Source organism: Lissotriton helveticus, chromosome 2_1 (assembly GCF_964261635.1).
Source record: "Lissotriton helveticus chromosome 2_1, aLisHel1.1, whole genome shotgun sequence".
NCBI lineage: Eukaryota > Metazoa > Chordata > Amphibia > Caudata > Salamandridae > Lissotriton > Lissotriton helveticus.
Window position 1 is genome coordinate 1491995046 of NC_136059.1, and position 72089 is coordinate 1492067134.

The window sequence follows — 72089 nt, forward strand, 5'->3', positions numbered from 1 at the left end:
ATGTGTAAGTCTGTTCCAGAATGTGCATTGATGCGTTCTAGCACTGTGAATCGTAATTGAGGTATGGTGTGACCTGCCTGTGTCCAATAAACTGCTAACGGTGAAGTGGTGTTTTGATTCCGAATCCGGCTCTTGTGCTCTACGATTCTAGTCTTGATCTTACGGCTAGTTCTTCCAACGTATATCAAGCCACAGGGGCATTTTATGGCATAAATGACCTGTTCAGTGTTACAATCCGATGTGTGACATAATTTGATAGTTTTTCCTGTTTGTGGGTGCGCAAAAGTGTCTCCCTGCATTACATTGCCACGTTTTAAGTGACCAAAAAGAACTGTTGTATATTTTAAAGCTCAACACTATTGCTTCCAAACGCAGTTTTACACATGTAAAACTTTTTTAGGCATATATATTGACTAGATGCTGGAGATGGGTAACGTGCTGTAGCTGGTAGGGGTGCTGAAGATGGTTCAGGTGATGAACAGTATAATTGATCATTTAATCTCCCTGTGCCGAACAAAAAATGAATGTGTCCATCTGCAAAGCAACTGGTGCCCATGTAAAGCGCTCTGATACCTTCGGGTCTCATTCGCATATATAAATCTGCAAAAAAAAACTAGATTGTATTCGATGATTAAGGCAGAAACACGCAAACATCTACTAAATACCCATACAAAATGGAAGAGCGACTGTAATCAGTGTTTACAGAGGCACAGTGGAAACAATCACTCTTTTTAACTAAGGAAGTCTCTAGATATCACTGATTCAAATTTCTGCATTTTGATTATAGGCACAGGATATATATGACTCTTGCACTGTTGCATCAAATAACCAATGACAACAAGGGGGCATTGCCCAATGCAGAGACCCACAAGCCACATACTATCACCAGGTGTTGGACTACCCAATAGTAGCGGCGTAGTTGAGGGAGGTAGTGGGCCGATACTCGACACATATATCGCTTGCAGGGCATTTGGTGCTGCAAACATGAATATTGGGTATTGCTGTCATAAAAACAAAGTACTAAATAAAGCAGACAGTTGCACAGTTAACAATATTGCTGTCAAAAAGAAGTGTAGCTATATGATCCATGAGAACCAGATCACCAGAGTCGCGACAATGGATTCATGATGTAGCGGAGTGGACGACAGCGGAGGAAATCACAATTAAACTAACTAGATCCACGACCCACCACCACCCGCAACAGGTACCTCACAGGAATTGGAGCAAACTACCATTTCATTAACAGAGACCATCTGAGTGCATCCAGACCTCTCTTCAAGATGCTTACAGTGTGGATTGTGAGACACAGCTATATTTTCTGGAGCCAAAGGTACGCACAACAGAAAAGAATTCACAAAGACCAAAGTTTACCAAATGTAGACATTAAATGGATTCGACAGAGAGGATTAAAGTGGCACCAATTGATGCCATTTGTGAAATCCTTTTTACATCTCCAACACCCTCACCTCATAATTGTGCACTGTGGAGGCAATGACCTAGGCACTTTGACTGGGGTTGGTCTGGAAATGCTTATGAAGGACAACTTTGCACAATTCATGACACTTTTCCCCCAAACTGCCTTTGTCTATTCTAATATATGCCAAAGACAGAAATGGAAGTGGTCCAACCACTATTGTCCACAGATTGAAAAAGCTAGGAAACATGTGAATACATCTGTTTCTGCCTTTCTCCAAGACTATAGAATGGGGTCCATCTACCACAACAATCTGCGTTTCAATATGCACGACATCTATAGGAGGGACGGTGTACATTTTACAGATGAGGTAAACAGAGTCTTCCTTTTGAACTTTAGACTCTGCATTGGTACTTACTTGTAGGTACTAAAATCTCCCAATAAACACAAGGGCTCTTTTTAGAGCCACCCAACATCTAAACACATACACTTCATAGATATCTGAAAAATATAATTTTTCTTCTTTCAGTACGCTTATGGGACAACTTCCAATCTTCGCACTGTACGTCGTCCATATGTGCTTGGTACGTGTACGATAAATCTACCATAATAAAATAGTCTTTATCACTAGTTTTTTATAATCCCCGAAGACCCTATCCCCCGGGTCTCAAATGTAACGTTGCAGACCGTGGGAAGAGCCCCAAGGCCTCCACGGTCCCAGCCGGCTCCCCACTTCCTGCTGTAGCCGGCATTGCTTTTCTTCAAAGAGAGCAGCTTACATGCTTACATTCTACTTTCAAAGATGATTTCAATAGTTATACATTTTATAAAATATTATAGTACTGAACGCTAAAGGAATTATGATAGAATAGAAAATAGAAAAAAAATACTTCTCCACTCAACAAACTCGTAAGCAGAGTACTCAGTTTAATTTAAAAACACCCTACCACAACTAGTTTTGAAACTCATTATACAATAAAATGCGTCACAAAATACGCTACATACATGGTGACTGTATCGTAACGTCACATAGAAAAAAGAAAGCCACTCTTACGCTACCAGAAAAACACAACAACAGTACAAGGCCCAAATTTCCATTGTAGTAATTTCTTAGTTGCAAGTCTAGTTGTTAGATCGACACACATACACTCATGGCTGGTATACACCCACACCAATTCAGCATACCCGTCACTACAAACGTGACCCTATCTATATAAAGATGGAGCGCATGTGTTTTACGCCATTTTAGTATTGTTCCCAAAGCACCGAACAAGTGGCCCACTACTGCATGCGTGGCTTCTTTCGTCACTGAGTTAGTGGTGCCCGAAGCACTGAGCGGGTGAAGAACCTGCAATGATGATGATGATGGGAGCACGAGTATGTCATTAGCCTTAGAGATATCCAGACTCGGCACCATATATGAGACTTCTTTGTTGGAGATCGGGACTACATCATGAAGAAGGTGTCTTTTCCACGAAAAGGTGAGCAATGAGACTTGAGTACGCATAGGAAGGAGTCAAGGAGTTGTAGCTGACTACATACAAAAATGTGACTTACTATTTTAGACAAACGCACTCCTACATAATGTATTAATTTACATGTTTCATTTTTTTGCCCAATAGCAGTAACGCTTTTATCATCACTGAAATGTCCAGAATATATTCACAATACAAACAGTTCGTAGAAATTTAACAATGAACGTCTATAAAAGCGCGATATTATCTAACTCCAAATTAATATAGCAACAATTACCAATCATAACATCTTTCTTTTAATATCTTTTAGATGTACAGCTTCACAATGGATTATGTAACAAGGACGACGGCAATAGCACAAGGTGAGCAAAAAAGCTTGTTTCGGAAACAACAACAAGTTATCTGTGAAACGAGAGAATGTGTACTATGCAGTAGGTGCGCAAAACACACATTGGGCTAACGGGGCTTCAGCTAGGATGAGATAGCTTCCTGGGCCCACACACAGTCGCACCTGAGTACGTCACAGGTCTTTTAAAGACATTTTGCTTGTTAATTAGGCTTTGATATCGCCCCCGCTTACAGCCTCTGCAGCACCACTCTTCTTTTTGCTTGAACGTACTGACATTTTTTCTAGCCCCCCCGCAATATTTTTGACTGTGGTTGCACCTCTGGCTTCAGGTACCCCCTCCCCTGTCGTGTATATCTCTGCCATGTTTTAATGTCCTTTTTTCTCTTTCTCTTTCTTACTCTCTCACATCATTTCTCTTTCTTTTTTAAAGTTTTGGACGCTGCTATCTCCACTCTGCTGTATACCATCTGATCTGAATTGAAATGATTAACTCTCTTGATTACAGTGAAGGCTTATTCCACACGTAGAGCACCATCTTTCAATCACACCAATGGCATTAGGTGACAAAGAATTTTGTTTCCGCAACAACAACAAATTATCTGTGAAAGGAGAGAGTGGGTATTGTGCAACAGTTTGACTGTGCAGAAATGTATAATTACCTCCGAGCAGTGACAACAGATAGGTTACAACAGTCTGCAAGCTTATTGTGCCACTTTTGTGTCACTTTTAACCTGGGAAAAGTGGTGCAAGCAGCTGGTAAATCTGCGTCTCACTTTTCAAGAAAAAATCTCAACTCCAGACTCTGCGAGACACTTTTAATATTCTTTTCTCTCCCTTTATCTCTCTCGCTCTCTGTGACATAATTTATCTTTCTCTTTTAAAGTCATAGACACTGCTGTCTGCTTTGATGTGTAGTACTACAGTTGAACTCAAGTTGTGAATTCCACTGGCCGCAGTGTTCAAAGAAGGGTAAGCACAGAGGCCTAAATATATAATGCCTTCATTACAATGCATTAGGAATATGTCGGCATATTTACAATCCCGTTGTGGCACTTTTGTGTCAGTAATGCTGTAGGAACTTCCCTATACACACCACTTGAACGCGGCACTATAACAGAACTAAAATGTACTAGGCACATTGCACACGTAAAACCGTAGTATTACCTTTATTTGTGAAAGGAGAGAGTGGGAAGTGTGCAGCAGCTACACTGTGTAAAATGTATAATTACCTCTGAGCAGTGACAACAGATAGGTTACAACAGTCTGACAAACAGATCTACAAGCTTATTACGCCACTTTTGTGTCACTTTTAACATGGGAAAAGTGACGCAAGGAGTTTGTAAATCTACATCTGACTTTAAAAAAAAAAAATCTCAACTCTAGACTCTGCGAGACAATTTTAATGTTGTTTTCTCTCTTTCTCTCTCTCACTCTCTGTGACATAATTTCTCTTTCTCTTTTAAACTTATAGACACTGCTGTCTGCTTTGACTTGTAGAACAACAGCTAAAGTGAAGTTGTGAATTCCACTGGCCGCAGTGTTTGGGAGCAGTGTTTATACAACGGTAAGCACAGAGGCCTAGATATACAATGCCTTCATTGCAATGCATTAGAAATGAGTCGGCATATTTACAATCCCGTTGTACCACTTTTGTGTCAGTAACGCAGTAGGCAGTTCCATATACACACCACTTGAACGCGGCACTATAACAGAACTGAAATGTACTAGGCACACTAAACACATAAAACCGTAGTGTTACTTTTATTTGTGAAAGGAGAGAGTGGGTAGTGTGCACCAGCTTCACTGTGTTGAAATGTATAATTACCTCCGAGCAGTGACAACAGATAGGTTACAACAGTCTGACAAACAGTTCTACAAGCTTATTATGCTACTTATGTGTCACTTTTAATATGGGAAAAGTGACGCAAGGAGCTTGTAAATCTACGTCTCACTTTTTAAGAAAAAATCTCAACTCCAGACTCTGCGACACAGTTTTAATGTTGTTTTCTTTCACTTTCCTTCTCTCTCTCACTCTCTGTAACTTCATTTCTCTTTCTCTTTTAAACTTATAGACACTGCTGTCTGCTTTGACGTGTAGAACAACAGCTAAAGTGAAGTTGTGAATTCCACTGGCCGCAGTGTTTGGATGCAGTGTTTATACAACTATAAGCACAGAGGCCTAGATATACAATGCCTTCATTGCAATTCATAAGAAATAAGTTGGCATATTTACAATCCCGTTGTGCCACTTTTGTATCAGTAACGCAGTAGGCACTTCCATATAGACACCACTTGAACGTGGCACTATAAAAGAAGTGAAATGTACCAGGCAGACTTCACACGTAAAATCGTAGTGTTACCTTGACTTGTGATGCTTCAGCTCATTTACTCACATCTACATAATTCTGAACTCAAATTTTTTGTTTTCTTTTGCAGATTACCAAGTGTACGTCTTTTGGAGGACACTTCACAATTTGTTTATAATATTGTTTTTTTAAAGTTTTTTTTAAGTTGTTTATAATATAGTTATCATTAAGTTTCGTTTACAGTTATTCTTTTAATAAAACATAATACAAAAAACTACATACTTCTTTTTGTTTGTGGGGGGGGGTTGACGATCCACAATAAAAATAATATTTATAATGTTGAAGTACCATATTAAGATGCTCAAGAGTAGAATTGAAAAGTATTGAGTTTTATTTTCTCTGGATAGACGACAACATGGTAAAGAAATCTAAGTAATAGGAAACAATGTGTACCACATTTACAAACCTCTTGCAACATTTTCCCATGCAAACCTACCCCCCTACAAAATTAAGTGTGTGGGCATCAATGACTCCCCTCAAACCATGGAAGCAATCACCCCACAAAGATTTCTATATTGTATGAGAGGGGCTGCATGCCCTCCGCCTGGTGCCCCGGAGTCCGCCACGCCCAGACCCAGTTGCTGCAGTGTCCTGGGGGAAACAACCATTACAACGCGGTCATAACCACGCGTGATCATCACCACGAAGCCATTAGCATGCATGTGGCTTTACCACGCATGATAGACGCATAATCATAATAATGTCTTTGTGTTGTGGCTGTGGCTTACGTGCTTCAAATGAGTTTTTAGGTAAACGTGTGACCAAGTCTGATAACATCAGAGTCCAAGGACAAACACCGTGGTGTCTGTGGCAGGAAATCTCATTGATCATAGAGGAGATAAGCGGAAGGTAAAATGAAAGTAACAGGTATAATAAAAATAACGGAGGAACACTACTAAAATTGCAGTGGACGGAGTATGTAATCAACGTTTGGCGAATTGACACTACATTTCAAATAAATATAGATACAATATGTTACTACTTACATCTTTGTGTTGATTAACTGAAGAACCATCACTAATACTAGGCACATATAATACATGCCTAGAATAGTAAGATCTGCTGAACTTAGGGTTGGGTAAGTCAGGGGTCTAGCAGACCCTTTCTCCAACCTCAGTGCAATTAGTTCCCACTAGGCTCAGTAGGTGCAACACCACACCTCACTTGGTATTTCTTCTAAAGGAGTTGCCAGTGGCTCTCTGCCTACTAGATACAGTGAGCTTGGTTCCAAGAACTGAAAGCTCTGTGTGCCTCTAGAAAGCTGAAGGCAGGGAAAAGTGCCAACACTCAGTGCCTCCTAGAGGTGTTACTGTTAGATGACCAAAGGAAAGCCAGTGGTTCAGATGAACAGGAAAGAGTGGGTGGGCAGGGGACTGAAGATAGTCCTGGAGGGGCCCTCTAGGACTTTGAATCTAACCCTGGCCAGGTGGATCCTGGAAACTCTCACCAGGACAACTCAAATCTCCCAGAGGATACTACAGGTGGCCCAGAATATGCCCCCTTTGGTCCTCCTGGGAAAGTGCAGAGTAGACCAAGGAGGTCTAGATTCTTCTCTACAGAATCCAATGCCTCAGGAAAGTCAGTAGGGACTTCCATAGCTGGTAAGAAGGAGAACTCTTTGGATAGGGAATACCAAATGCTTGAGCTTGAGAAAGCTAGGGTTAGGCTCAGGCAAGAGCAGTTGTCCCTTGACAAAGAGTTCCCAAAAGTCCAGAGAACAAGGAAGAAATTGGGACTAGAGTCCCATGGTGACAGCAACAGTGTCCCTAGAGTTCAAGAAACTTCTCAAGACCATAGGAACCTGAGCAAGATAGCCCCTCTCTACCATATTGGGGATGACATCCACAAATGGATAACTGCTTTAGAAAGGGCCTGTAAAGTTAAGAAGGTTCCTCATGAGCATTGGACACCTATCTAGAGGCACTCATTTGCAAACAAAGGTAGAGAAAGCTCCTCACTGTTAGAGAAGAGGGTGCTGATAATTACTCAGTGTTGAAGAGTACGCTCATTGATGGGTTTAGCCTAACCACTGAACAATAATGGATTACGTTCAGAGACACCCAGAAAGCACAGACCCAGGACTGGGTAGATTTTGTGGATTGTGCCATTAAGGCTCTAGAAGATTGACTGCATGGCAGAAAAGTGCAGAACTACCAAGGATTGTACAATTTGATTATGAGGGAGCAGATCCTTAATAATTTTCAGAACCAGCTTTTTCACTAGTACCTGGTGGACTCTGATCGGACCTCTGCCCAAAAATTGGGAAAGAAGACAGACAAATGGGTTTGCACCAGGGTCAAGCGGAAAAACCAGGATAAAGGTGGTGACCAGAAGAAGCAAGGTCCTTCTAAAACTCAAGATAAGGGTGGGGACAAGTGTGAAGAAAAGAAATTGCCCCAAAAACCTGCAATTGGGGGGAGTCACAAACTTTCAAGAAAGGCAAGAAGAAACCCTGGTGCTATATCTGTAAGTTAAAGACCCATTGGACAAAGGCTGCTGATTGTCCCAAAGCCAAGGAAACTTCTACTACCACTGCCCCAAGGCAACTGTACCCCATTGCTCCCGTACAACTGGAAGTATAACCCCCAAGGTATTAGTAGGGTTACACTTGGGTTCTGAGATGGGTTCTGAACTAGTCAGGATCCAGCTCAGGCTGGGTTGGTCTGTGATGGTGACATAGATCTTGCCACCTTACTGGTAAGTCCCACTAACTTGAGCAAATACAGGCAACAGCCTTTGATATAATGAATGGAAAAGAGGCCATGTCCTACAGGGACACAGGTGCCAGTGTCGCTGTGGTGATGATGGAGCAAGGATTCGCATATGAAGCGACTTGCTTGTATTCAGGAACCTCAAATAACGTTAACAAAATAACCAACATGTTTGTCTTATTAATTTTGCACCTTTTCATTGATATCGGGCATCCGAGAGAAGCTTGCTTATGTGTTTTCTAATCCTAATACGCTTGCGTCTAAAATGGCTGCTGCTACGCAGGAAGTTTCTACTGTGCATGCGTCTGTCATACCCACGTGGCATGACGTACTCGCAGCTTTTGAGGGAATCTGTTGCTTCTGCGCACTAGAGCTAATATGGCTACTCTGTGTTCTCACATGCGAGAAGCTTGCACCGCTGCTTTTGCTAAGCTGTTCGTTCTGCCTAAATCCTAATGCTATAGTTTATTATAAAGTAATGGGTATAGTGTAGAAATTCATGGTATACAGAGTACTTAATTTATTCTGTGTTCTAAAACTGTTTCTTTTTTCATTTCATGTTTACCCTCCTTTTTAGTTAAATGCTTAACGTCTAAATGATTACATAAATTGTGTCCTATTTCTCTCTAACCTCCCTGAAAGTGATTAAGTTGATTATTCGATTTAGTAGTGTGCTCCTTTTTCTTACCTTCCCTTAGTTATGTGCTAAAACTGAGTTTCGATATTGCATATTAGGTTCCCTTTCCAAACTGTTAAATAATTACGAACGTTTTTGGTCTAATATGTTTCTTTTCTTTACCCTCCTTAAGTTGAGTGGTTAAGGGTTGTTACTCAAAATAGCATGTTCCTTGTTTTTACCATCCCTTTATCTCAAACTTGCTAAATGGTTGGCATAATATATCTTTTGCATAGTTATACACTGTTTCTAATCTTGGTTATTGATCGTCTAATTGCTTTTAATTTGTGGCTTATGACTTTTGATGATGATTAGATAAAGAGTTAAAAAAACCTCCCCGAGTCTGTTGTTGTTATATGAGTGCAAATGTTATGGTATTTTGACTGCTTGCCTATTATTCTAAACTCCCTGATCCATTGTGGTCATAGGTACCAGTGACAAGGATTGGTAAGTCAATGGTATAAGAATTAGTGGAATAAAATAGACTGGTAGTAGAGTGTAGGTTACCCGATTTAGAAAAATGGTAAATTGAATTATGGACCCAGGTGAGTATTGGTAAAATTGTAGTTGGGTGACCGGCGCGCTCTATCAGTATATTTCTTTGGTACCAGAAGTATGGTTAGGGATTAGTTAAGATAGGTAGTTAGTTAGTTGATTAGGATTCACATTTTTTTATCGATCAAATGTAATGTTATTTTAAATTTTTGAATTTTTTTTTTCATTGCTGCTATATTGATTTTATATATTAACCAAAATTGTTCGTACATGTTATATGTTTGTCTGGAATCACCGGGAGCAGAATAGAGGGTGGTAAATGGAAGCCACATGGCAGTGAGGTCGCTTACCCCCAGGAAGTTAGTGCTTGGTTGGGGCAGAACTGGAAACACTATTTAGGGTTTTCTGTATGAATGTGTGAATAAATGATAGCAAGGAGTTCGCTGGCAAAACTTTTGTTGTGATATCAACTAGTAAGGTTTGTCTGAGCTTGATTGATAGCAAAGGGGTTTGTTGGTGAAACTTTGGTCTTAGTGTATATCCCGGAGTGGATAAAGTTTGAAGGAGTAGCAGGTTCTCTAATGCTTGTGTGAAGGGTAGGCGGAAGGGATCTACTCATAGTATATGAAAAGTAAACGGAAGGGATTTACTTGCAGCAAAACACATCTTTCCTATCTAGTCACTCGGGTACAGTGGCGAATGTTTTAAAAGAGAAACACACTTTAAATTTAAAAGAATTGAGATTTTTCATTGCCTTGTGAAGGAGGGAGTCAGTTGCAGAGCTGCGCTGACGTCACTCAGAGCCGCTCTGGTATTGGTTGAGACAGCAGGCTTCTAGCTGAGATAGCATTGAATAGGGCGGGGTGAGCGCAGGACCGTGGGAACTCATCTCACGGGAAAATCCGCGCAACTATTGGTTGAGGATATTTGAAACCGCATTTTTGATAGGTTGGAGAAAAAGAAAAAAAAAAGAAGCGCTAGTATTGGAAGTAATTTGTACGCAAAGTTAAGTGATCTTGAATTTTGTAAAATAAATGTGGTATCCAAGTCATCCAGAAATTCGACCTGATCCAAGATACCAGGGGTTTGCCAGGGATCAGATGATAAGAGGCACAATATGCAAGGAAGTAAGAGAAAAATGTCGTTCGTAGACAGAGTAAAGTATTACTTTAAAAACGATAAGCAAATCAAGACTAGAGAAGGAGTCATTATTCCAATACCAAATACTCCTGCATCATTCATGATGTTCGACAGGGGATACCACACTTGTGTATGGTTAGAGAACTGGGTGGAATACACAAAGGATGTTGGAATTTTAACATTTCCCTTATATGAGGCACTAGAAGAATGGGTAATTGAGGCTTTTGAGCGAGACAGACCTAGAATTGACAAAGGACTGAGTAAATTTTACCCAAAGGTTAAATGAGATTCCAAAGATAAACAAAGGAAACAATGGAGACAGAACATGTTAGTGGAAGCGATATATCCTGTACTAACCTTAGAAGAGCCCACGGGAGGTAAAAGGACTGAGAAAACTACACATTTAATAACTGTTGTTGATTCAGATGATGATTATATGGAGGATTTATTAATGAAGAATCCACCACCTCATAATGAGGGACCAAGTACAGTAAATCCAAGTGCTCTGTTTTTCAAACCACCTCTGATTCCGCAAATAATACACGAGACCTCCATTGAAAAGGTACTACAAGACAGAGAAAGAGAAGCTTTAAATAAACAGAGAAGTGAATTAATTCAGAAAATCTCTCAATTAAATACAAGTCCTGAAGCTCTGACAATACCAGTAACTATTGGCCCAGTTGTTCCTTTACACGGGGATAAGCAAGCTAGTCCAAAAGCTCCAGTTATAACTACATCAGTAATACAGCCAAGAAAAGAATCATTGAGAATCGATGATCAAGCCAGTGAGTGTGAGTCGTAATCTTCTTAATGGATTTACCAATAAGAGAACCAGAAGGTAGTTCAATGAGAAAGAACATTACTTTAAATTCAAGAGAAGTTCAGATAGAGACATCCTCAGGTGCCAGAAGTGCCACTGTAGTGACTCCTGAAGAGATAGACAGATGGATACGAGACATAGAGAAACCAAAAACACAGCCAAAGCCATTAGACATATATAAATTAAGAATTGAATTGGAGGAATTGATGGCTGGGAACGTGGGATTGGACAGGTTAAATACCCTTAGTGAAGATGAATTATTATTCATTTGTAAAAGTATTACTCAAAATACAAGGGTGTACCATCAAAAATTAATGGACACCGGAGCTAGCATGGGGATTGACATTGGTAAGTGAAAAGTATTACAAAAACCTTATCGAGCAGAATTCTCTGACAAGGATTTAGAAAACATGAACGTGTCAGGAAGAAAAGTGCAAATCAAAGAGCTACTAGCTTTATTACAGAAGAGGGGAGAATTAGACAAATGGAGAGCCCGATGGACAAAGAAAAAGGAAGAGGTTCGATCGAAACAAATGATTTCAGAATATGTTTTAAAAGAAGCAGAGAAGGTGGACAAATTATATCCCATGTGAGAGGTACCAGGTGGAGGTTATTTGCATGTTCCATGGTCCCGACAGAATATTTTGTCATTTACGAATGATTTCCAAAAGCTTCGTGAAAAATCTGTAGAATGGTATAGACAAGTCGAGAGATTTGGAAAGGTATCAAAGTGTCTCTTGAAAGACTTAGACGGATTATTTGACATTGTAGTTCCCGTAGATCTGTGGACGGAATGCAAAATTGCTGTTGATTGGCTTAGTGATGAGTACCCAAAGACAGGGGCACCTTCCGAGGATGTAATGAAAAAATATAATCAGGTGATACTTTACCTTAAAGGAAAGGTGCCTGCAAAAGAGACAGACTGGATGAAAATAGGCAGAACCACTCAGAATAAGGACGAATCAGTGCATTCATATTATGAACGTTTATTACAGACATTCAAACAATACAGTGGACAAGACAATATTGACATGAAGGATATGACGCATTTCATTTATCGATTTGTGTTAGGATTGAGACCTGAAATTTCACAATGGATTAAAGACAACAAAAGTTGTTGGCAGGCTAAGCCCATAGATGAGGTCCTTAAATATGCTAAGTATTGTGAAGATGAGCTAGAAAATAAATGGAAAGAGTTAAAAGAGAAAGTTATGTGGGCACAAGTAAAATTAGCAGAAAAGCAAGAACAACAGTTAAACCAGATGACTAGCAACCAGAATAAAGGTGCTGGAAGTGGAGGAAGGCCAAGGGGAAAATTCAATAGGGAAGATGCCAAGAAGAAATTCCCCTGTCACGGATGTGGCTAGTTGGGGCATTGGAAAGACGAGTGTAAGGCTGTACAGAATGGTAATGTACAAATTAATGATTTAAATCCACAGGCGCAGAATGAGGTGCCACAAAAGACCCAGCAGCAGGTAATACAGAATCAGTTGCCCCCGCCATCTATGCCAAAACACAGGAGCAAAGCACAACAGAGCGTAGATAACACAGAGTGGGAAGGAAGGGAAAGAAGGGATACAGCAACTTCACAATTCCTTTTGAATGATACATTCTTTTGTGATGAGCCTTATTGATGGTGTCTGTGGGGGGAGGACAAGGAGTGCGTGCTTGGCGCCTCCTTGCCGGTAGATCAGTCAGGTCCATACACTGAAGGAAAGGTTGAAGGAAATGATGTCACCTTTCTGTTGGACACTGGTGCTACCCGTTCTGCTGTGAGAACAGCAGAAGTTCCAAACCTACCCCTCTCGGGAGAAGCAATCCAAATAGTGGGCATTTCTAATAAACAAATTAGTACCCCAGTTACAGAACCAATGGAGGTTAGAATAGGGAACTTTAAAGAAATGCATAGATTTGTTGTCTGTGATTCAAGTCCTGTTAACCTACTAGGACGAGATTTGTTGTGCAAAATGAATTGCACCATCTTTTGCACTCCAAATGGTGTTGAAATCCAAACCCCAGACGAAGATGGAATTTACAAATTAATGTTAGCAAGATCAGAGACAGAAGTTAAAAGACTGACAATAGGATACTTACTAGAAGAACTGCAACAGACGATTTTACTGGAAAGGATGTAGGATGATTGGCAAATGTTGTCCTAATAAAAGTGACCATAAAAGAAGACGCAGTTTACCCACATACTCAACAGTATAAAATGAGTGCAGACATAAAGGCAGGTGTTGCAGTAGAAATAAAGCGTTTGGTTGAAGCAGGTATTTTGCAAGAAGTACTGAGCACTCCATGTAACTCACCCATAATTGGTATAAAGAAACCGAGTGGTAAGTACAGAGTAGTACAGGACCTGAGAAAGGTTAATAAGATTGTTGTTCCTTGCTGTCCAGTCATGCCAAATCCTGCAGTGATTCTGTATCAGATACCGTGGGAAGCTGAATGGTTTACTGTCATTGACCTATGTCACGCATTTTTCTCGATTCCATTACACCCAGACAGCAAATTTATTTTCTCCTTTGAATTCGACAGTCATGTCTATGTTTGGAATCGTGTCCCTCAGGGGTACACAGAAAGCCCCTCGATTTTTAATTAGATTTTGAAAAAGTGCCTTGAGTCATTAATACTACCTGGACAGTCCGTCCTGTTTCAGTACATAGATGACCTCTTGGTGGCATCTAAAACACGAAAAGACTGTGTTGTTGATACCATTGCTTTACTGAATCATTTGGGTGAAGGAGGACATAAAGTGTCCCCAGAGAAATTGCAATTTTGTGCTACATCAGTGAAATATCCAGATAGAGAGAGGTGTCAGAAAAGTTACCTCAGAAAGAATCAGGATAATTAAAAACATGAATTTGCCACAAACACAAAAAGAGATCAGAATGTTTCTTGGAGTTGTAGGATATTGCAGCCAATGGATTGTGGGATTTGCAGTCCTTGCAAAACCCCTGATACAAATGACAAAGAAGAGAGCCAAAGACCCAGTAGAGTGGGATGACGAAAGCATGACTCTTTTTGTAAAACTCTGAGACTGTCTGTGTACAGCTCCAGCATTGGGAATGCCTGACTATTCAAAAGATTTTGCACTGTTTTGTGATACACGAGATAATTGTGCACGTTCAGTCTTTACTCAGATTCATTGGCTAGTGCGACGTCCTGTGGCATATTTTTCATCCACATTAGACCCAGTGGCAGCTGCATTGCCTGGATGTCTGAAAGCAGTAGCTGCAACTTGTATGAGCCTTGAGCAGAGTGAATCCATTGTAATGGGACATCCTGTAACTGTGTATGTTCCACATGCAGTTGTAATTTTGCTAACCAGGACTAAAAACACAATATCTCACACCTAGTCAGTTGACTAAGTATGAGAGAATCCTTGTAGGTGCAGGAAATGTAACCATTGCCAGGTGTAATATTCTGAACCCAGCAACTCTGTCACCTGACTCACATACGGCAGAAATGAAGGGAGAGGGTGAACATGACTGCATTGACCTGACTGAATTCAGCACAAAACCGCGACCAGACATGAAAGAAGAGCTATTAATCGAATCAGATTATGAGCTTTTTGTGGATGGCTCATGCATGAGACATGAGGAAGGAGGTCTAAGCGCTGCCTACGCAGTGTGCACATTGGGAGGTCCAGTCGAAGCATCCTATTTACATGGAGTCAAGTCTGCACAAGAAGCTGAATTAGTTGCCCTGGCAAAGGCCTGTAAATTTGCGAAAAATTGGAAAGTAACCATATACACTGACAGCCAATATGGTTATGGCGTTGTGCATGACTATGGCCAACTATGGATGCAAAGAGAGTTTCTGACTTCCTCAGGTACTCCAATCAGAAATGGTCAATATGTGAAAGATTTACTGGAAGCAATCCAATTGCCAAAAGAGGTGGCTGTGGTCAAGTTTGCCGCTCACAAATCTGGCAATGACAAAGTGAGAGCTGGTAATCGATATGCTGACCAGTTAGCCCAACATTGTGCAAAATATAAGATGGCTATTAATAAAAAGATTGAGGTGAGTGGAAACAGCTGCCAACTCATGTTGCTGGAACGTGTGAATACGTGGGAAGAAGTGAGAGATTTGCAGAATGCAGCAGAACCACAGGAAAAAGAGCAATGGAAGTTAGGGTGTCAGAAAAGGGCTGAAGATGGTGTCATTGTTTATCTTGATGAAACAGCAGTTTTACCCAACTGTCTGCTTGCTCCTATGGCTAGGTTGATTCATGGAGATTCACATTTGGGAAGAGATGCTGTGATATGTGTGTTCAGACAAACATGGTTTAATGAGAAATTCAGGAACATAGCAGAGGCACTCTGTCAGAGGTGTTTGATTTGCCAACAAATGAACCCAGGGAAGAAAACAGTAGTGTTACCAGGATAAATTGGAAAGGCAGATGGTCCTTTTGTTAGATTACAGATTGATTTCATTCAGTTACCCCCTTGTCGAGGGCTAAAATATGTACTTGCCATTGTTTGCCTGTTTTCAAAACGGGTGGAAGCTTACCCCACACGTATGGATGATAGCATCACAGTGGCTAAGCTTTTACTTAGAGAGCTTATCCCACGCCTCGGTTTTCCTGTAACAATTGAATCAGACAGAGGAAAACATTTTAACAGTGAAATAATGGGCCTGATTTGTAAATCATTCCAAATTAAGCAAAAACTACACTGTGCATATCGCCCAGAGGCTTCTGGAGTGGTAGAACAATTGAATAGCACTATCAAGTTAAGATTGGGAAAGATGTATGAGTCAACTCGAATGGAGTGGCCAAATGCTCTGCCACTTGTTCCGATGGGACTTAGAAGTATTCCAGATCGGAACACAGGCTTGAGTCCCCATAAATACTGATGGGAAGAGCAATGCGGCAAGCATGGGTGGCAGGATACAAATTGCAAAGCATATCTGATGATTTAGTACTTGAATACTGCAAAGAGCTGGCTGACCAGGTGCATTCTATCTCTCACCAGGTTGGGGAAGAGGCTGTCACCAGACCTGCAACTCCAGCACTTGACCTGAACTCTGGTGATTGGGTAGTTTTAAAGAAACAAACTCGAAAATCTTTCCTTGCACCAAGGTGGGGTAAACCACGACAAGTGATTCTGGTTACCACCACAGCTGTAAAGTGTGCAGGAGTTCCACACTGGATTCATGCCAGTCACACGAAGAAGGTGACTGAACCTGATGAAACTGAGGCTGAAGGTTGTGCAGCTGAGGGGTCCCAAGATATCGGTCCTGAAGTAGCGGAAGAAGAACAACCGAGCACCAGTCAAGATGATTGGATTCCAATAATCGACATACCTGCAGAATATGTGAGAACAAGAAGCCAAACATACCTAGATAGACAGAGTGATACCAAGGACGAGACAGGTGTAGAAGAAGGTACTCAGATCTTAGAATTCCAAGCAAAAGTGATCCTGAGGAGGACCAGGTAGGGAAAGATCAAATAATCGACATTCCACCAAGAACTCCTGAACCTGAAAAGGGACAGATAGAAATTAGGGTGGAGGCTCAAGCAGAAGAAAATCAAGAGTTCGAAGAGCTTGAGCAGGACCAGACAGAAATAGAAAACTGTGTTCAGGACGAAGAAGGTGAATCAAGCAAAAGTCAAATTCAGCAAATACTTGAACAAGGCCAGATTAGTGACCAAAGAAAACAGAGGGTCTGCCAAATCTATTATATGGCTGCACTGTCAAACCGAGTTACCAAAATCACAGAGCGTATAAATCGCATGAAGACAATGTGTACAATGAAGAGTGAACACTGTGTATAGAAAGAACCAACACCATTCGAAATAACAATAGGGCATGTGTTTGATAGCCGCTTTTGTGAAAATCTACACAAACAAACTACAATGATGGCCGATATGACGTAATTGTGTAGTCCATTGAGTAACCTCGCGATAGTGCGAGCAGAAACGAAAAAGCGCTCGTTACTCCTAAACGGTGTGCCCCAAGTTTGCGGTACTCGACACGCAACCAAGTAGGTTTTGTATATGGCCTTTTCCTTTTGCAAAAGGTCGGGGTCACAACTAGTGAAGGCGCCCGTTTATATCTCCGTATTTGGCAAACATTCTAAAAAACTACCAAAATGGGTTTTTGATGTCATTCTGTAGTTCCGAGTGGCAGCTCGCGCGGGATTTCGTGCGTAAATGAGTGCACTCTATATTTTACAACAAATAGAGCAAATAACCATATGTTTGAGGGTATTATGCATCAGTGTATTTAAGAAAAGTAACAGTGAACCAAAATAACTCTGTGGTTTGTCGCGATTTGAACAATTTAGGGTGGAGGGATACCATACAAACAACCTTCAAAGAAACTATGTAAGAACAGATCATCAGCCGATCGATACCTCCCCCAAGACTCAGATGAGTGCTTGAGGTACCGACGGATAGGTGGGTCCCCTTGTGCTAAACAGTCTGATTGAGTTAAGCGGAGTTAAGATAGAGGTAATGAATAAGATGGTTTGATTCTGCTGTTCATTACTAGTCCTATGTAGAATATTCATTCTATTTATGTGTGTATGTGCCGAGTGGTATCTCTGGGTTACTTTGAGACTAGGCCCATGCAGTTTGAGTGCTGAGTTCTCCACATATGTTGGTTTTTAGATATAAGTTGATTGGATACACAGGAAGATTCTTTTGGGGCACGTTTAAAGGTTGTATAATTACACCTTATAGTGCTTGTTTTCTGTTTTACTTCTTATATCTATGTAGTGCGGGGCCTCGTAATACCTGAGCAAGGTCCAGGTGAGGTGAGGTCCATTCCCCTACCATGAAGGGTGAGCATGAATACTTTATCCTTTTTCTTTCAAAGTGATTTGAGTGTAAACACAGTGTATAGGTAGATAACACAATAATGTTTGTAATGATTGTGTTACATGTTGTATATATTTTTCATCTTTAGAAATCGTATTTCCCAATTGATATGGAGATGTAATGTTTCCAGGTTGCTACAGGTCGTACCGTATTCAACCTTTTTCTAAGTTTATTCACTTTGGTGAAGGTGGTGTTTGCTTTGTTTCTCACTACTATCTAAGTGCAACTAATAAAAGAACAAAGGCCCTGACGAATGCCATGGTATTTTTTACCCGGCAGGCAGAAACATGTTGGCCCGTAATAAGACAGATATTTGTTCACTGTCTCTTTTGCACTGTTCTTGGTTTTTAACTAGGAGTTGGGGTTCGTCCGCAGAATAAAGTTATCAATAGGAGAACACTCCATCCTATTTTAATGTCGCTATATAATTTTTGTTGCACTGTTCTTTCACTTGACCATCAAAGATCAGCCATTACTGACGTTTCATTGGTAGTGGTGGTCCAAATCCTTTACCAGCAACAAATGGTGTGGCGCTTGATGTCCCAATGATCAGGGAACCAGCCGGATTTACACCTGGGTTTGGCCAGATGATAGGACTGATCATTGAGTCAATTTGATGGTAACCCATTGCTACTTGTTTTGGATTTGTTAACCATCTGTGATTATTTCGAATGGTGTTGGTTTTTTCTATACACAGTGTTCACTCTTCATTGTAACACGCTGTCTTCATGCGATTTATACGCTCCTTGATTTTGGTAACTCGGTTTGACAGTACAGCCATATAATAGATTTGGCAGACCCTCTGTTTTCTTGTGTTATATATATTGTAGTAGCTGGGGGTAATAATCAGGTACGGGTCTTTAAACTATATATCCCTTGGACCCTCTTTAAACTGTTTTGTTGTTTGATGTTTGTTGAGCAGCTTTTTGGCTGCGGGTCCTTTTTGACTGCGACTATACTTATAGGTAGTTTGATACAGTCACAGTTTTCATAGGACTGACGTACAACAGTGTGGTACTCAGGTCTCGGGTTGTGATGTGACCTAGCCTTGGTGTCCCAGATATCATTGCAGCACATTGAATAACTACTATGGCCGAAATTAGTGGTATTGCTTATGATGACTCCTTTTATAAATCTATACTGGATAGTATACCTAGTGTTTTGGACATACCCTCCACAGCTACCACGAGTACAGGAAATGAGTGGTCAAAAGTCTTAATCCTAAAGAAATCACATGCCCGGACAACGGTACATGGTATAACCATGGCGGAATATCCCAGGGCAAGTTGTGCCCCGCCGGGACTAGTGGTCTCTAACGCCCCTCGGCTTTTCTTACAAGATTAAATCTTTATGAAGGATTGGTCCCTGATAGCATGGAGATGCACCAGGGACTGGCTAATACTGATTTTTAGCACAGCTAAAAGAATAGCCAATACTATTTTAGTTGAGATACAAGTCCTTGAGGCTGCCATTAGAACAACTGTGACACCGATCTTGTTCAAAAAAGCAACAAGACGAATCTAACAAAAACTCTGTTGAGTTCAAGGATACCATCTTACAAACTAAACTAGACAAATTTAAAAAAGACCTGTCTAAATGGAAACACGAACGGATTTACCCCTACACGAGCGATACTTATACACCACCTGAGTATAGGAACAACGGTAGACGTTATGGGTCCAACTATTCCAGCTCGGGCTCAGACGGTAGTGATACAGACAACACCAATGTTGGGACACCCACCTTTACACCACGGGGTAGAAGGAGAGGCAATAGACCGTATCCATATGCTAATTCACACATGCATCAATATCAGCAGTGGTGGCCACCGACACCCTGGGGGTTTCCACCTAATCAACCTCAGGCATATCCCCCACCACCACCTCCCCCTAATTTCCAGGGGTTCCCCAATGATTACAATTCGCAAAAATTTTTAGGGTTTGGCCCACGCCGACCCAGAGATGAAAGGCGGCAGGCACAACACACAGGGGTTCAATGGGAAGATCAGACAGGTCCCCATGCGGGCACGCGGAGTCAAACAGCCAAGAATCAGAAAGCAGGCCCATCTGGGAATCATCCCTCGTAGTTATCTACAAAAATACTGAGTCCCTTGAAGAACAAGTATTAAATAAAGGTCTAGGATTTGTCATGACTAACCACGGAGATCCGTTTACTTTTCAATGTGAACTGAGCCAATTCTTTAGGAAGCTTAGACTTCACTATTTTTTCAAGGACAAGATCAATGAAGAGTTTCCGAACAACGACACCAACACGGGTCTCAAAGTGAAATCCAAATTTCAACCACCAGTACATACTGTTCTGCCCCAGGTATTGGCTTTTGAAAAAGCTGTCGCAGAACATGTGGCCACACTCTGACGTACTAAAGTGAGGTCGTTTAATAATCTTTCCAAACTGGAACAGGCCACACTTAAATCATTGTCAGAGGATCAGTCAATTACTATAAAGCCTGCGGACAAGGGCGGCTCGATAGTTATTCCTAACACAACTGACTACCAGACAGAGTGTCTCAGACAGCTTAATAACCGTCAGGCATACTCTCCCCTGCCTCAAGATCCCACAGAAGATGTCATCGAACAAATAAAGGGCATAGTAGACGAGGCTCTCTCAGAGGGTTGGATAACCCAGAATTAAGCTACCTTCTTAGTCGCCAAACATCCTGTAACACCCTACTTTTACCGTCTACCGAAGGTGCATACACCGCAGAGGCCTCCACCAGGTAGGCCGATCATTTCAGGAATAGGGTCTGCTCTGGAGCCCCTTTCTACTTTTGTAGATTTCTTTTTACAGTCCATTGTACAACAAATGCCTACCTATTTGCAGGACACGAAAGATGTGCTACGTGTCCTCCCTGAAATGGAGTTTGATATCGAAAGAGACCTGTTGGTCTCTTTCGATGTAGAATCCTTGTACACGTCTATCCCTCAGGATGAGACACTTGAAGTTGTAACATCCATCCTGAGGGATAACATCCGTGAGTCAATCACACCTGTACCATTCATAATGGCCTTAGCTACCTTGGCCATGAAAATTAACTATTTCAGATATGAGGATAAAATCTTTCTCCAGATATCTGGTACAAGCATGGGCAGCGTTTTTGTGCCGAGCCTGGCGAACCTTTATGTACATCGGTTCGAGCAACAACATGTGCTGACTCCCACCAACCCGTTTCACACCTCGGTCAGGTGGTGGAAGCGGTATATCGACGACGTGTTAGTGGTGTGGAGAGGCACCATTGACTCAGTAAAAAACTTCAATCAGTGGTTGAACAGCAGAAACCAGACTCCGAAGTTCACGATGGAGGTACATAAAGAAAGGATTGCTTTCTTGGATTTGTCTATTTATGCCACGCCTGCAGAGTAAGTTGTACAGGAAACCCATGGCACGTAATTCTCTGCTCCTGTATGAGAGCTATCATCCTAAGTCCCTACGCCAGAATTTACCCTACGGCCAGTTCCTACGAGTTCGTAGGAACTGTTTTAGCAAAGAGGACTTTAACGTACATGCCAGAAACCTGAGTACACATCTTAAGGAGAGACATTACCCGAGTTCATTGATCAAGAGGTCAAGGAAAAGAGCAATGAACAACAATAGAGAAGCTTTACTTGAACCTCCTACTCCCAAACCACCGTTAGAAAAACTCACCTTTGTGAGTACTTTCAACACTAGGAGTAGCAGCATTCAGAAAATAGTCAGAAGACATTGGCGCCTTCTTAATCACAGCAAAGAAAAGATAGCGCAACCTCTATTTGCGTTCAAACGGGCCAACAGTATTGGGGATCGGCTGGTACATAAACGCCCAAAAGAAACTACGAGAAAAGTTGGTGAAACCCTATGGAATCTACCTCCAGCGATAGAGCATCACCCGTGTGGCATCTGTTCTGTTTGCCCCCAGACAAAACACACAAGTACGATAGACATTGGTACTAACAGACCTTGGGTGCAATGCAATTTCAGCAACTGCAACAGTAACAACCTCATCTATTTGCTGACTTGCACCTGTTCGATTCAATATGTGGGCATGACAACCCGCAAAGTTCGCACAAGAATGAACCGTGATGATTAAATAATGTGAAGCATCATATCGAACTTTGTTTGCAGTCCATGGCCATTGGGAAAGGGAACTGGAGTTTCCGAAACCCGTTTGGTGTTTGTGGTATTAAGAACTCTGAAGCTGTGTTTCACGCTGCACTTTGCTGGCAGGTTCTGTCCGAATCAAAGGAACTATTTTAACTGCCCGAGGCTTCCTTTCACCACGGCAGCTTTTTGATGTATATATAGATATATATATATATATATATATATATATATATATATATATATTACCTACTGGCGGTCGCCAGTAGGTATATATAGTTAGGATTTTTTCTCTATGGGATATTTGAAAATTCTATGTCTAATAACTTTGGCGTTTGTGGACGGAATTGGCTGGAATTTTTAGGAAAATGGCACATTTTGTTTCTGAGCAGCCCCTGAAAATTTTGGGGGGGTTCGTCAAGGGGGGGCCGAGAAAAAAGGGGGGTCCCAAAACACGTTTTTCCCATGTTAATTTCCATAGGGCGGTTGGCCTCACTTTTAGCCCGAACGGCTGAATGGATTTGCACGAAACTTGGCAAAATTGTAGGGACTGGTAGCCCGATGTGCCTTTTGTAGGTCTCAATATATGTGCTCCAGTGGATTTTGAGAAATTAACGTTTAAAAAAAGATATATATCTGTAACAGCGGACCGGGCAGCGCTCCAGTACGCGTACTTTTCGCGCAACGGAGCTTTGTGAAGCGAAGCTGATTGGTTCTCCGGCGTCTGTAAACATTCCAAACAGTCTGTAGCGGCCGCCATCTTGTCTCTCGGTAGGATCGAGAGACAAGAGGAGGCCAAAGCGAAGGGGCAAATGATCATAAGGGGGCATAGTAGATTGTCGCTGACCCCCTAGGTTTGATGTGGAGGTTTTAAAAGGGCCCCGCGGGGCAAAAAAAAATAAAATAATAATAATCGAACGGCTGAATGGATTTGCACGAAACTTGGCAAAATTGTAGGGACTGGTAGCCCGATGTGCCTTTGCTAGGTCTCAATATATGTGCTCCAGTGGATTTTGAGAAATTAACGTTCAAAAAAAGATATATATCTGTAACAGCGCTCCGCTTCGCGTACTTTTCGCGTTACGGAGGTTTGCGAAGCTGATTGGTTCTTCGGCGTCTGTAAACATTCCAAACAGTCCGTAGCGGCCGCCATCTTGTCTCTCGGTAGGATCGAGAGACAAGAGGAGGCCAAAGCGAAGGGGCAAATGACCATAAGGGGGCATAGTAGATCGTCCCTGACCCCCTAGGTTTGATGTGGAGGCTTTGAAAGGGTCTCGCAGGGCAAAAAAAAAATATACCATTTTTTTAGTTTTTTTGCGTGGAGTGCGCCCGGTTCGCGAACCGGGAAGCGTTCTGGGGAGCGTACTTTCTTGAAAATTAGTGAAAAAAGTTAGAGTAAAATAATAATTGTGAGTGATCAGATGTAGGGTAGCTCTGAGAAGAGCTTTTGGGTTTATGGTACACTTAGGTACTTATAAGTAGGTACCAATGCACAGTCTTAAATTCAAAATGAAAACTCTGTTGCCCTCATCTGAGAAGTGAACTCCATCTCCTCTGTAGATATCTTGCATGTAGTAACGCAAGTTATTGTTGTACAGGGAGCCCATTCCATGGTCTCTCATGTAAGCTGAAACAGATTTGTTTACATGCTTCCTCGATTTCTCAATTTGTGGACAAAATTGGTTCGACCACCTCCATTTCTGTCTTTGGCATATATTTAAATATACCAAGGCAGTCTGAGGAAAAAGTGCCATCAATTGCTCAAAGGTGTCCTTTAAAAGCATTTCCAGACCTACCCCAGTCAAAGTGCCCAAATCATTACCTCCACAGTGCACAATTAACAGGTCAGGTTTTGGCAAATGCATAAAGGTTTTCACCAATGGTATCAATTGGTGACATTTTAATCCTCTGTGGCCAAACCACTTAATTTCCACATCTTGTAAATTGAGGTTAGGTAAATTCCTGTTTTCAGCGTACCTTTGAGCCCAATAGATATAACTATGTCCAACAATCCAGACAGAAAACATGGCGAGAGAAGGTTCTCCTGCAGTCAGATGAAGTGTGGCAATGAAATGGCAGTTGAAAAAATGAGAGTGTAAAATGAAAAAAACTGAGGAGTTTCTGTGTTAATGAAGCAGTAAGAGTGATTGGTGGATTTTGATTGCTGAAAACAGAAACTTAGTGTGCATGGATGAGTTCGTTGAAAGATGTATTTTGAGTGGCGAAGAAAAAATAATTAAATGAAAGAATGCTCTGGATATGCAGGTGCACTGAGAGTTCAGAGTTCAATTGCAACATTGTTGTGTGAACTTGCAAACACCAGAGGTCTTGCAAGAGGTGGTTGCTATGCAGAAAAGGCATGAAATGGCAGAGGGGGGAAGGGTTTTCATTTGAAAAAAAGTGAGGGAAGAGTTTTGATTGGGTGACATGAGAGATATGTGTGAGGAATTACAGCATTTCTGTGCTTTTGATAGCTGTAGACTCTGGAGTGCATACCTTTTGCTCTGCTGAAGACAAATTTGTGTGTTTCTGAGACTGTTTTGAAACTCAAAGTATTTGCTAAGGTGAGAAAAGATTTCTTTAATTTAGATAGAAAATAGTGTGCTTTAAGGAGAAAATTATGAAGAAAGTTGTGTTTTTCAAATGTTGCTTTGTCTCAAGTGTTTTACAAATAGATTTTGTTTCTTTGAGAAATTGTAATTGGAGAAAATGTGAAGTATTAGTACTGACAGGGCTTTTATGTGCATAGGAGCTGTGGAGTGTTTTCAAATTATGACTTGTAAATCGTTTTTGAGAAAAAGCAATGGTTTTAATATTGATGAGAAGGACATAATGGTGTCTGCTTCTTTATAAGGTAATTGAGAGTCTCTGATGTTATTTTTCCCATTTCAATGTAAGAAGTTTGTCTGTGGAGCAAATTGCTTGTAAATATGCTCCCACCTGTGCATGGCAAATTTACATTTTGAATGTTTGCGTTACATAGGCATGTTAAAGGTGACTGAAACATGCTGCAAAGGCAATCAAAAAACGCTTTTATGTGTCTTAAGGACATTTTAAGTCATTTCCCCATGTGCAGTGTTTTCAAATTATGAGTTGAAAATCGTTTTTGAGGTAAAGGAATGTTTTCAAAATTTATGTGCGCCATATGCCCTCAAATTTCTTTTTCAGGGGTGCAGCAGGGTGTTCTTGAGACACCCCTGCACCCTTGGAAAAATTCGTAATTTGCGATGAGGTAATTGCTAATCGCAAATTGCACCTTCATTCCTATGGGCCTCCTGCTGCATTGAAATGAATGGGTAATTTGTAATTAGCAAATAGGTCATCGCAAACTAGGAATGGTAAAGAATCGCTATTTATTCCTTAAAGTTCGCTATTTAGGAAATGCAAAAAACTTTGATGATACATATGGCGGTTCATTTCTAACAAGATAAGAAGCATAGGGATAGATTTATGATGACTGGCGCATCACCAGGGATGTGTTAGTCATTCTGTGATGCTGTTCCGTCACCTATGGTGTGCTGCATTTACAATGCGGCGCATCATGGGGCAAAAACAGCACAGATGCGTGACGTATCTGTGCCGTAAAGGTGGCGCATTGCTGGAGTTGTATCGCAAGTGTGATGAAGCTCCAGCAAGGCTCAGGGGTGTCCCTGTCGCAGGGTTTCTGTTCTCAGACAGAACTGTGGACAGAGGATTGGAACCTCGGCGAATTAGGGTGTCCCAAAACTCACCTTAGTAATCAAAACCCCTTAGCAAGCTAGGTACAGTGTCACATTGGATATAACAAACTCTCAATGTTTAGACAATCCAGAATATGAACTTATAGTACCTCAGGATACGTGGAACTCATGAACAGTCGGTCGTTATATATTTCTTAGAAACCAGAACATGGAGTTAAGAAGAACACATGTGTATTTGAAATGTTTATTTACTAATTCCGTCTTCTCAGGTGTAGTATCTTATATTATACAAGTACACATATTATCAGTAGCAAAATTACCAGCATAGTTAGTAGTACATAAAAAGCAAATGGTGACAGTATGTTAACATGCTGTAAATGAATAAGAGTTAGCAACACTTATAAGCAGCCGCGGGCCGTGGAGGGAGTTACGGTGGGGCAGGGAGGCGGGGAGGGGGAGGGGCAGTGTGGAGAGGGCTCCACCCTGCCCCTCCCCCTCCCCGCCTCCCTGCCCCACCGTAACTCCCTCCACGGCCCGCGGCTGCTTATATCTCACCCTCCCTAATACACATAATATATTATTTGCTAAGAAGGTCTCTTTGTGTTGGTTTAGGGCGTGCCGATACTTTAGTGTCTTAGATTTGAAGGAATCACATCAGCATACACCAGCTCTCTCTTCATGTGAAGCGCATCAAGTGTTGTGTATGTGTGTTCGGCAAAGCAATATAAAACCCGCCTCATGCCCAGAATTGGCAGAAGCTGCACTTATGTTATGAGTATGAAGTCGTGGAGATCAGACCTCATAACAATTCTGTATCGTGTTGTTCTTGAAACTTCAGCACTCGCTGTACAGATATAGTTTAACAAGTAAAGCAGATAGTAGAGCAATAACATATTATTGTCATGTAAATCACGATGAACTATTAGGTTGAAAGCTAAAGCAACAACTAAGTGTCGTGTGCAGAAGTTGCAAAAAAGGAAAAAATGGCGTTTAAACCGGTAATGAGTCCATGCTAACTTAACACGGTGTAAAGATATCCAGGACCTAGATGACACCTCCCCATGATCTGGAAACGAACTGAATAAGATAATAGAAGTGCCATCTCATGAGAGCAGATTGCAAGTTTATATGTGGACGGTCCGCAAGGTAAAACATTAAAAACTAGGAACATTTAATGCTAAAGAAAAATAAAACAGCCAAGTACTTTATCGAGTCTTAAGCCAATAGGCAAGCTAAATAATAAAAACTTGACAAATAAGTGAATGAATTGTCAATGAAATGCTAGTACTCAGCATATCAAACATGAAAAAGGTCTATGACATAACTGTGTATGCAAAATAAGCTGCAACAGCCTCCAATAGGAAGTCACCGTCTTCATCCGAAAAGAGTTCAGCCATCCAATTTAAAAGCGGAAAAGAACATACGTGCTCTCCCAGCACCGGATCCTCTATCAACATCAGAGGACAGCTCGGTGGGTTTTCAAGAAAGGTCTGTTCCAAGAAAGACTGTGTTGCCGCCAGTAAATTCCAGGGACCAATTAGTCCATGCATCAATGCCACAGCCATAATCCTTTCGCCAGGACAAACCAACTCGTGAGTAATGATAGGAGTCATCAGCTGATTAAAGTCGACGTCAGGAGAAACCGGTCCGCAGAGACACAAATCAATGGCCCAATGGAAATCACAGGTCAGGCAGTGAAATACAGGCTGGACACAGGTGAAGTAGGAGAATCGAAAAGATAATCCATATGCCGTGCTTAATATCGCCAACGGAATTGTGCCATAATATTCTAGCATGCGATTGCGGAACAGTGTCAGCAGCTGCAGGGCGGGAGCTTGCACAGGAGGGACATCCATATTTAAAAATGTAAAAAAGCACAAGAGCGTCCGCTGGTAATGCAAGTAAAAATAGGAATCCACGAAGCAGAGTGGAAAAAATAGAATGAAAGAAAGTAGGGATGACTCCAAAGATTTTCTCAAATGAAGTCACGAGACCACTGGTAACAACTTTAAAAAAGTGCGCCAGGCCCTTTGTGGAGGACGCGTTAGAGATAGTCCGAACCATCTTGCTGAAATGGAAAGGCGAATCTGTATTTAAAAGGGTCTGCAACTCTGTACGGGTGTTCGCTATGTGAAGCACGATAGTTTCACGGGCCGAAGTCAAGGCCACCTCTCTCTGAGACAAAAGAGCTCTTATTCTTGTCATGCCGTTGAAATGTGCTCCCAAGGTTGGTATTTGTGGCCAGATTGAAAACTCCGTATGTTCATGTGTGGGAGGAAATAGAAAATTTCTGCAGCAAATAACCCGTTCATTTACTGTTACGATAAAATGAATACTTTTAATTAACCCAAAACAATCTTCATTATTGAGCATCAAATAACTACCATTTTCCAAGAACTTGAACGTGGGGATGATAGCAGGAACTGGTGTGCCTTGCAACACGCAAGCCATATTTGGTCGGTGTTTGTTGCATGAACCGTGTAACTGTATGTGCCTACACATTAGTGAATGATCTGGCGTCTCAGTGCATTCCTCTCCATTCAGATAAACTTCTTGATCATCTTTGAAAATCTGTATGTGTATGGAAGCGACCAGACCTCATGAAGAAAACCACTACCTAAAGGTTAATAACGACCTATTGTTATATATTTCATACAATTTGAAAACTTATATAAAGCAAAAGGCAGCGTTATTAAACCGTGGATAAGGCACGTTGCCAAAGCAGTCAACCTTTTGGATTTATACTGGAAATGTTTAAGGAAGAATTACGGAGTAGGGCCTGTAAATCTTTAATGGACAACGAGTAAAATTACTCCAACTATCATATTCCTCTAACTCCGGGATAGTAGGGGTGTTTAATTTTTTAGAAGTAGCCAATCCAAAGCATTTGGTCTGGGAAATTGTTTAATTCACAAACAACATATGATTTGGGATGAGACATGCACGGTGGAAAGCCTTAGTGCCTTGTACCTGCCACGTTCGTGAACCCCAAACTGATGTAGATCCTGGATATTTTTACTCTGTGTTAAGTTAGCATGGGCTCATTACTGGTTTAAACGCCATTTTTCCTTTTTTGTAACTTCTGCACACGACACTTAGTTGTTGCTTTAGCTTTCAGCCTACCTGCGTCAAGATCTATGCCTGCTTCAAGCAGGCGCAGGGTTATTAATATAAATCTGCCCCTTTACATTTAATTATGTGCAGGGGACACAGAGTAGGTGAGGTTTATCCAAGGTTAAGAAGAGATGAGTCCTGTTCAGTGAAAAATTGGAGATAGGCTTCAGTATATTATATACTTAAGTAGTGTGTTAAGTTTTTGATGACTGTTATTAATTTACTGTTGGGTAATAGTGGTTAATAACATTTTTTATTATATTTTACCACAGATTCAACTGCAGATTATTTCAAGATTTTAGGATGCCAAGCAAAGAAAGAGTGAGAAAGGCTGCAAAACGTCAAAGACAGCAGGACCATGGAATAATGCAGCAGTCCTCTAACAAAAAGATTTGTCAAGTCACCAAGAAAGCACCGGGTAAGAGTCCAAAAACAGTCATAAGAAATATGTCTAGTAAAAAAAATATTACTACAGAAAATGTTTCAGTCCAGAAAAGGAGAAACAATTCAAATGGTAAGGAAAGGCCAATGAGAAATGTTACTGCTAGAGTAAGAGATAACTCTATGCATGAAAGTAGAAGGAAACAACAGTTTAGGGACATTCGTAAACGAATGTTCCGCAACAGGATAATTGGGAATTTGTTAAAAAATATTAAGAAAGGTCAACAGAAAGTGGTTTTTTATAAGAGAAAAAAAATAGTTGAGAAAGTTATTGATCAGGCATTTGAAATTAAACGTAAGTTATTTATTTTGACAATCAATAGAATTAGGAAGCTAAACAAGGCAATTTATGATTTCAAAAGAAATAGTAGATGGAAGAGAATAGTTAATCGTAGTAATTTTTGTGAAGTTTTTTCTGGAGAATGGATGCATAGTTCAAGCTCTGAGGCATTTTTTAATGAGGAGAGTTATTTCCAGGATAATGATTTGGTGCATGCAGTTGACACCAGTGGTCGAGCTTATGAAGTGAAAGATGGTTGTCCAGTTGAAAAAGAAAAACTTGTGAGAACAGAGATAGAAGAGGTGTTAGGTAAGGAGGTTTTAGGGAGACGTCCTAAGGGTCCTGTGTACACCTGGAAGTGTAGTAGTATTTGCAGTGTACGACAGGATTCCATCAATTTGCTTTGTGATTTTATACGGTCATTTAATAAGAAAAGTTTGAAGCAGAAAATGAAGTTGTTGCAAGAATTAGATCCTTGCAGAGTGAGAGAAGTGATAGGTTTGCATGGTCATTCACTGGCTTGTCTTTCCAGGAGAGTATGCCAGAGTGTTTTTCATCATTTCAGGATGCTAGCAGTGCATCATAATAAAGTGAGGAAATTAGTTAGAATGTTGTATTATGCTAAGAGTCCAGCAATTATGCTTAAACAATTATGCGCTGCTCTTTTGCATGGTTCTGAAATAGATGTGAAGAATATATGTGAAGAAATTGAGTTTTGTTACTTTGGAAGTAAAGAGGAGAATGTTGAAATTGACCAAGAAGAAGAGAGTAATGTGGAAGATAGTGTACAGGTTTCCAGTACAGATAATTTCCAGAGGGAAATTGCGACGTTTGAGGTGAAATCAAGTGAGAGGCCAAATTTCACTTGTGTGTGTTGTCGACGCACTTATTATAAGAATCAGACTAAGTTAGTGGATTTATATGGAAAAAGTGAAAGGGAAAATAATAGTGAATGGAAGGATTTTACAACATACTTGATGGTAGAAAATTGTTTTGATTTGGGATTGGATCAACGTGTGTGTACTTATTGTTGTAACAAATTAAATCAAAACCAGATGCCTGCTAGAGCAGTTCATAATAATCTGGAATTGGTTGAGATTCCTTCTGAATTGAAGGATTTAAATACTTATGAATCTATTTTGATTCAAAGTATCCATCCCTTTCAGGCTATTGTAAGAATGGAGCCAAAGACAGGGAAATTGCCTCCATCAGATTTACAGAGAGGATTAAAGGGAAGAGTTGTTTATTTGCCTCTAGATTTGAAGAAAAACATTAACACAATTGGAGTAGAAAAAGTGGAAGAGGAACCTCTTGTTATCTTAGTTAATGGGGTTCCGACAAAGAATAAGAAAATATGGCAAAATTTAGTAGATGTTAGGAAAGTCAAAAGGGCAACATTGTATTTGAAAAAAAATAATAAATACTATAAAAATGTATATGTTGCAGAAGAGGAAGTAAGTGAGGAAGAGGATAGCGATTTGTGTGCTGGTCAAATTGAGAAAGTAGAACCCTGTACTAGTGAAGAAATATATGAACATTATAGTGTTCATCCTTTGCATTCCAAGGAAGTCATGGGGAATGCTATTGAGTTGTTTCAAATGAAACAAGCGAAAGGGAGTCCCATTAGTGTTTGGGAGGAAAGTTTGGAAGCTCGGTGTTTCCCACAGCTTTTTCCAACAGGTCAGGGAGGAAGATATGATGAGCGACCTCATCAAATTCCTGCTTCTGAATACCGGACTTTGCGATTGTATGCAGGAGATCCTAGGTTTCGACAATGCATTCCTTATTTGTTTCATCTCCTTTTTGAAAGCGATCTGTCTGGACTGTCATATGCAGTGAACCACATCTTGAAAAGTGGTATACACATGCAAAACATCTCGGCAAGTGACTTTATGGATAAAGTCAATGTCCAAGACAGTATTTTGGATTCTCACCTGATTAATCTCATGGCGTGTCAGCGTGGTACTAATGAGTACTGGTACCGTCGTCATGGTGATTTAAAATGTATGCTGAGGAACTTAGGAACTCCCACATGGTTCCTCACTTTGAGCTGTGCTGAGTATGGCTGGGAAGACTTACTTGAATTTCTACGAGAGGCAAATGCTAACGTAGAAAACATCGAATTCAAGACACCCGGAGAACTGTGCTCTTTGGATCCAGTCAATGTATGTAGGTACTTCAATCATAGATTTGAAGGTATGATGTCTTTCATCATGAATAAGAAGAATCCACCTCTTGGAGAGGTGTTGGATTTCTTCTGGAGGAAGGAGTACCAAGCAAGAGGTGCTCCTCATATACATATGTTGCTGTTGATCAAGGATGCACCTAAATTTGGAACGGATGCAGAAGACTCAGTGATGAGTTTCATAGAACAGTATTCTACGTGTGCTGTTCCAAACGCAAAGGAGAAAAAAAGCCTAAGAGAAAAAGTTCTACGTTTCCAAAGCCATCGATGTGGAAAGTACTGTCGTCGTAAATTCCGGAACAAAGACAAGTTCTACACCAAATGTCGTTTCGGCTTTCCACGATCGGTGATTTCTAAAGGAAGAGTGAACAGTTTGATGTCTTCGCTGCGACATAATGTGATGAAGAAATCACCTAAAAACACATACAATTTGAAGAGGAACGAAGAGTCTAAGTACATCAACGACTACAACCCGGTGATTTTGTCCATGTGGAATGCTAACATGGATATACAGTTTGTGGCTGATAACTGTATGGCTGTGGCTCGGTATGTGACATCTTACATCACCAAAAAAGAGAAGACAGAATTGAAGGATATGTGGGAGGACATTTCCCATGAAAAGAGCCTCAGCAAGAAGTTGTACAGTTTCAGTCTGAAGATGTTGTGGCATCGAGAAATCGGAGCTTACGAATGTTCTGTCCGGTTGTCTTCAGCAAGTCTCTATGCCAAGTCCAGGAGTATCGTTTGGGCGAGTGTTGGTCTTGCTGCAACGCGTAATCGAGTTCTGAAACCTGTGCGGGAAATTGAGTATTTGGCGGAAAAGGAGCCAAACAGTACCGACATTTTGAAGAGCAACATGTTGGATACATATTATCCAAATCGAAGCAGTCACCTCGAGAATGTTTGTCTGTATGAGGTTCTGCAAAATTACATATTCAAGAGGAACATCAAAGAAGATACTGAGAAAGGAGTGTATGCTGTAATAGGAAGTGAGGGATGTCTGGTCAAGCAAAGAAAATGCCACTTGATAAACCATCGAAAATTGAGTGGCGAATCTCCTGAAAAAAAGGAGGTTTTCTATTTAGCACTTTTGCAACTTTTTAAGCCTTGGCGTGCAGGAGAGGAACTGCTTGGAGATTTCCTTTGTTACGAAGACTCATTCAATGCTGCCAAGGAGACCATAGAATGTCCTGCTTTTCCCAAATATGTAGAAATGTTGAATGTGGAAATTGAGCAGGAAGCAACGATTGCAGCCGAGATTGCCAGAGACAGTTCTCAGGACAGTCAGAGTTCTGCTTCATTGAGTCAGGATCCACTAGGAGGACCTCTTATCGAAAATGAAGCTGCCACTGCTATGAATGAAGTGGAAAGAGCCATGGCACATGCTCAGGAGGATGCGGTTAACTTAGAAGAGTTGGAAAGACAACTCAACGTTGAGCAGAGGAAAATATATGACGAACTTACCATGCAAATTGATCATGGATTAAGTCATGACAAGAAAGAGTGCTCATGTACGTCGTTGAAGCCTGTCCGACTGTACGTGAGTGGAGAAGCGGGAACTGGAAAAAGTTTCCTTATTAAAGCAATTTCATGTTATTTGCAGGAAAGGACAGAGTCATCGCTGTCTTGTGTTGTCACCGCTCCAACTGGACTGGCAGCACATAACATTAAAGGGATTACTTTACATCGTTTACTGATGCTGCCAGTGGAGCATGACAACAAATTAGAATATCACAAGCTATCTGGAGATGCTTGTTTTGAAGTTTCAAGAGTCTTGAGGAAAATGAAACTTCTTATCATTGACGAAGTAAGCATGGTTTCCAATGTCATGCTTGCCTTTGTGCATTTGAGAATACAAGAAGTTCTCAAAACAGAGTATGATGTGTTATTTGGTGGCAAACACATCATTGTTTTCGGAGATCTTCTGCAGCTGACACCAGTGAAAGGGCAACCTGTGTTCAAAATGCTCACGCATGAAGATACCAGGAAGTGCTTAGGGAGCATTGGCAACGTCAATATATGGTTAAACTTCAATTATGCTGAACTGCATGAAAATATGCGTCAGGCAAAGGATGAAGTTTACAAGACTATTCTACAAGATGTTAGAATTGGAAAAGTGACCGAGCATGGGAAAGAAGCTTTACATGCACGATTACTGACAAATTTATATCCAGACGAAGATGTTGTGCCTGAGAATATTTTTCAGAAAGTTACTGAGAAAAAATCTGGAATATGTTTGATGCCAACTCTTGCAGAATGTGCCAAATTCAACAACAAAATGTTGCATTTAGAAAAGCAAGAGATTGTGAAACTGGAAGCTATTGACAGAGTAGAGCATATGGGATCAACAATTATTTTGTCTGAGAATCTGAAAACAAAATTGTATTCATTAGAGAAGAGTATATCTAAAACTGCGGGTTTTGAAAAGACTCTGAATGTGTGCTTGAACTGCCGTATAATTTTAAGAAGGAATTTACATGTTGAAAGAGGTCTGGTAAATGGATCAATGGGTAATGTTGTTGATTTTGTGAAATACAGAAATAGAGATGGAATTGAATTTTTAAAAATTAAATTTGATGGCATTGAGGAAGTACAGCTAATTGCTCGTTGTTCTGCTAGATTTTTGCTTGTAAAAGACTTATATGTTCGTCGTAAGCAGTTTCCTGTTTGCTTGGCATATGCGGTGACAATCCATAAATCGCAAGGTTTAAGTGTAGACTGTGCATTGGTGAATATTGGCAGTTCTGTGTTCAAGGAGGGTATGGCATATGTGGCATTGTCACGAGTTAGGACTTTATCGGGATTGTACTTGATTGAGTGTGATGTCACAAACATTTGTGCGGATCTAGATTGTGTTAAGGAATACAATAGGTTGAGAAGAGAGTATGCGCCACATTTGCCTCAGTATCCTTTGTTTGAGAAACGTGTGGTAGGCCGGAAACGAAGAAATGTGACCAATACTGGGGAGGTTGTAGCAAAAAGACGAAAAGTCGATGAACCTGAAATTATAAGCAGAAACAAAAAGGATTCTGTTGAAGATGTTGTTGGTTTTCAATTTGAAAACAGTTCTGGTGTCAACTGCTATGCTAATGTAGTGGTTAATGTTTTGTTTTCTCTAGAAAATGTAAAAGAAGAGATTGTGGTCAATTCTGATCAAAGATTTTGCAGTTTGTTAAATTCTGTGTTAGAGAAATGTAGCACTGATAGAACAAACATAGAAAGTGTGTCTGAAATTCGAAATCTGTTAGACAGATGTTCAGGCCAAACACAATTCTCTCAAAATAGTCAGCAAGATTGTCAGGAGTTTTTAATGTATATGCTTGATGTATTGCATGATGAAGGTGTAGATGTAGATCACCTGTTTGGGCTTTCTTATCAATGGCAGCATGACTGCGAGAACTGTAGGGTATCAAGTACTACTAGTGTAGACTCAGAAAGATTTATATATTTAACTTTGCCAGACAGTAAATCAGTCTCTTTTAATAAGCTAGTAAAAGCAGCTGATCACAACATGGAGTGTAGCCAATGTAAATCTGAAATGATGTCCACATTATTTATACGAACATATGGCCAGTATGTCATTTTAATGTTCCAACGATGTAGGCCTGATGGAACAAAATTGACAACTTTAATTAAAAATGTTGTGGCTTCACAGTTGTCAATATCAGGAAGGACTTTTGTAACTGTAGCAATTATATATCATGATGGTCCTTCAATAACATCAGGACATTATACAGCTTATTTAAAGTGTGGAAATGGCTGGTCATTCTGCAATGATTCTGTTTTAATTTTCAAAAAAAAATTGCCATATGACCTTAAAAACTCTTACCTGGTGTTTTTAAAACCAAAATTTTAGGGAAAGAATCTCGGGATGTGCTCTGAGGAATTTCAAGAAGTTCTCATGGCTCCTACACTATTTGGCCTTGAGGATAAGTGTAGTACAGAGACATAACTTTTTACCATAACACTGGACGTCATTGAGAAATACGTGCACTTTGAATGAGTTCAGAAAAACTATTTCTTTTTATAAGCTAATTGAAGCAGCCAATCAAAACATGGAGTAGAGGGAATGTAAGTCTGCAATGCTGTCTACTGTTTTACATTGCTTTGTGATTAAAAGTGATGTAGAGAATTAAATAATTGTACTAGTCATAAAGGTAGTGTAAGTCTGCTTCATAGTAAGCAGTATCAGTGTGATAGGAAATGTAGAACATGATTGAGCAAGAAGGGGAAGATATTACTAGTCCAGGATTGTGTAAATGATCTTCAACATTTTAATTCTGAAAGTTGCGGAAATGCGAAAAGACGGGATTGGCTTACAAGAAATCCAAGAGTTATAAATGGGTCTGACAAGATTTGGCCTTGTGGAAACTTGTGGTAGAGAGCAAGAAGTCATTTATTGTATGTAACATGTTTTTGAAAACGATGGAGGTTTTCTTTCAGAAAGTGGCGGGTTGAAAGTAATAACAGCACAACAGAGTGTAAGCTGTTCATAGGACATCCTTGGCCGTCATGGAAAGTAAGTTAACTTTAAGGAGTTCTGAATTCTGATTTGTTATGTTGTATGGGTTTTTTAAACACAATCATTTTGATTGTGTTTTTTTTTCCCCGCTGTTATATGATGAATACCTTCAAGTCACTGTTTTTAGTGAAATTTGATACATTCTGAGAACAGCAAAAATAAACCATTTAACATGTATAATTAATTCTGTTCTGTTTGCATTTATGATGTACATGTAGAACTGTGTAGGAGGCATGGAGAAGGTGAGGCTTCTGTAAGTGTCAAAGTTGTTGCATACAGTGAACACATTCACACATCGGTCCACTCTTCCTTGGATGTGGTGGAGGTGGTGGGGAAGCACCAGCTGAAGCTACTAAAGAAGCCATTGCTCACTGGTAACAAAGGGTCTTTCTCTCACAATGATGAAAGTCAGAGTGAGGAAAGAAAGAGGGATTTTCATCATTTGGGAAAAACAATAGTTCTCAACCAATGAAAAGTGTTCATTTTAGATTATATGACCTAGTCTTACATCATTAGGAAACCAAAAGTGAAATGAACCAATGAAAAGTGTTATTACCAAGTCACATGACCTGCTGTGTTTACGTTACACGCTTTGCAGGGCCTTCCGGTTTGCTTCCAGAAACCTGTGCTTTGCGACTCGGTAAGCGTACCAGTTCGCTAACGTAGTACGTCATATGACGTATCACGCGACAACGCGAAACGTCATGCGGACGGGAGGCGTCACGATGTTGTTTTCTAACGCGGCAGTTGCGGTAAAGAAACGTTTACCGGCTCGCGGTCTATTTCGCGGCATCAAGGTCAGCTAACGGGAAGCTTCCCGATTCGCGAAGTGGGAACAAAGAAAAAAATGTAAAAAAAAAAAAAGTTATTAATAAACATATAAAATATATTTTGGGATTTAAAGAAGAATACATTTTACAGCTACAGATATTTGCTATTAAAAAACCATTGAAATTCACTGAAAAAACCATAGGTTATAGATTATATATAGTTAGGAATTAGCATTTACAAAACCTTGAAAATTCACTGAAAAAACCATAGGTTATAGACCATATATAGTTAGGAATTAGCATTCAAAAAACCTTATTTTACTCACACAAAACCATTGAAATTCCATATATAGTTAGTTGCACTAACTATATATCGCGCACCCGCAATCCACTGCTGATGATGTCACATATTACATCATTCATGACATGGTCAGTGACATCACTGATGACATCACTGATGACAACATCCAGTGATTATGTGTTTCTGTAAAGTTTAAATATGTTTTACATATTGAAGAATGAGTGGATGTATAAGTGTCTGAATGAAGGTTTTAGTAGGTGCGTGATTGACTGTATGAGTGAGTGATTAAATGCGTCTTACTAAATGCACGGGTTAGTGACTAAACTGTCTGAAAGTGTGCATCAGTATGTCTGTTGTTGTGCAAGCTGCTGCATGTGTTGATCAGTAGCTATATAAGTGGCTATATGGGTTATTGATTGGTTGCACAAGTATTTGTATGGGAGACTGAGTGTGTGTATGGCTGGCTGGGAGGTGTGTGACTCTGTGCAGATCAATGTGTACTTGTATCAGTGATTCTATAAGAGAGTAAGTATGTGTTAGTATATGTTTGAAAATGTAAGGTACTCTATGTTTAACTGTATAGATTAGAAAATGGAAGTGTGATTGATTCTTTACAGGACTGACTAGGTGTGTGAGTAACTCCATGGATGAGTGGCAGAGTGTGAGTGTCTGTATAGGTGTATGAGTGCATATGATAGTGTTGTAAAGATGAGTGATTGTATGTATGAATGATTGTATGGGTGAATGAGTGAATGTGTGTGTAGACATAGGAATCAGTGAGTGCGTATGTAGTAACTAGTATTGGTGTGTCAATGGTTTCAAAAATTATACTCTGTATTTAACACTGGGTGTAACAGAGGTTATATTAAAGTGTGAGGAGATGCATTGTATTGTCACATTAATGATATCATCATTGATGTGACCATTAATGTCAAATGAGATATCATCAGTGATGTCATTTGAGATGTCATCAGTGATGTCATCAGTGATGTCACTGACCATGTCATGAATGATGTAATATGTGACATCATCAGCAGTGGATTGCGGGTGCGCGATATATAGTTAGTGCAACTAACTATATATGGAATTTCAATGGTTTTGTGTGAGTAAAATAAGGTTTTTTAAATGCTAATTCCTAACTATATATGGTCTATAACCTATGGTTTTTTCAGTGAATTTTCAAGGTTTTGTAAATGCTAATTCCTAACTATATATAATCTATAACCTATGGTTTTTTCAGTGAATATATATATTCACAGAAAAAACCATAGGTTATAGACCATATATAGTTAGGAATTAGCATTTACAAAACCTTGAAAATTCACAGAAAAAACCATAGGTTATAGACCATATATAGTTAGGAATTAGCATTTAAGAAACCTTTTTTTACTCACACAAAACCATTGAAATTCCATATATAGTTAGTTGTACTAACTATATATCGCGCACCCGCAATCCACTGCTGATCATGTCACATATTACATCATTCATGACATGGTCAGTGACATCACTGATGACATCAATGATGACATCTTAAATGACATCACTGATGACATCACTGATGACATCTCAAATGACATCACTGATGACATCACTGATGACTACATCCAGTGACTGTATAATTCTGTAAAGTTAAAATATGTCTTACAAATTGAATAATGAGTGGATCTATAAGTGTCTGGATGAAGAATTTAGTAGGTGCATGACTGACTGTATGAGTGAGTGATTAAATGTGTCTTACTGAGTGCATGGGTTAGTGACTAAACTGGCTTAATTTGTGCATCATTGTGTCTGTTGTTCTGTAATCTGCTGCATGTGTTGATCATTAGCTATATGAGTAACTATATGGATTATTGATTGTTTGCCCAAGTATTTGTATGGGAGACTGAGAGTGTGTGTGGGTGGCTGGGAGGTGTATGACTCTGTGCATACATGTGTGAGCAGTTGATTCACTAGATGTATGGGTTCAAAAGTGCATATAGAAACAACTGTATGGGCGGTTGACTGTGTGCATGAGTGTATTGGTGAGTGAATGGATATCTCAGTGCTACATGTCAAAGTAAGTACATATGTAAAACACAGTACATGTGACAGTTGACATATATAAATAACTGTGCATAAGAGCCAGTGAATGTGTGAGTGGCTGTATGGATCATTGTGAACTTGTATCACGGATTGTATAAGAGAGTAAATATGTGTTAGTATATGTTTGAATAAGTAAGGTGTGTATAACTGTATAGTTGAGGAAATGGAGGAGTGATTGATTCTTTGCATGACTGACTAGGTGTGTGAGTAACTCCATGGATGAGTGACAGTCTGTGAGTGTCTGTTTACACTGAGTGTATCTAAGGTTATATTAGAGTCTGAAGAGGTTCATCGTATTATCATATGAATGATGTCATCAGTGATGTGATCAGTAATGTCAAATGAGATGTCATCAGTGATGTCATCAGTGATGTCATTTGAGATGTCATCAGTGATGTCATCCGTGATGTCATCAGTGATGTCATTTGAGATGTCATCAGTGATGTCATCAGTGATGTCATTTGAGATGTCATCAGTGATGTCACTGACCATGTCATGAATGATGTAATATGTGACATGATCAGCAGTGGATTGCGGGTGCGCGATATATAGTTAGTACAACTAACTATATATGGAATTTCAATGGTTTTGTGTGAGTAAAAAAAGGTTTCTTAAATGCTAATTCCTAACTATATATGGTCTATAACCTATGGTTTTTTCTGTGAATTTTCAAGGTTTTGTAAATGCTAATTCCTAACTATATATGGTCTATAACCTATGGTTTTTTCTGTGAATTTCAATGGTTTTTTAATAGCAAATATCAAAAGCTTTAAAATGTATTCTTCTTTAAATCAAAAAATATATTTTATATGTTTATTAATACATTTTTTTTTAATTTTTTTTTTGTTTTGCTCCCGGTCCGCGAACCGGTTAGCTTTCCGTTAGCTCAATTTATTGCCGCGGTCCGGTCCGCGAACCAGTAAACGTTCCGTTTGCGCAACTGTCGCGTTAGAAAACAACATCGTGACGCGTCGTGTCAGCGTGACGTATCGCGTTGTCGCGTGATACGTCATATGACGCGCCGCGTTAGCGTACCCGGAAGTGAACCGGTACGCTAAGCGAGGCGCGAAGCGCAGCTTCCCGGAAGCGATCCGGGACGTGGCGCGAAGCGCGTAACGTAAACACAACAGGTCATGTGACTTGTTAATAACACTTTTCATTGGTTCATTTTACTTTTGGTTTCCTAATGATGTAAGACTAGGTCATGTGACCTAAAAGTAACACTTTTCATTGGTTTAGAACTACTGTTTTTCCCAAATGATGAAAACCCCTCCTTGTTTCCTCACTCTGACTTTCATCTTTGTGAGAGGAAGACCTTTTGTCATCACTGAGCAATGGCTTCATTAGTAGCTTCAGCTGGTGCTTCCCCACCACCTCCACCACCTCCAAGGAAGAGAGTACCACCTGCTGAAGTTATCATTCAGCAAGAGGAGGAAGAAGAGGAAGAAGAGGAACAGCAGGAAGAGAGGCATTTTTTGCCTGAGGAGCCCAGGAGGTCTCATGTCAAAGAAAACTTTATTTGGCAATTTTTTAAATATCCCCGGGGCCAAAAAAAAAGTCAATGCCCGGTACGTAACTTGCCTTATCTGTAAGAAAGATTTGTCCAGAGGGACAGATAAAAAATATAGTTACGGCAATTATACAATGCATCGCCATATGGACAGGTGGCATCCTAACAACTACAGTGCTGCGCAGGTACGTGACCTGCAAGATAATCCCCCTTCTGTGGCCAGAAGATCAGTTGTAGAGGAAGTGACGGGACCAGAGGCGAGGGAGATGGTCCCAAATATACAGATGAGGTTTGGGGCAGTCAAACAAGTGTGCGTACGTTGCGGTCAGTTGATTTGCTACAGAGAAAGTAGCATCACTTTAATCAACTTAGCAATTGATAATCATGTTTGTTCAGGACGATTCAGAAAATAAATTATCTTTTTTTTTTGTTGCTCCTGTTGAGCCCTTTACAATGAATCGTTTTCGTTCCCCCCCCAAAAAAAAACAAAAAAAATATAAAACCGTTCAAAAAATACAAAAAAAGTAAAAAAATGTTCAGAAAAATAATAAAAAAAATATAAAACAACAAAAATAATAATAAAAAAAAGTTCTTTTCAGAACTACCTCCCCTTTATAAAAAAATTGCTAGAATGTTTAGCACTCTGGCAACCTCTATTTCTTTTGGTTCGCTTCCCGGTTCGCTCGCCGGTACGCGAACCGGGAGCGAACCCCAAAAAATGTTTTAAAAAAAAAGAAGAGTAAGTATAAGGGAAGTAAACAGAGAGTAATGTTAAAAGAAAGACAGCTATAGGGACTAAACCAGAGATACTGTTTAATAGATCTATTTACCGAAGAAAAGATGGAAGAGGGTATAATTGTGAAAAACAAAATAGATAAGGAAGTGAAAGAAAAAAAGGAGAGTAGTAGAATAACAAAGAAGAGTTTCTTAGAGAATGTGACTGAATGATCAAATTAAGATTAAAACATTGGAATAACAGAGAGAAAAAACAGAATGCAGAAAAGAAGAAGTAACAGAAAAGGAATGATTGAAACAGCAAAGAAATGTAAATAACATAGGGGCATATTATCAACATAGGCGATAAAAGTTTCGCTGCTTTTATCGGCAGAAATCTGCCGCTAAAGCCGCTTTTGCGGCAGAAAACTGCTGCTAAAGCCGCTTTTGCAGCAGTTTTCTGCCGATAAAAGCAGCGATAATTTTATTGGCTGTGTTGATAATATGCCCTTTAGTGTGCTTCAACTACACCGAGAAAGCATAATGAACAAGTAGTGAAAGAGTGATCAGTCAGAGACAGTGAGAGTAATAGAGACGGAGTGAGTGAACAAGAGTGAGGAACTATGAGAAGCGAGGGACTGAGAAAAAGAGTGGAAGGAGTAGAGTAAGTAAGTAATAGAGAAAGGAATGAGGGAAGTAGCAAAGGCAGGAACGTGAGGGTTAAAGAAATGAAGCAGTGGAACTAATAGAAGTTAAATGTGATAGAAAAAAACGAAAAGAGTACAAAACATTTACCTTATAATTGTCGTTAACTTAGTCACTTGTTATTTTTATACTTTCAATCTGTGAAAGAGAGAACAAACATTTGAAAAATATTAAAACATGTATTTAAAAATTAGAAAAGACAAGGGAAAAGATTGAAGGACAAACAGTTTTTCAACAACTTTGACACTTACAGAAGCCTCTGCTTCTCCAGGCCCCATACACAGTCCTAAAAATATACATTTTAATTTAACAGTATCTTGATGCAGATGAAGTGAGGCCTATCTTGCAACATGGTGCATCTTTTGCACTGCTGTTGTCTCACAAAAGTGATGCAATGGCAGCGCAAAAGAGGTGCACAGCCATCATAAAACTGTCCCTAACATTTTAAATGATTGTTTCAGGATGCCAATAAGGTGTGTCCTATCCAGAGGTTTGTTTCAGGTGAGGCCTACTCAGGGTTGCAGATGAAATTTAGGCTTGTTGAAGAGTACAGAGGAGATAATACATGTCCATGCCTACCAATGAAGTGAGTCATGTCCACTTCACTCTTGAACAAAGGCCAGACCTCCTCTGTTTCCCTGGACAGGCCTAAACTTGATCTGCACAATGTGATTCGTAATGTTAGGAAACACAGGTAATGTAATTGAAAAACGTGCAATTTCTTTTGCTCATTTCACAATCAAATCACCTGTGTTTCCTTTGCTAAGGTATCTCATAGTGCAGATGGAGTCTAGCATATCAAAGAGTACACAGAAGTTGAGCACTGTATACAACAATTTTAACATTTACAGAAGATTCACCTTCTCCATGCCCCCTACACATTCCTAAATGTTTACAGTTTAAACGGACGGTATCTTGTTGGAGATGAAGTGAGGCCTGTCTTGCAACATGGTGCATCTTTTGCATCACTGCTGCATCGGTTTCATGTGGCACAGGACTTTACAGCATGACACATCTGCCTAGATACATCAAGTTGTAAATATGTCGCCACATAGCAAATCTTTTGCACCGCCGCTGCGTCACAAAAGTGACGCACAGTGGCGCAAAAGAGGCACACACCTATCATAAATTTGTCCCTAACATTTTAAATGATTGATTCAGTATGACGATAAGGTGTGGCCTATTCAGAGATTTGTTTGAGGTGAGGCCTACTCAGGGTTGCAGATGAAATTTAAGCTTGTTGGAGAGTACAGAGGAGATAATACATGTGCAGGCCTACCAATGAAGTAAGTCATGTCCACTTCACTCTTGAACAAAGGCCAGACCTCTTCTGTGTCCATTGACAGGCCTAAACCTCATCTGCCCAATGTGATTCGTAAAGTTAGGAAACACAGGTGATGTAATTGAAAAATGTGGAATTTCTTTTGCTTATTTCACAATCACATCACCTGTGTTTCCTTTGCTTAGATATCTCATTGTGCAGATGGAGTCTAGCATATCAAAGACTACGCAGAAGGTGAGCACTGTATGGAACATGGCTATGTAACCCAAAGAATCAAAATCTAAATTTGCCAAGCACACATGGGGGTGTATTTACAAGGACCTTCCACCACGGGGAAATGTCTTTAATTAAAATGGGAAAAATAACATCAAAGGGACTCAAATGCCTTTTAAATATACCCCAAGCAACCTATGAAACTGTAGCACTACATATCAAGAACCCTAATTGATTTCAAAAAACGTTTTTAAACACATCATCTAATTCAATTATATACCTACATTCAAGGGGAAATGACTTAAAATGCCCTAAGACACATGAAAGTGTTTTGTTAAGGCCCTTGCACCATTTTTGGGTCACTTTTAACATGGCTATGTAACTCAAAGAATCAAAATCTAAATTTGCCAAGCACAGATGGGGGCGTATTTACAAGGACCTTGCGCCACGGGGAAAGGTCTTAAATTTAAATGGGAAAAATAACATCAGAGAGACTCAAAGGCCTTATAAATATGCCCCAAGCAACCTATGAAACTCTAGCACTACATATCCAGAAACCTAATTGATTTCAAAAAACGTTTTTAAACACATCATCTAAATCAATTATATACCTACATTCATCGGGAAATGACTTAAAATGCCCTAAGACACATGAAAGCGTTTTTTTAAGGCCCTTGCACCATTTTTGGGTCACTTTTAACATGGCTATGTAACTCAAAGAATCAAAATCTAAATTTGCCAAGCACAGATGGGGGCGTATTTACAAGGACCTTGCACCACGGGGAAAGGTCTTAAATTAAAATGGGAAAAATAACATCAGAGAGACTCAAAGGCCTTATAAATATGCCCCAAGCAACCTAGGAAACTCTAGCAGTACATATACACAAATCTAATTGATTTCAAAAAAAGTTTTTAAACACATAATGTAAAGCAATTATATACCTACATTCATCGGAAAGTGACTTAAAATGCCCTAAGACACATGAAATCGTTTTTTTAAGGCCCTTGCATCATTTTTGCGTTACTTTTAACATGGCTATGTATCTCAAAGAATCAAAATCTAAATTTGCCAAGCACATATGGGGGCGTATTTACAAGGACCTTGCACCAAAAAGAAATGTTTTAAAATAAAATGGGAAAAATTTACATCAAAGGAACTCAAAAGCCTTGTAAATATGCCCCAAGCAACCTATGAAACTCTAGCAGAACATATCAAGAAACCTAATTGATTTCAAAAAACGTTTTTAAACACATCTTGTAAAGCAATTATATTCCTACATTCATGGGGAAGTGAGTTAAAATGCCCTAAGACACATGAAAGCATTTTTGTAAGACCCTTGCACTATTTTTGCGTCACTTTTAACATGGCTATGTAACTCAAAGAAACAAAATCTATTTGTAAAACACTTGACACAAAGCAACATTTTAAATACACAACTTTCTTCATAATTTTCTCCCTAAAGCATACTATTCTCTATCTAAATTAAATGAATCTTTTCTCACCTTAGCAAATACTTTATGAGTTTCAAAACAGTCTCAGACACACACCAATTTGTCTTTAGCAGAGCAAAAGGTATGCACTCCAGAGGCTGCAGCCATAAAAAGCACAGAAATGCTGTAATTCATCACACATATCTCTCATGTCACCCAATCAAAACTCTTCCCTCACTTTTTTCAAATCAACACCCTTCCCCCCTCTGCCCTTTCTGCCTTTTTTGCATAGCAACCACCTCCTGAAAGACCTCTGATGTTTGCAAGTTCACACAACAATGTTTCAATTGAACTCTGAACTCTCAGTACACCTGCATATCCAGTGCAATCTTTCATTAAATGATTTTTTCTTGACCATTCAAATTACATCTTTCAAAGAACTCATCCATGCACCCTAACTTTCTGTTTTCAGCAATCAAAATCCACCAATCACTGCTACTGCTTCATTAACACAGAAACTCCACAGTTTTTTTCATTTTAAACTCTTATTTTTTCAACTGCCATTTCATTGCCACACTTCATCTGACTGCAGCAGAACCTTCTCTCACCATGTTTTCTGTCTGGATTGTTGGACATAGTTACATCTACTGGGCTCAAAGGTATGCTGATAACAGAAATGTACCTAACCTCAATTTACAAAATGTGGAAATTAAGTGGATTGGCCACAGAGGATTAAAATGTCACCAATTGATACCATTGGTGAAAACCTTTTTGCATTTGCCAAAACCTGACCTGTTAATTGTGCACTGTGGAGGTAATGACTTAGGGCAGTTTGACTGGGGTAGGTCTGGAAATGCTTTTAAAGGACACCTTTGACCAATTGATGGCACTTTTTCCTCAAACTGCCTTGGTATATTCAAATATATGCCAAAGACAGAAATGGAGGTGGTCGAACCAATTTTGTCCACAAATTGAGAAATCGAGGAAGCATGTAAATAAGTCTGTTTCAGCTTACATGAAAGACCATGGAATGGGCTCCATGTACAACAATAACTTGCGTTACTACATGCAAGATATCTACAGAGGAGATGAGTTCACTTCTCAGATGAGGGGAACAGAATTTTCATTCTGAATTTAAGACTGTGCATTGGTACCTACTTATAAGTACCTAAATCTACCATAAACCCAAAAGCTCTTCTCAGAGCTACCCTAACTATGATCACCATAAACAAATTTTAAATGTAAATTTTTTTTACTAATTTTCACAATTTACGCTTCCTGGAGCGCTACCCGGTACGCGCACTGGACGCTAACCGCGCGAAAATGTTAAAAAAAAATGGTTTTTTTTTCGCACATATGGACCTCCTCAGCCACCCTCAGAAAACCTAGGGGGTCAGGATACGTCTACCGTGCCCCCTTCTACCCATTCTGAACATTTTTTGCCCTCCATCTTGTATCTCAATTCTACCGTAATACAAAATGGAGGACTCCCGTAACGCTGCCGGTTCGCGTACCGGGGCGCTCACCGGGAAGCGCTCATTTAAAAAAAGGTGGGAAAGTAATTTACAGAAAAACGACTGGAGACACTTTCACTAAATATAGATTAGCTCATACTACATACCAATCCCTACCATTTTCACAAATTTGATTGAAATTCCATTTAGCCATTTAGCCTGTAGACCTCTCTAAATACCCTGAGGTAAATTACTTCACAAAACACATCTGAAGTGTTGGAATTGACAACCAATTAAAATGTTACTTTCATTTTCTACTTTTTTTACCTGACATTTGATTGGTTATGTACCTGAATATATATAAAGAAAGAGAGAGAAACACCATTTTGACTACCACCTCCTGAAGTAGATTTCAAGAAAAGTTTCACTGAGAACTTAAACTGCTTTTTGAAAGGTAAGTTGTTATTTTGAAAACTGAAGTATATTGTGCACTTTAAGTTAATTTGGAAAACTTTTTCTAATAGTTTTATACTATCCCTCTGTAATAGTTATAGATTTAGATAGACTTCTCTGTTATAGTTATGGATGGATTTAGGCTTGTCTTGTATAATTATGAATTTATTTAGGCTTCATCACATACACTTTTTTATATTTCTACTTCCAGTCTGATACCATACACTGCCCAAAGATAAACTCACTGTTAAAAAATCCAAACTACCTGTCTGAACTTAAACCCAACAGTGCCCTAACTCTTCTGATATAGTTATTTTTTTGCAATTTACAGCAAAAAAATGGGAGGGGAGCACGAAAATATCAATGTTTCCTTCGACATTTGATCTGAGGAGATTTTAAATGAAGAATTTTTAGATGAAGATTTTATGGATCAGTCTTTGGATGAACAATTTATTGAATGCTTACAAGACATAGAAACATGCATGTTTGAGGAGATTCCAGATGATGTAATGCTGGAAGTTTTATTGAACTATGAAAATTCTGACCAATAAATTTTTATTTAATAATTAAAAATAGTTTGAGACATTATTCATTTTTATATCTAATTCATGAAGTACAACCAAAATAAATAAATTAATAAAAACAAAACAAAAAAAAAAACAACAAAAAGAACAATCAGTAAACATACAATATTTCAAAATATCATAGTCTATCATTCTTTTTTCCTTATAGTACGTTCCCCAGACCGCTTCCCGGTGCGCGTACCGGGCGCTCCCCCAAAAAAAAAAAAAAAAATACTTTTTTTTTTGCCCCTCGGGGCCCTTTTAAAGCCTCCACATCAAACCTAGGGGGTCAGGGAGGATCTACTATGCCCCCTTATGGTCATTTCCCCCTTTGTTTTGGCCTCCTCTAGTCTCTCGATCCTACCGAGAGACAAGATGGCGGCCGCTCCGGACTGTTTAGAATGTTGACAGACACCGAAAAGCCAATCAGCTTCGCTTCGTGAAGTTCCGTTACGCGTCAAGTACGCTACCCGGAGCGCGCTTACAGATATATATATAATTTTTTGAACGTTAATTTCTCAAAATCCACTGGAGCACATATATTGAGACCTAGCAAAGGCACATCGGGCTAACAGTCCCTACAATTTTGCCAAGTTTCGCGCAAATCCATTCAGCCGTTCGGGCTAAAAGTGAGGCCAACCGCCCTATGGAAATTAACATGGCAAAAACGCGTTTTGGGACCCCCCTTTTTTCTCGGCCCCCCCTTGATGAACCCCCCCCAAATTTTCAGTGGCTGCTCAGAAACAAAATGTTCAATTTTTCTGAAAATGTCAGCCAATTCCGTCCTCAAACGCCAAAGTTATTCGACATAGAATTTTCAAAAATCCCATAGAGAAAAAATCCTAACTATATATACCTACTGGCGACCGCCAGTAGGTAATATATATATATTACCTACTAGCGGTTGCCAGTAGGTAGTTATCGTTATTATCCATAAGAAATCCGCAACTATTTTCAAAACTGGTGGGGCATTCCTCCGATACGCTCCTATAGTGAGAGTCTTGGGGTGATTCCTGAAGCGGGGGCAGAGAAAAAGGGGGGGTCCCAAAATGTGTTTTCTCCATGCAATTTTCCATAGGGACCGTTCATCGCGGCTACAGCCCGAACTGCTGAATGGATTTACTCCAAATTGGGCAAAGAGGTAGTCCTTGGTTCAGACTCGTGCCTTTTGCTTAAATGGTTTAAATCTGTTTAGTAGTTCCTGAGAAAAGCACAATTAAATGTACATATATATCTATGACCGCGGTGGATCCGCGCATCCTGAGCGCACCCTAAGCGCACCGTCCTGATCACGTGCTGAATGCTAATTGACTGTCAAGTGGTTGTTAACATTCGAAACTAGGAAGTGCTGGCAGCCCTTTTTGTGCCTCAGTAAAAGCGAGGATCTAGAAATTAGTGGAACAAGTGTTTGAAACGTATAAAGGGGGTAAGTTAAAAATATCATGACCCTCTAGACCATCTTACAGGGTCTCACAAGGATCCCTATGGCCCCAAAAAATTGTTTGGTCGTTTTTATTTAAATTGAGAAATGTGGGCTCGGTGCATGAATCCGCCATAAAAAAAATAAAAACGAAGCATGGGCTCCTGTGCTTGTTTAAAAATTAGCTACAAGGGAGAGCCAAATCCCGGAGTCTAAAGTATTACATTTGATGGGGGTTCAGAGGGGTCTGTAGCCCGGGGACCGCAATTCCTCGGTGCTACAAAATAAATGGGTGAGGGAGCTCAAAGGTCCGTCTAAGCCCCTGAAATGACTACCCTCCGCGTCTTTTTATATTTTGGGAGGGGGGCTGCGTAGTCCTCATTCTGGAGCAGTCAAAAGCCTTGGGAAACCACCCCCCAGGACCAGCTCCTGTTGTGTCTTGGGGTTCCTACCCCTGGAACACTGCTGTTTGCTATGGCAGGGCGGGAGTCGAGGTTCTCGCTCAGTCATAGCAAACTTGAGGGCATATTAACAAGTGCCATTTCTCCACAATTTAAAAAAAAAAAGCCAAAAATGCAGTGAAAATGATATCGCCCTATTTACAAGGCGACAGTAAGATGCATTAACGCATGTTAGTGGTCGGTTTGCTAACGGCTCACCTCGCATCTCCAATGAGTTGCAATGTAGGCGTTCCCAGAGGCAAGGTAGGTGTTCGGATGACAATATAACATGAAAGAGGGAGGTATGACAACAGCGTTGTATTTACAAGGCGGCCCTGGATTTGAGGACCAATAGCAAAACTCTCACTAATTGTGGTTTATGTTGGATCCTAACATCTGTTCTGAAGTAAACTTCAGCATGTTTAATATGTGAGGTGGATTGATATGTTAAGTCCACAGTCTTATATTAACAAGTTTTTCACTTGCGAACATGAATTTTCGCTGTATTTCTCGCGATATTGGGGGTATATTTACAAGGGCAGAGTTAAAATTATCGTCGCTTTAGTGTTAGGAAGGTGCCGTTAAAGCGGCCATAATGGGCTTAATAATAGGCTTTTGAGAATTTGGGAGAATCCCAATAGAAGCCCATGTTTACACCAGAACAATTTAATGCTGTCCTTGTAAATATGCCCATTACAGACTCCTAATTTTACCATAAAAAAAATATCACTTACTACTAATTTTTATTCTTCCTCGGGATCCAATCCCATGGGTGCATATACAATGTTGGGGACTGTGGGTGGAGGCCCAATGTCCCCATGGTCCCAGTCAGCTCCCTGCGTCCTTCGGAAGCCACCATTACTTTTCCACACGGGGATCTGCTAATATGTAGCTCCCCATGGGGAAAAGCATTCTGCTTTGCATTTTAAAAGAGAAAGTTGGTTTTAGTGTTCTTTCTTTCAAAATGCAAACCAAGTTTGCTATGGCAGGGCGGGATCCTCGGCTCTCACCCTGCCATAGCAAACAGCAGTGTAGAAAAAATCTTCCATTAGGACAACAAAGGATTTTGAAGTCCATTATCGCCATTTTAGCTGCAGTTTGCTGCCACTAAAGCGGCGATAATTTTAACGCCGTCCTTGTAAATATGCCCCTAAGTTTTGCAATGTCGTCAATCCCGTCTCCCATTTAAATAGGCATGAAGTATTTAGTGAAGTGTACACTGTGAATCATGAAGCAGCAGTGTCTGATTGTGATCGATAAAGAATTGCCCATTGTTGAGTACAGAGTAGGCAAATTGTACAGTGGCTATTCCTCAAGCCCTCTCATGAGGTTAATTCGAAGAGTTGTGTACTTCTTTTGCTTCTAATGTACATAGTGTTCTGTCATCTCAGTTTGCTTTCCACTCTGTCATGTAGAGGATCCTGGGTAAATATAACGGCTTCTGTACAGCCGGTACCTTTCAACCCTACCTCCGAACTGCTTTCTGCCTGTTACCATAGTAACAGTTCATAGAACACGTAACTGAGCACGCAGCTCACAAGTTCACCACACAATGTTGCTAATCCAAACAGGAAGTGTGCTGGACTTTTAACATTTTTCTATAGGAACCGTTAATCGCAGCTACAGACTCTGGTAAAGAGCTGGTAAAGAGGTAGCCTCGGTATTATACTTCTAGTTATAAACATCATTTTTACTTTTGATTTTAAAATCTTCTCTAAGCACATGATTATCACACTAAATAATAGTGAAATGTCAGAAAAAAGAAGACGTATACAGTCAGTTTTTTTAATTAACCTTTAATAAAACAGAAATAAATAAATAGAAACGTAACTTTAACATAACAGTATGATAAAATACTGGACTCCAGTAGAAGCAGTGTAGGTATCCTGCAAAACAAAAATAAAACATAAGTCCTTAAAATTAGATTGATGTGATTGAATGAGGTGAGAGATTACATCATTACGAAAGGCAAGATCGTCTTTTCTCACATGCACACTCTGGGTAGTGCACCCCACTCCTCGCACAGAATCACCCTCAACAGGAGTCTGTAGGGCAGCGCTGCTTGTAGGCTTAGGCCTATCTTATGTTATAGATGGTATTTAAAATGAGACAGAGATGTGACTGAATGAGGTCAAAGATCACAAATTAACATAACACTTGGCAATATTGCTTATTCGCACCTGTGCAGTGTGCCTGATACATCTCACATCTCTCATAGGCCCGCGCAGAAGAGGTGTCTGTAGGGAAGTGACTGCTGGCTCAGATCTACAGTATGGTCTAGCAGGTCTTTAAAATGATTCAGAGATGAGACAGAATTAGGTGAGAGTTCACGTCATTATGCAGGACAATATTGTTTATTTACAGTGCGTTTCATTGAAGGCATTGTGTATCTAGGCTGCTTTGCTTACCTTTTGCAAAAGGTGCTTTTAGCAGAGCTCACAACTTGAATTCTGCTTTGGTTCTATACTTCAGACAGTATTAAATTCAGCCTTGATTTATTTATCTGCAGAGTGGACAGCAGCGTTCATAACTTGAGAAGAGAAAGAGAAACAGTGTGAGAGAGAGGGAGAGAGAGAAAGAGATAAAAAAAGACATTGAAAGTGTGAGAGAGAGAAAGTACTAGATGGAGCAGGAGAGGCAGTGTTGATACTGGAGAAAATCTTTGCAGCTCACCTTTTTGCCTCCGGTGTGTGTTCAATCATGTGATGGTTCATAGTGGACCCTCAAGTTTAGTGATCTGAAAGATAGTATAAAAATTAGTAATTGCAGAATATATACAACTGCACACGTATATTTCTGCGTTATGCCTTTTCACACTCAGGGTACTGTATTACATCAACTCGAAACTGTAAGGAGGTGTCTGTGCGCTCTTTTTCTCCCAGAGTACTATACCCATGCACTCCCACTGCATTACGTTGAGTTCTCATTACTGCGCATCCAGACTGCTGCACCCCATACACTCCCAGTGTCCAGAGGTAAGTGATTGTCCCTGCGCACCAAGACTTTTGCAACCTATCCACTCCCACTGCCCGGAGGTGATTGTATATTTCTACGCACTCAAGTTGCTGCACACTATCCACTCTCTCTGCCTACTGGTGACTTCTCGTTGCTTTGGAAACAAGCTTGTTTGCTCACCTTGTGCCATTGGCGTGATTCAAAAATGGTACACCATGTGTCGAAGCAACCTTCTTGCGCGTTGTTACGATGGCCACGCATCATCTCAGAATCCTCAAATGTTGAGCTTTGGAGGTGTTGGGGGGGACGCCAATTTGTGAAACACAACCTGTTATATAAAAAGGAAGATAAGATTGTGCGTCATTTGTTTATCAAAGGAGAGAGGAAGTGAGACAGTGACTGAAAAGAATATTCGCCGCTCAGCTTTCTGTCACCGGTGTGTCTTCCACCACGTGCCCGGACATAGTGTGCCCTGAAGCTCCACATCTAAAAGATAGTAAAAGAAAGATGTTATGATTGGTAATTGCCACTATGTTAATGTGTAGTAGAATAACATCGCCCTTTCACACACCTTCCCTCCCGCATTCAAAATACAACTATTTGTACAGTTCCAACTTGATTTATGGGCTTTAATTTATGAAGAATTAGTACAGTAGTAATGTTTTCCATCCGGTTATAGAAAAAAAGTGGTGCGCAGTGATACATGTGATTTCAATCATTATGAGCGACGGACATTTGACCGACTATAAAAACTTTCCTTCTATTGGAAGAAAAAAATACAAAAGCAATAAGATAGGGTATATTGGACTTTGTACACCTAAATCGCTGTGTAACCTTTTTGTATCCAGTTTGCTGCACCCCATCTACTCCCTCCGCTGTGCACCCATGCCTCACTGCTCACTTTTTCACATACAGGGTATGTTCTACATCATGCAGTCCCGCTCTGCCACCAAGAAGTCTCACATTTGGTGCTGAGTCTTGATATCGCTACGGGAAAGGACATACTTGTGCACCCATCCTCATCGTAGGTTTATCACCCGATTAGTCCTTGCGGTACCACTAACTCAGTGACCAAAGAGGCCACGTACATGGTAGTGGGCCCACCTGTTCGGTAGTTCGGGCCTACCTGAGGCCTCCGAACTACCAGAACTGGCCATCACAGCGCTTGCGATGGGAGCAACTCTAAAATGGCGTAGAGCACATGCGCATGTTTTTTTTTATTGGTAGGGTCACGTGTGTTGTGACGACTGTACTGGAAGGGTGTGGTGTGGGTGTATACCAGGAATGAGGGAGTGTGTGTGTGTGCCATTCTGACAACTAGATCTGGAACTAAGCAATTACTACAATGGAAATCTGGGGAATGTAGAGTTGTTGTATTTTCCTGGAAACGTAAACGGAGTGGGCTGAACTGAGGTATGCCAGTGTTGCGCGAGGCTGTGAATGATGAATCCGGAAGTATGGGCGTGGTTCTGTCGTGAGCTATATGAGAAATCAACTGATGCTGGCGTCTTTGTTGTAGTGCTGCCATCAACCAGGTCTAAAACGTAAATGTATCATTATGTCTGTAAAGTCCAACAACATGGCCAACATGGAAGGTACGGGGAATCACTGATCCTACATTCATCCATAGTTGCACACATAAAAGATGGTGGACATGACGCTTTTCAGCGAATATGAATGTTTGTTGTACATTCAGTGGAGTGTTGTAGCTGTGGTAATACAGGGCTATGAAAGCTTTAAGTTGCAGTTTTTGGCAGATGAAGGTCTGGTAATATATATACATATGTGGTCATTCGGGTATACTGTCGAACTTGGTGCTGGAAATCAGTGTTCGAGCCTCAGAGTCGCGTCCACATCCTGTTGTTGTAGAGAAATGACGTAATCTACGCGTGCTTGAAAATGTACTGTAAATATGGTGCTCATGTAAATTGCTGATATACTTTTGGGTCGACTTCACACTATATAAATGTGCTAAAACAAAAAAAATCGAGCAATAGCACACATTTATAAATTTACTATACACTTTGCTTGCAGTATTGTAATGATCCAGTTTGTCTGTTTGCATTTGTAGAATGAGCGAGAGAAAGTTATATAATCAAAGTTTTTGGTACTGGCCGAGGTAAGATAGTTGCATACGCTGTTTACAGCACAATATAATGTGGTAGGGCCAGGGAGAAGCATTTTACAAACATGATGAATACACAGACACAGACAGTTGAAGTGGGTACGGGCACATGCTCCGATTCCATTTTATTACGTTGCTGTTGTTAACAAGTAGAATAGTAATCATGATATCATACACAGATATTCCATCATAAACAGTGTATGACTTCTGCTTTACAACGGTAGGAACACTGTATTTGAAATAATACACAGAAGATTCTATCGTAAAGAGTTCATGAGTTGTGGTGCACTAAGGTAAGGTCGGTTTGTGTGGAGTCTGCGATGAAGTGTGGTCCAGGCAGACCGCACTGGTAAGAATGTCTTTTCACTACTGAATTTTGCCTTAATAATGCCACGTGGCCATTATTTATGGTGTACTGAGTTAGTGGTACGTTTGGTGTTTAGCATGTGCTCACCGTGCGATGATGCGTGGTCAGAACAGGCTGCACTCAAAGCATTGACTGTTGCATACTGGACTTTTTGAACGTTGAGGAAAAAAAAATAGCATAGATGGTTATCAATTGCTCTGCAAACTAGGTCTTCTGATTGCTCCCCATAACAATTTAAACAATTGCTCTTCACGCTCTCTCAGGCCTTAGGGTAAAACACCGCAAATAAGGAACGATGAAAGAACCACCTATGATAAAATGCAATATCTTAATATCTGCTCCTGGAATATCTGAGGTCTAACAAAAGAGAAAAACGGACAGCTAACCAAAAGCCTCTTGAAAACTCAGGATATAATTTCTCTTCAAGAAACCTGGGCCCTGGAAAACCCAGTTTGGGAAGATTTTACTGTTATTGAATCCCATGCTATCCCTTCAGCCGTAGGCGGCCATGCCTCCGGAGGTGTGCTGATCGCTGTGAAGAACACATTAGTCACAAAGGTAGCACTGCTCTCTATGGACCAGGGTGACTGCATTGTTATCAGCATCGAGATTCAGTGGCACGAAAAAGAAAAGCGGAGATGGCGAAAAATTATCCTCGGCAGCGTTTACTTGCATCTGTCCAAAGTAAGACAAGAGGCGACATTGAGCAAAATGCTTCCTGACATAATCATCTTTGAGGCTCATCACCCAAACGGCATATGGCTGATAATGGGTGACTTTAACACCAATCTAATGGAGGTAGCACCCACTCTCTCTTCTCAAATATCCTTAAAATGAAATGTGGTATATTCCGGAGATAAAATCTCAGTTCCAAAGGAAGAAAGAAAAAGGGATAAAACTGTCAACGCATCTAAAGCAACTAGGCCTTCGCATTTTAAATGGAAGAATCGATTCAGATCAACCGGCGGCATATACCCACTCATCTTCCTTTCGAATGGCCACCCTAAATTATATATGGATCTCTGTTACCCACTTCCAGTTAGTCCAGCAGTTTTTGGTAACCCCCTCATTCGAAAGCGATCACGCGACTCTCATGTGTAAAATTGACATTAAGCATTCCCACCGCCCGAAAATTGCCTTGATAGGAAAAGAATCTAACCTAGAGATCACCAAAAAACTAAGATGGTCTGAGGACGACCGGGAAACAATGGAAGCAAAGGTGGATGATCTATTGAGCATATGGGTACCAGACTCCAATTGTCGTCTGACAGTTTCATCATGGGAAATCTTCGTGACGGAGTTTAGAGACCAACTAGCCTTAAAGCTGACAAAAACTCAAGGTAAAGACCTTCTGGTTTCATCCTCCATGATGGTGAGAGAGCTTTGCTGGCTATTGTTTATGACTTAGTTCAGAAGGGTGTGGTCGAGGAGACCAGAGGAAATGTTTGCAATAGTCCTGTTCTGCCTGTTCTTAAATGTACTGATCCTTCCCAGCCACCTGTGCATCATTTTGTGATTGATCTTCGAGAGGTCAACAAAATTGTTGTCCCTCAGTTTCCTGTTGTTCCGGATATTACTGCTTTGCTCACTATGATTCCTGCTTCAGCAGCTTGGTTTTCGGTTATTGATCTCAAAAATGCTTTCTTTAGCATTCCTATTGCTGAGGAGAGTAGGGATCTCTTTGGTTTCTCTCTCAGAGGCTGAAGCTTCCGATTTAAACGTGCACCTCAAGGCTATTGTGAGAGTCCCTCCATCTATAGTCAGGCTTTGAAATCTCAGCTTGACACTTTTTCTTTGCCTCCAGGTGCTACTCTTATCCAATATGTGGATGATTTGCTAGTGGCTGCCGATTCGGAAGATGTTTGTAAAAATTAGACCGTGTTACTTCTGCAACATTTGTCTGATTTACACCATAAGGTGTCACCTTCTAAGTTACAATATTGTTGCCAAGAGGTTACCTATTTAGGTCATCTCTTGTCAAAGGGGGGAAGGCAATTGACCCCAGAACGTATCCATGCAATTGCACGAATGTCTGTGCCATCCACACAAAGAGAGGTGCGTGCTTTCTTAGGCATTACCTCTTATTGTAGACAATGGATCCCGAATTTTTCCTTGCTGGCCAAACCTTTGTTGGCATTTACTCTGAAAGATACACCCCAACCTCTTCCTTAGACTGATGAATGTCAGAAGAGTTTTTCTGATTTACGTACTGCCTTGTGTTCTGCTCCTGTGTTGGGTACTCCAGATTATAGTAAGCCTTTCACACTCTATGTTCATGAGAGAGAAGGTTGTGCATTGTCTGCTTTGACAAAACAATTTGGAGACAAACAAAGGCCATGTGCCTACTTTTCGGCTACTTTGGATCCAGTAGCCAAGGCATTACCTAGTTGTCTCAGAGCAACAGCAGCAGCGGCGATCTCCATTCTTCAATCTGCTGGATTAGTGTTAGATCACCCTCTTAATGTTATGGTGCCACATGCAGTAGATACCCTTTTAAACAGAACAAAGACACAACATTTAACGAGTGCTCGTTTGTCTGGATATGAGTTGACGCTTTTAGCTAGTCACATACACATCAAGAGATGTAATGTTCTAAATCCAGCAACATTGTTACCTGTTTTAGATGAGAAAGATACACAGGAACAACATGATTGTTTTCTTCGTACAGAAGAAAAAACTAAAGGTCGAATTGATTTAAAAGATACACCACTTGCGAATCCGGATGGAATCCTGTGGGTGGATGGGTCTTGCTTTAAGCTTCCTAATGGCGAGAAAACAGCAGCCTATGCTGTTACAAATTTGCACACAGTAGTAGAAACTGCACGCATTCCACAGAATTCAGCGCAAGCTGCAGAGCTAATTGCATTAACAAGAGCATGTGTGTTGGTGAAAGGGAAGAGAGTGACTGTTTACACAGACAGTCAATACGCTTTTGGCGTTGCTCATAGTTTCGGCCGTTTGTGGAAGGAAAGAGGATTCTTTACCTCCGACGGCACTAAAATACAGCATGGTCAGTTGGTAACTGACCTTCTTGAATCACTTGCTTTGCCTGCTCAAGTAGCGATTGTGAAGTGCAGTGCACATAAAAGGATCACTGATGATGTGGGTCGAGGGAATGCATTCGCGGATGAAGTAGTGAGAGAAACAGCGAAAGATGTTGAAAGTCAAATGTATGTTGCAGGCCCTGCAAGATGGGTCGCAGAAGGAGGTATGTGTGAAGATACAGTAGAAAGCGTGAAAATGATTCAGAAGGAAGCAACTGAGAAAGAATTGAGTAAGTGGAGAGAGAGTACGGGAATGTTGGACACGATGGGATGTTGGACGGAAGTATCAGAGCATCAGCGGTGGTTGTTACCAGATGCAAATGTACTACCTGTAGTTACTATGGCACATGGACCAGCCCATATCAATGCAAAGGGTATATGTAAACTTCTGGCTCCAGTATGGCAGAATGAAGGTATTCCCAAATGTGCAGAAAATTTGCTGAAGCACTGTATTGTTTGTTTGATGCACAATCCAGGAAAGGGAACACCAACTCCGGCAGGTCATTTTGCTCCCCTACGTATCCTTTTGAGGTATTGCAAATAGATTATATTCACATGGAACGTTTTAACAACCTCAAATATGTCCTGGTGGTGGTTTGTGCCTTTTCCAGATGGATAGAGGCCTACCCTCTAAAGGACAATATTGCTTTGTCCACTGCCAAAGTCCTTTTGAAGGAATTCTTCCCGAGGTTTGGTTTGCCGCGCATTGTCTGGAGTGACAATGGGATTGAATTTGTAGGCCAAATTATGCAGAAGGTGTGTGTGGGTCTTGGTATTAGACAGAAATTTCATGTGGCAAACCACCCTCAGTCAGCGGGTTTGGAGTTTACAGTGTGTCCCAGCCATCTGTGGTCTTTATGTCACTGTATGCGTTCCAAAACCAGAGTCACAGAAAACAGAGATTATTAGAATGATGTTACAGCAACAACTCAATAACCTCATGACCACTGACATCGACTCAGACTAACATGAGTCCTTTTTGCTTTGCCTGAGTATGGCAAAAGGAGGGTCTGGGGTTACGTAGCTTTTGAGGAAGCAGCTGGTAGGGTTTGAAGGATTTTCAGATATGTTAGGCGCTCTACCTAGAGTTTACGTTACACTCCGTAGGGAAATGATGTCTATGGCGTGGTGCGAACGGGATAACCCTAAACCGTTCCAGGAAAATCAGAGAGACTTTCACAAACTATAAGAAGCAATGCTCTCGCAACCACAATACAGTGTAAAACATGCAACACAGTAATAACAATAAGGTAGCAAACAACAGCAGATCTTTATGTTCTTATTCTTTTTCAAAAGACGTTTTATTGGATCCACATTCAGCCGACACGTGTTTCGTCGTGTTCAAAAGTGGAGTCGACACGACTCTTCAGGGCTGATAAAATATAAACAACATGTGTATAGTGTATTCCACTTTTAACACATCTTGTACACTGTTCAGTGACAGAGAAGTGCATGGTTGTGAAAGTGAGTTACCATCCACGGGTTGTTATGTGACTAGTGTCCGTCTTTGTGAATAAAAAACCATGCACATCCACATTTCCACATTTCCATTATAGTGATGGTGGTGCAAGGCGTAAGTGAGGAAAAAATATTTTTTATTATTTGTTAATTTAATTAAAAGGAATCACGTAACCTGTTTTCTCATGCTCACGAAGATCCCGCACTTGGAATGGCTCAGGGTGCAAAAGTGTGTTTTACTCCATTTGATAAAACCAAAGGTGAGTGTGTCGTGATCCAGTGTTAAAGTGGGTCTATAAACAGAAGGTCAAAAGCCTCATGCAAGTCAGATGCAACCACTAATACCAATTGTCGCATACCTGGTATATAGACCCAGGCATCTACGGGTCGATGCGAAACGTGAGTGTAGTTGGTAGAAGGATCTGTGTATCACAAGGGTAAAAAACGGGAGAACACTAAGAGCGGGCACGTGGTTGTAATCGCAGGGTGCCGTGCAACGTATTGCTAACTGTGGCTTACCCTGTGTGTAAGTTGACGGGTGTTCAATATCTTTCACATCCAGAGAACCCTAGTTCCGGGTTTTGAGCTATAAGTAAGACTGCTCCGCTAACGATGAAGCCCAATGAGGCTCGTCAGTACCAAAATGAGACTGCATGAAAAAAAAGAAGATTTAAAACTATGAGTAAAGCGGGAGTAGAAAAGAAATGGTAATGACAATTAGTTGACTATACATAGTATGATCAAATGCTGGTCCGTAGTGTACATACCTAGACACGTGTGAGTGTCTGACTGTACCGGGAGGGGATCCAATTTTAAAATTAGAGCTGGTTATTAGTTCGGTTTCTCTGTAGGTTAAACGAACTATATAAACAAAAAACAAAAACGGAAGAGGGAGTGAGAAGTCCCCAAGAGTAACAGGCTACGCATCAGCGAAGGCAAGTTCACAGAGTGCCGTGGTCTTACCTGTGGCTCGGTATCCCTCCTCTGTGTGTTCCCGGTCGCCGTGTTCCAAGGACGGACACGTGACCGGAAACCGGAAAAGCTCATATAGTATTAGTGCACTGACGACTAGAATGTGCCATACGTTTCCTTTAATCAATCGTGAACCACCATCTTAGGTGTGAAAAAGTACGAGGTCACCATTCATTCTTAGGGCATAATCGGGTAGAGGCGGATTCACCTCCTTTAACGAATTGTATTTCTCCTGAAAATATGAGTTTAGTATAGGTAAGAAGAATACATTTATAGAGATCTGTAGGATTGTGTACGTACGTTACCTAGTGTTAAGGGATTCCCGTTTAAGATAAAACAGAAAATCAGGACAAAATTAGGCAATAAGCAGATTCGCCTATTCGCACAGAGTAATAGTTCACGACTAGTTTAGATTGTGAGAGAAAACTCTCGTAATGGTGGATCTATTCCTGGTAGTACGCTATCAAGGTTCTAATAGTAATCTTGCAGCCAAATGTACAAGAATAAACGCTCCTTGCAGTGCAAATTTAGAGCTGGAGCGTGGGTAGATTTCTCATGCAGGTGGATACAGCTGAATACGATTGAAATTCCCGATTTGTGCACCCACAAGTGAACATAAAATCACGCGGTGTGACTGGTGACATGACATCCTTATTACAACAATGCGATTAGTCTTATTATATATTGTGAAACTTCATGTCATAGTGGCAGACCTTAAAATACAGTTTCGCACTTACTATGTTTTTACATAACGAGTAAGAGAAGAATGCCATAGGTAATCAAGCACATTAGAGTCACAAGGTGCAGTAATATTCAAGCATACTGAGATGGTATTGTGACTCCCACTATAGACCAATTGTATATACATTTCTCAGGATAAAGTCGTTCATACAGTTCTTATTTCAGTCTAAACAATTTCATATGTGTAGACAAAATATGTTAAGGCAAAAATACACGTGGTTCATGTATACACAGATTATTGAAATCGGTAGGTGTTTAGTTCCCCAAAAAGAATTGAAGTTCTGGGTCATAGTTCAGCCCGTGTTCCACGCATTGCAAACGCATGATCCACGTAGCCTCCCTACGTCTCAATGTAAGTTCTCTGTTGCCCCCCCTAATGTTTGGAGGGATTACGTCAATCCCGAAGAAGCGTACCTTCACTTCATCCTCAAGTGGTTGACAAGCTGCAATGTGCAGCGTAACCGGGTATTTAGGATCTCTTTTTTGAATAGCCCTCATGTGTTCAGCTAGTCTCTCTTTGAGGGGTCTAATGGTGCTGCCCACATATATTTTACTACATTGACATTCAATGATGTAGACCACGTATCTGGTTAGGCATGTGATGTTATGTCTGATTTTATATGTGACACCATCATGCCCCGTAAAAGTTTTCGTTCCATGTTTACCCCAAATACACAAAGAGCAGAACCCACATTTGTAGAAACCTAAGCTACGTGTAGTAAGCCAGTCTAAGGCTGAAGTGTTGTGTGGGACTGTGGGACTAAGTTTGTTTCTCAGAGTACATCCCTTTTTGTATGTAATGGCTGGTCTCTTTGGTAGCCATTCTTTCAGGGCTGAATCCTCAGTTAACAATTTCCAATGTCTGTTGAAACTTTTGGAGATTGTATAGTGCAGAGCATTAAACTCAGTAATGAGTCTGATTTTTTGGGTGGAGGATTCCCTTTCGGTACGCTTCTTCAAACAATCTGGTCTTAAGGTGCGACAAACCCTTTTCTCTGCAGATTTTAGAGTTTTGAGGGGATAGCCTCTATTTAAAAATCTGTTTTCCATGTTGGTTAGACAGTTGTCAAATTCTCTTGGATCGCTACAGTTGCGTCTAGCTCTCAGGTATTCACCATAAGGTATAGCCTGTATCTGGTGTGTAGGGTGAGAGCTGCAAGCATGGAGAATAGAGTTACAGGAAGTAGGTTTCCTGTAAAGTCTACTGTGGATTTCATTTTCTTTCACGTAAAATTCCAAATCTAGGAATTCCATCTTTTCTTTACTGTATTGCATGGTGAATTGTATACCCCATGTGTTGTCGTTAAGATGTTTGAAAAAGGTAGACAGCGAGTCTATTGTACCAGACCAAAGTAGAAAACAATCATCAATATAACGACCCCAAAACAAGATGGAGTCGATATATACTGAACCTTTAGGGCCCCAGATAAGATCGGATTCGAGGGCCCCCATGAACAAGTTAGCAAAGGAAGGGGAACATTTCGAACCCATCGCTACCCCCTTCGTCTGACGAAACCATTTACGGTCAAAGATAAAACAGTTGTTGTCCAAAATTATTTCCATCATGAAAGATTACTATTAGAACCTTGATAGCGTACTACCAGGAATAGATCCACCATTACGAGAGTTTTCTCTCACAATCTAAACTAGTCGTGAACTATTACTCTGTGCGAATAGGCGAATCTGCTTATTGCCTAATTTTGTCCTGATTTTCTGTTTTATCTTAAACGGGAATCCCTTAACACTAGGTAACGTACGTACACAATCCTACAGATCTCTATAAATTTATTCTTCTTACCTATACTAAACTCATATTTTCAGGAGAAATACAATTCGTTAAAGGAGGTGAATCCGCCTCTACCCGATTATGCCCTAAGAATGAATGGTGACCTCGTACTTTTTCACACCTAAGATGGTGGTTCACGATTGATTAAAGGAAACGTATGGCACATTCTAGTCGTCAGTGCACTAATACTATATGAGCTTTTCCGGTTTCCGGTCACGTGTCCGTCCTTGGAACACGGCGACCGGGAACACACAGAGGAGGGATACCGAGCCACAGGTAAGACCACGGCACTCTGTGAACTTGCCTTCGCTGATGCGTAGCCTGTTACTCTTGGGGACTTCTCACTCCCTCTTCCGTTTTTGTTTTTTGTTTATTTAGTTCGTTTAACCTACAGAGAAACCGAACTAATAACCAGCTCTAATTTTAAAATTGGATCCCCTCCCGGTACAGTCAGACACTCACACGTGTCTAGGTATGTACACTACGGACCAGCATTTGATCATAATATGTATACAGTCAACTAATTGTCATTACCATTTCTTTTCTACTCCCGCTTTACTCATAGTTTTAAATCTTCTTTTTTTCATGCAGTCTCATTTTGGTACTGACGAGCCTCATTGGGCTTTATCGTTAGCAGAGCAGTCTTACTTATAGCTCAAAACCCGGAACTAGGGTTCTCTGGATGTGAAAGATATTGAACACCCGTCAACTTACACACAGGGTAAGCCACAGATAGCAATACGTTGCACGGCACTCTGCGATTACAACCACGTGTCCGCTCTTAGTGTTCTCCCGTTTTTTACCCTTGTGATACACAGATCCTTCTACCAACTACACTCACGTTTCGCATCGACCCGTAGATGCCTGGGTCTATATACCAGGTATGCGACAATTGGTATTAGTGGTTGCATCTGACTTGCATGAGGCTTTTGACCTTCTGTTTATAGACCCACTTTAACACTGGATCACGACACACTCACCTTTGGTTTTATCAAATGGAGTAAAACACACTTTTGCACCCTGATCCATTCCAAGTGCGGGATCTTCGTGAGCATGAGAAAACAGGTCACGTGATTCCTTTTAATTAAATTAACAAATAATAAAAAATATTTTTTCCTCACTTACGCCTTGCACCACCATCACTATAATGGAAATGTGGAAATGTGGATGTGCATGGTTTTTTATTCACAAAGACGGACACTAGTCACATAACAACCCGTGGATGGTAACTCACTTTCACAACCATGCACTTCTCTGTCACTGAACAGTGTACAAGATGTGTTAAAAGTGGAATATACTATACACATGTTGTTTATATTTTATCAGCCCTGAAGAGTCGTGTCGACTCCACTTTTGAACACGACGAAACACGTGTCGGCTGAATGTGGATCCAATAAAACGTCTTTTGAAAAAGAATACGAACATAAAGATCTGCTGTTGTTTGCTACCTTATTGTTATTACTGTGTTGCATGTTTTACACTGTATTGTGGTTGCGAGAGCATTGCTTCTTACGTAGCTTTTGATTCCGCTTCATATCTAGCCGCCATTTTGTGCTTAGCTGCCATTTTGTGTTGCCTCACTCAGGCAGCACAGCGAACACGGTGTTTTTGTATTTTTAGCTGCTACTTGTCTCTCGTGCCAAGTAAACCCCCTGCTCTTGTTTACGAAACCGATGTCAGGGTCTGGCCGAGTCCACTAATCCAAGTCTAGGCTGATTGATCCCTGTCTCGACTGACTGTTTGGCTCTCACTATTCTTCCTCTCTTTATCTTATTTGACTGGCCTTCGCTATTCTCTTCGTGTATTCTCTTGTTACATAAACTATCCTTTGAAGCATTCAAACATGTTCTACCACCTGCAAATTGAATTACGGGCACTAGTGTTTATTAACTTGAGGGGAGGAGAGCACACGGGGTCTAAAGGAAGGGGGTGTTTTGGACAATCGATAGTTTGTTTTCAAACTATTCCTATTCGTCAGTTTTGTATGTTTGGGGAGTGGGCATTATAAATGTATGTACTATATTAGACTGTGCGCCACGGAATTAAGTGGCAGTCTCCTGAGAACTTACCACTGGTGTACTTCTAGGACCACTGTGCTTAGCTGCAGCTAATAAACCTGATTTTCTACGCCCAGCAGAGTGTCTCGTGTCTCTGTTCGACAAGGCAGGTGAACCCCGAGATATTAGGCGTGCCCTGCGCCGCTTGGCCCATAAGGCTCTGTTCTCCACCTTGCACCCCTACTTTTCAACCGGTATTTAGCAGACCTCCCTAAATGCCTAGCCGGATGTCGAGCTTTCCCCCCACGAATCGAACAAACAAAGATTCAAACCCTGCAGTATGCTGACGATACCATCTTACTTGATCATACCCAGGTGGGCCTTCAAAGATTATTCAACTGCCTCGTGCAGTACTGTAACATCAATATACTGGAGATTACCATCGCCAAAAGGAAAGTTATGACAGTTTCATCCTTGAAAACAAGAAAAAGCACTTGGTTTATCGAGGGCAAGGCACTGGAATCAGTCTCTACATACAAATATTTGGGTGTTTGGATAGATCATAAGGGGAGACCGACCGCGCACATTACTGCAATGAGAGTGTCGCACGAAGTTTGGAGGGAGCTTTCATTAAAACAAAGTGCCCTCCACTCTCCTGATCTCGCCCCACTAATAAGACTGATAGTCGCAAAACTTCTGTCGACAATAGCTTTTGGTGCTATAACCTACAAAGACAAAATGTCCTGCTGGCTACATAGAGCCCAGTCAGCATGCTTTCGCAGAGTGCTTTTACTATCAAACTCGACCTCTCATGCTCAAATCCGAATGGAATTTTCTTTGTCCTCCCAACACTGGGTCATGAGTGGAAGGTTTATTGCTTATAGTCTAAAGACAAAACTAGCTCGCCCCCATACTTTAAAGAGCACTATATGGTTATTACTCAGCAATCCGGATACATCTTGGAACAAATATCTGTCATATTGCTTGGACTCGCTAAAAGCCCAAGACATATAGTCAGCTTCGCTACCCATAGAGATGACACCAAAACTCTTGACTAAACAAGCAAAAATTCTGTCTTACGAAAATGATGCCCAATCAGTATCAAAGCTCTTTCACAGCAGTTGGGCCTCTAAACTCTACGCTCCCAAAACATTACTGCTCTACCTCTCATTACCAATGAAACTACACATCAAGCACCAATTAATGCGGTTTCAGTTTGGCCTAATTCCACTAACGGCATACAAGTATGGACAAGGATATAAAAAAGGAATTTCCACAAAATGCAGTTTTTACAATCCAGAGGAAGAACATCTCATTCACATCCTGTGCATTTGTAGATCTTTGATTGTCCTACGAGTCTTCTGGCTTCCTCCAATCTGGCTTTCTTTCAACATTAGGACATGCCATTAAGCATTAGAACTGTGTATAAGGGGTGACTCACCTCAGATGGCCACTCGCTTTGTAAAATTTATGTCAGGAATCAAAAATGTATTATCCCAAGAATGAACTTTAATCTCCAAAATTACCTTCCCTTTCCTTTATGTGTTTACAGTTTTTCTTTTTTTTCTTTTAATCGCAACTATTGTTTGTACAAATTGCAATGATTTTAATTAATTACGCAAATAAACTAATAAAATACAAATAAATTGCACTTCAAGCAGTGCATTTTAACTTTCACAAATTGAGGACGTACGTCTGGTAGCGATGTTGAAGGTGATGCCCCAGAGGTACTTGGTATTGCCGGTGGTGGAGGTACATTTTGGCGCAGTCTTCTACATTTTTCGTAAGCATGGTTCACAGGATGCAGGGATTGAAGGTACTTGCGCATACTAGCAGTGCCACAGGAGTATTTTAGGTCTCTGCCTTAAATTAATCGAAGCTGAATTCAATGCTGTCTGTAGTGTAGATCCAAAGCTGAATTCAAGTTGTAAACCCTACTGCCTGCAGTGTACATTGAAGGCAGTAGTCAGCATAGTTACAGAAGAATGTTTTGTAACTTATTTTAACAAAATCTGAATACATACAGTATAATTGTCTCTGCATTAAATATATCAAGGCTGAATACCCTAATGTATGTAGTGCAGATGCAAACGTGAATTTAAGTTGTAAACCCTGCTGTCCGCAGTGTAGATCTTAGACAGTAGTCGACACAAACATCAACAAATGCTTTTTGTCACATCCTTCAACCCCTTCGCTGCTGTCCCGTTTCCGCCATTGTGCGGTAAACAAACGAACAGGGCGGGGCCGTGACGAACCCCAGCCGTCATCAGCACACATACAGTACAATTGTTTCTGCCTTAAATCAATTGAGGCTGAATACAATGCTGTCTGTAGTGTAGACGCAAATCTGATTTCAAGTTGTAAACTCAGCTGTCCGCAGTATAGATTGAAGGCAGTAGTCAGTACAGACCTTGAGGAATGTCTTTTGTCACATCATTTAACAAAATCTGAGGACATAGAGTACAATTATCTCTGCCTTAAATAAATCAAGGCTGAATTTCATGCTGTACGAATGGTATACTCAGATGTGAGTCCCTTGCTCACTGTACCATCAGGATTCAAGCAAGCCGGGCCGAAGACGGCTGTAATGCCAGAAACCGGTCCCCGGAAGCTTGTTTCCTTTCCAGTAAAGAATTGGCTTGGTAGTTTGGTCTGCCCTGTTCCCATGATGCACTGGGCCAGGGTCAGACTAATTTGCATGTAGCCAGGTTCTGAGCTGGGATGGTGCAGTGAGCTAAAAAACGGTGATGGATCTAGCTCTGATCTTTTGACTGGGTAGGAGTGTTCTGCTTAATTCAGATACTCTGTCCATCACCACCCCCTTTATGAATCGTTTTGGCCACCACAAGTGTGGAAGGGTATACTCAGATGTGAGTCCCTTGCTCACTGCACCATCAGGATTCAAGCAAGCCGGGCCGAAGACGGCTGTAATGCCAGAAACCGGTCCCCGGAAGCTTGTTTCCTTTCCAGTAAAGAATTGGCTTGGTAGTTTGGTCTGCCCTGTTCCCATGATGCACTGGGCCAGGTTCAGACTAATTTGCATGTAGCCAGATTCTGAGCTGGGATGGTGCAGTGAGCTAAAAAACGGTGATGGATCAAGCCCTGATCTTTTGACTGGGTAGGAGTGTTCTGCTTAATTCAGATACTCTGTCCATCACCACCCCCTTCATGAATCATTTTGGCCACCACAAGTGTGGAAGGGTATACTCAGATGTGAGTCCCTTGCTCACTGCACCATCAGGATTCAAGCAAGCCGGGCCGAAGACGGCTGGTATGCCAGAAACCGGTCCCCGGAAGCTTGTTTCCTTTCCAGTAAAGAATTGGCTTGGTAGTTTGGTCGGCCCTGTTCCCATGATGCACTGGGCCAGGGTCAGACTAATTTGCATGTAGCCAGGTTCTGAGCTGGGATGGTGCAGTGAGCTAAAAAACGGTGATGGATCAAGCCCTGATCTTTTGACTGGGTAGGAGTGTTCTGCTTAATTCAGATACTCTGTCCATCACCACCCCCTTTATGAATCGTTTTGACCACCACAAGTGTGAAAGGGTATACTCAGATGTGAGTCCCTTGCTCACTGCACCATCAGGATTCAAGCAAGCCGGGCCGAAGACGGCTGTAATGCCAGAAACCGGTCCCCGGAAGCTTGTTTCCTTTCCAGTAAAAAATTGGCTTGGTAGTTTGGTCTGCCCTGTTCCTATGATGCACTGGGCCAGGGTCAGACTAATTTGCATGTAGCCAGGTTCTGAGCTGGAATGGTGCAGTGAGCTAAAAAACGGTGATGGATCAAGCCCTGATCTTTTGACTGGGTAGGAGTGTTCTGCTTAATTCAGATACTCTGTCCTTTCACCACCCCCTTTATGAATCGTCACTGGTAGGGCTCTCCTTGTTATTAGTATATCCTTTATAATTAATGCTCCCTATTTTCCATTTTTACGGATTTTTACACATAAATACAGACAGAAAACAATATGTTTTCTGTCTGCATTTATTTTGTAATGTGGATACATACAGAAAATTGTGCTTCATTTAAGTGATTCTCTATGCAGTCTTTCATGAATTATAGGCCAGCAGCTGAGCAGATGGAGTGCATGGGAAATTAAAAAGCAGGATGAAATTTCTTTAAATAACAGATTATGTCAACATACATTTATGGTATAATGCTAGGATGTACTGTTATGTAATATTTGGCAGCTTAATTAGCTAAAAAATTACAGACATCAAAGTATGAGTGTGTGTCTATCAGTTAAATAGAAATGGAAATGTATAGTTTTACAACTACATATATACGAAAAACACAAAATAAATATGGATAAATACAGATAAAATGGCCAAAAAATAAATATGGATAAATACAGACAGAAATGGCCCAAAAATAAATACCATAAAACCGAGAGCCCTATTTATAATGTAATAACAGCTTCCCAATTTGGGATTTGCTGTATTTTGTTGTATTTGACAATGTATCTGCATGTGTTAGAGTATAGAAAATATACATTCATTTTATAAACAACAATATTTGATGTTATATTTCTTTTATCATTTGTACATTGCAAAAAATATATTCGGCGGGTAAAAACTGCCATAAAAGTACTTACAAGTAATAGCAACACAAGTGATGTAATTCATAAAACGATAAAATCCTTTAGGATGTCATCACATACCAATCATTTTTTTAAACATATTTTTATTGATTTCGCACATTAATTATCCATATAATGAAAAAGGCAATATTCCGACATTCTATTTGTATGGCACATGTCATGCATTTACATCATTTATGCAGCAGGTCACAACAACGTCCCTGAGGAACTTATACAATTCGTAACTAACATTGTGTCAGTTCTTGGGTACAACAGATTAGGTCCATGGCTTTAGAACAATGGGCATCACCATGACTCGCGCGTCTTTAACAGAAAACAACCATTGTATATCATTTTGAGTTTACAAAGTCAATTCTTCTCATTTTACATATAACGTACAATTTCAAACTTCCCCATCCTTCCCTCCCCCCACAGCCCGGCCAGCTCTTCCCATTAATAGTATATTCACATGCCCATTTCCTGTCCCTGTGTACACATTTTCTCTGTAGTCCTCACTACTTGCACCCGTTGCCTTCTGTGATGAAAGAACATTGCTGCTGCGGGCATGTGCAATCACCTCTTGTGTTCTGGAATTCGGTTAGGTGCAACTATGTATTCTCAGTACGATAGTATATCAATCGCGGTATATTCCTCCATCATTGCATTCCAGCTATGAATATCGGTATTGTTCGAAAACCCCTGTGGTCTTCCCTCTGTAGTTAAGCCCCCTCTGCCTTTCCCCACCTGACCATTTCCGCATGCCACTCCTGCAAGGATGGATCCCTAGTGGCTTTCCAACATATTGGGATGTTTCTTTTTGCTAGGAGAAGTGTAAGGTTAGCGAACTTATGAGTTGGATTACCCTTCTTCCCACAGGGTCCCAGTCCCATTATACAATATTCCATTGAGTCATTGTTGCGCACTGGGGCGTTGGCAGTCAGTATCTGACATACTGATGTCCAGTTGTGTCTTAATCTTGGACAGTCCTACACCATGTGTATCAGTCCTGTGTTTGGTGCGTGACAACAGGGGCAGGTATCCCCGGAAACATGGTGCATAGTCTACGTGGGGTCAAATAGGCTCTGTGTAGCATCATCAATTGGATGAATTTAAATTTGTGGTTGCGAGACACCTTCTTGGAATAGCCTATTATGATGTTGCTTTCTTTGACTGTAAAAGCACGGCCCACATCTCTTACCCACTTTTCCCAGAGAAGCTGTAAACGAGATCGCCGCCAAGGTGCGGATCCCCTGAGACAACCATTTGGTCAGGTGTGCCCCATGTCCAATTAGATATTGCATAGTGAATAGCGTGTTTGTAGCAGGTTCGATACCCCCTTGGGTCCATGTATCCAGAATTAATCTAGAAATACTTGCGTGTAGTAGGAATAGTCTATCCGTGGTTCCTTGCTCACGTGCGAAAGCTTCGTGTGACATTAGGACACCATCCGAGAAGAATGCTCCTACTGTAGTAATTCCAGTGTTGGACCACGCCGGCAAAGTATGTTTAGTAATTACCCTTGACTGTATGGGAATACCTGGCAGAGGGATGGTAGGGGCATATGGTGGCGTCCGCTTTGTGTATCTCAATGCGTGTCCCCAGTATGGTATTGCTATCCGTAATAGGTGGGGTGCTGCTGTTGGAATCTGGGCCCTGGGTAATAGGAGTTTGGATATCTCCTCGGTCCCATTCCCGATGTGATGTAACTAATTCCTGTAAGTTACGTCCCACCAACCAATACGCCAGCTACTGCAGTACGCCTTCCAATCCGGCACCCCCAGTCCTCCCTGCCTTGTACTCAGTTGTAGCTTCAGTTGGCCAATTCGTCTGCACCCTGTGCCCCTAATCAGCTCTGTCATTAAAGAGTTTAGTAATTTAAAAATCCCTGTCAGTACAAGTATAGGTAGATTTGTGAAATAATAAAGCAGTCCCTGCAATAGTACCATTTTAGGTATGGTGACCCGTCCTGTCACCGATATGGGCAGTGAGGTCCAAAACTTAACCTGAGGCTTGAGAGCAGTTACCGCGTGAGGCAGATTGCCATCTAGCAAATCTGTTGTATCTCAATAGATCTCTGTTCCCAAATACCTAAAGGTATCAGGTGCTATGTTGAATTCCCATTGACCAAAATGC